The sequence below is a fragment of the Taudactylus pleione genome, unplaced genomic scaffold (genome assembly GCF_031769625.1).
Source record: "Taudactylus pleione unplaced genomic scaffold, aTauple2 ptg000959l, whole genome shotgun sequence".
Lineage (NCBI taxonomy): Eukaryota > Metazoa > Chordata > Amphibia > Anura > Myobatrachidae > Taudactylus > Taudactylus pleione.
In genome coordinates, this window is record NW_028285360.1 from 4,022,939 (window position 1) to 4,095,027 (window position 72,089).

Consider the following 72,089-nt stretch of genomic DNA (forward strand, 5'->3'; position numbering starts at 1 on the left):
AACCAATGGTTTACAGGCACCATATTATATTGCATTACAATTGTAGTGACTATTATTGTGAAACTTTTATCAGTAAAAGCAACATTTGTTTCTTAGTTGGTACCCTCTCATCATTTTGGGTTCTACTACTTTAGAATAGATTTAGAATATACAGAGTTCAGGAAATAGGTTGTGCGCAGCATCTGGTCCCCACGTTTCTCTAGACGGAAAACATGCACACGCAGGTATGTCCAAAATAAAGAAACAGGGCTAGACGGAAAACATGCACACGCAGGTATTTCCTAAATAAAGAAATAGGGCTAGATGGAAAACATGCACACGCAGGTATGCTTACATGTAAAATGTAAAAAAAATACACTTACTTTCCAGAATTTGCTGACGCAAATTGGCCAAAAGGCGTGGGGATCTGCGGCGTAGATCTGACCATCGCCTTTCGAGCTGGCCGATATTGCGGCGGTAGCCCAACATACGCAGCCGGCGCTGCACCTCCGCATAGGCTTGCCGCTTGCGGCGGTTAGAGATGGGGGCCGGATGCTCTGTTATTCTCCGGTCCATCACATCTGTGAGGACCAGGAGTTCACAACGACAAAATGCTGTGGCTCTCATGATAGCAATGATTTTTTCAACACAAAACAGTTTTAATAAAGGTCCCAGAAAAAATTTGATTGGCTAATGTACTTTGAAAATTAACAGAAAACATTCTATTGGTTATTGTATGAGTCATGTGACCTACACCCTCACAAATATAATGTGAGTTATGATAGGCTTGATGCAGTGACATGCGTAAGCAAATTTAAATATTATTAATAAAGATGAAAAATCTGCATATAAACTAACGCAAAACAATAGTAGCATTCAAACAAATTTTAAATTTGAAAAACCATCCCCTTGGTATAAACGTACGTATTCTGCGGAAGGAATGACAGACACGAACAATAATAAAGTTTATTGACATTGTAAAAAAAAACGGATTGCAAAGATGTGAATACCAATTAAGCTAATGAATATACTGATTGCTATTAATCGATTCAAGTATGTTTGCAGAATGAAATAGCAGGCAATCGAAAACTGACAGGCCCACTTCTGGATTTGACTTGTGCGAGCGTTCCCTGCAACCAAAGAGGAGACGGACGGTCGCTATTTTGAACGTTCGCTAGCTAGAGGAGGGGTTGGGAGACTATGGGGCGGAAGATTAGCTGCGAGCGAACATATGAGCGAGCGCTTGAATTTACATTTTTTCGCTCGTACGCCGAACGAACGGCCACTTGCGTCCGGGTCTGAATCAGGCCCATAGTTCCATCCTCCGTGTTGGAATAAATTTATTTTAGCTATACCTGGAAGATCTCCGAGCATCCATTTCATGGGATATTGATTGCCCTTTGGAAAGAGTCACCAGGAAAAGATATTTTCTAAAGGCTCTTCCCCGTCTGTAAAAGGGTGAGTGTGATTATCCACCCTCCAGAATTTTATAACTTACCATACAGTATTATACTATATTTAGTTTTTATTTTCTTGTATTACCAAGTTACAAGACAGTGTAAGTAATTTTATTGTTTGTACTGGTGTTCCCACCTGGACGCACCTTTGAAGTGTTTTATAATGACACTGTACTTTCACGTACTTTTTTCCATCTCTTCCTTTCTGCATATGCACATGTATGAGAAATGTATATATACAGTATGTTTGAGGAATATTTAGTGAGTGCTTAATTTTGTGTAGTTATCATATTTTCTTTTTTCCCTTACACCTTCCTCCTTTTCTAGCACTGCAGCCACATCCTCTTCTCCATCACCCTGCTCCTTCCCTCATACACCGGCCACATCATCTCCTTCATCCTTCTTGCCTCACACCCTGGAACCTTCTGTCCTCCACATTGTGGACCTCATTCAAGCAAGCGATCGCTCTGAATGAGGGCGGCCACTTACTTTTTTAAATGCCGCCTTCTGGTCGATCGCTAGGCTGTGGGTTACCACCCAAAGCTCTAGCGACCGACCAGGGTGATGGTCGCGACGGTAATCACCATCGAGACCATCGGGGCTTACGACCAGACCCTAAGGTTGGGTCTGGGCTCTCGTAAGCCCCAGGGAACTTCCTGCTCTGTTTGAGCAGGAAGTTCCCCACTGACATCATCAATGATATCAGTGGGGCCGCCCCCAAACGGCAAGCGTTCCGACTGGAACGCCTCCATTTGGCCGGGCACGCCCCCGGCCCGCCCAGCAAACGGGGCGAGCTGTCACTCAACATCGACAGCTCACCCCATCTGCTACGAGACCCCTAGCAACGGAGCGCCCGTTGCTAGCCGGGTCTCGCGCATGCGCACGACGGAGCCGGCTCCGTCATGTGCATGCTCTGTGGGGACCATCGACCCGGTTGCGAGCGCATCGGCTCTTGCGACCGGGTCTGAATGAGACCCTGTGTCCTGCATAACCTTGCTCATTCCCTCACATCCCAACCACTTCCTCTCCTCCATCACCCTCCTCCTTCCCTCACACACTGGCCACATCCTCCCCTCCATCATCCTCCTTTTCTCACTATCTGGCCTCATCCTCTCCTCCAAGCGGAGCGGGTCAATGGTGGGGCACTGCGCACGCACTGACAGCAAGAGAGAAATTCTCTCGCTCCGGGGCTTGCTACAAACGGGGCGGCTGTCGATGTTGATTGATAGCTTGCCCCGTTTTGTAGGCGGAGTGGCTGGCCAAACGGAGGCGTTCCTGAAGGAACGCCTGCTGTTTGGGGTCGGCCCTACTGACATCACGAGTGATGTCAGTAGTGAGCTTCTGGCTCTATTAGAGCCGAAAGCTCACTGGGGCTTGTGTCAGACGAGACCCTACCACAAGGGTCTCCTCACAAGCCCCGATGGTCGCTATGGTCAAGACCATCGCAACCATCACCTGGCCGCTCGCTAGAGCTGTGGGTGGTCAACCACAGCTTAGCGAGCGGCCAGGAGGCCGGCTTAAAAAAAAAAAGCGGCCGCCCTCATTCAGAGCGAGCGCTCGCTTTTTGCGAGTGGCTCTGAATGAGGGCCTCTGTCCCCTCCACTCCTCCATCACCCTTCTTACTTTACAGTTGCGGGCTGCAGTGCTCAGTAAATATCAGAAAAAGCGGGTCAGTGTTGCAGCCGCTGCTCCTCAAGTGCCTCCATGTCTGCCCCCAGGTTTACCATAAAAGATTGCGGGGTCCAGTACAAATGAAACAGACAGGGCCCTCCCACCTCCTTGAATCCTATGCCCACCGATGCAGAGGTGTAACATCAATGCAGCAATGCCTCTCCCCACATAAAATAAGAGGCACAATATCAGTTGCTGCCTGAAGAAAGCCTGTGTGGTTTTCAAGTATAGCAAACAATACAAAAATAAACCCACTAGTCTGTACTAGTATTGCCCAAAATATTTTTCCAAATTAATAGTAAATGTAAAATATGAAAAAAACTATATGAGTCAGACATTAATAAAAATATAGAGGTTTACTATTCATATAAACAGCTGCAGACACTATGGGGTATATTTCAGTGGAGATGTTGCCCATAGCAACCAATCAGATTCTTGCTTTTATCTTTTAGAAGGTGCTAGTTAAATGTTAAGTAGAATCTGATTGGTTGCTATGGGCAACATCTCCATTTCTAAAGACTCTCACTTTAGTAAATTTACTTCTAAAAGATGGATAGTAACATAACTTGATGTAGGGCCTCATTCAGAGATGTGGGTATCCTTTTGTGAATAAGCTTCATGGTGAAACGAGCGTCAAAACCTCTGGTCTGCTTAGCACCTCACCGATCCTTACCTGACCTGCACTGTCAGTGTCAGAAGGGAGTGATACCGCGGACACCGCTGACCGTGACTCACGCTCCTGGCACTGCACTGAACCTCACCTGACCTGCACTGTCAGAGTCAGAAGGCAGTGACACTGCATACAGATGGAGGCTGACCGGGAACTCGTTTATCCAGCACAGTGCAGATTCCTATGACTACTAGGACACATCCATCTTAATACATTTATTTATTTATTAACAGTTTCTTATATAGCGCAGCATATTCCGTTGCGCTTTACAATTTTAAACATAGAACAAAACTGGGTAATAAGAGACAGATATATAGGTAGGAAGGCCCTGCTTGCAAACTTACAATCTATAGTCTATACATGGTCACAGCTACCCTGTATCTTTCCCTCTGGTGGCTAGTCTGACTGATTTGATCCCTGCAATGCCACACTGGCAACAGGGATCACCTAACACCCTGGTAATTTGTAACAGACAGCCACTGCACTGTTGTTTCATTGGACACTAGCTTCTCCACTCCCTTATCACTCGTTCAATACGAAGTATAACTGTTAGGTGTATAGAAGAATTTGTCTAGAACAAGTCCCGCAACAGCCTTGAGGACTGGCACACTTGGCAAGCTGCGGCAGTTATACAGCCTTGAGGGCTGGTAAGCCTTGGCGAGATGTGGCCTTCGGGCCGTGAAGCAAGATGCGGCCTCTGGGCCGTGTAGCAGCTTGAGGGCTGATAACCCTTAGCAAGATGACGCTGTTGTGCACCTTGTGCCACCGGGTTACACAGGCGGCAGTACACTTGACTGCGCACGTTGGGCGCTGAAGTGCGACGTGCTGCCCGGTTGACACAAGCAGCAGTATGCTAGCATGCGTACACTGGATGCTGATGTGCGACTTGTGCCGCCCGGTTGACACAAGCAGCAGAACGCTGGCTTGCATACACTGGACGCTGAAGTGCGGTCCGTGCCACCTGGATTACACAAATGGCAGGCTGCTGGAATGCGGACCGTGCCACCTAGATGACACAAACGGCAGAAGAAATACAAAGCAGGCAGAAGAACTGGATACTCGACTAAAACAAGAGACTTAACACCAGAACGGGAAACACATGAAAAAGCTATCACTGGCGTCTGAGCAGCCTTTGCACCAGAAATAGCTGCAGGAGCCAATCCAGATCAGACCAGGGATGACGGACAGCTGGTAGGAGGAGTTCAGCGAACGGTCACCTGGCATTAGCATCGACGGCTTGTGACAATAACAAGAGACAGTAGAAGTGAAGAGACACTTAGATCAGGGTCACAACTAGGGGGGGCTATGGGGGCACATGACCGAGGCGCCGGATGTGAGGGGGTGCCGAAGAGACTGTCAAGACATGGCCAGACTGGTCATCTGTCATTTCCTTCTTCCCGAACCCACCACTATGTCTCTGCCCCCTGCCTTTCCCTGTCCCTGTCTACTTTGTTCCATCTGTCCAAGCAATCTGTATTCCATTAGAGTACAGCTCCCTGCTTTTCACCCAATCACTGTCCTCGCGACCGTGCAAGTGCATGGAGCGCTCCATCCCAAAACTGCCTGTCACTCATGGCAGAAGGGCCCGCCCCCCTGTACTCAGCACATTGTGCGGCCACAATCACAGACACTGCTCAGCCCCAGGGGCGGATCTAGACTGTTCTTTTATGTGGGGCGATTAATGACTAATTATGACTTCTTCTCTTCCTGTATTGGCACCTCCCCTTTCTGTTCCCAATGCCTCCCCTTTACAGTTTTTTTGTGGCCACATTTATTATTACAATGTATATATTTATGTATTCACTATGTGTGAATACATATTTTGAGCACCAGCAGCCATCTCTCTGCTCCCCCTCCCCCAGCTCCCCACACCAATTCCCTGCTCCCCCTTCCCCAGCCATCTCTCTGCGCCCCTCTTCCCCATGCCCCTGTAGTAGTGCCCATATAGTAATGTCCCCATAGTAATGCACCTGTGCCCATAAGGTAATGCCCCTGTAGTAGTCCCCATATGGAAATTACCCCATAGTAATGCCCCTGCAGCGCCCATATGGTAATACCCTATTAATAATGCCCCTGTACTGCCCTTTTAGTAATGCCCCCTGTAGTGCGCTTATAGTTATGCCCCTGTAGTGCCCTTATAGTAATGCCCCTGTAGTGCCCTTATAGTAATGTCCCTGTAGTGCCCATATATATATATATATATATATATAGTAATGCCCCCTGTAGTGCCTTATAGTAATACCCCCTGTAGTGCCCTTATAGTAATGCCCCTGTAGTGCCCTTATAGTAATGCCCCCTGTAGTGCCCGTATAGTAATGCCCTTATAGTAATGCCCCTGTAGTGTCCTTATAATAATGCCCCCTACAGTGCCCTTATAGTAATGACCCTTGTAGTGCCCTTATAGTAATGCCCCCTGTAGTGCCCTTATAGTAATGCCCCCTGTAGTGCCCTTTTATATATATAGTAGTGCCCCCTGTAGTGCCTTATAGTAATGCTCTCTGTAATGCCCATATATATATATATATATATATATATATATAGTAAGGTCCCCTGCAGTGCCTTATAGTAATGCCTCCTGTAGTCCCTTATAGCCGCTGACACACACACACACACACACACACAAAAAAAAACTTACCTTAAACCCGCTCCTGCGTCCTCCGCCCTCTGGTCCACCAGGCTGCTCCTCGGAAGTCGGAACTATGGGAGAGCTGTCATGAGACGTCTCTCCCATAGTGCCCGTGGGGAGAGCCGGAAGCTGGAGTTCAGGGGAGAACTCCAGCCTCCGGCTACCGTATTGTCTGCATCGTGCACTGAGCTGAGCAGTCTGTGTTCAGCCAGTGCTGTGATCGGAGCCTGTGTAATGTGCTCTCCGCTCTCCGCGCATTACACAGGCTCCGATCACAGCACTGGTTGAACACAGACTGCTCAGCTCAGTGCATGATGCGGACTGTCTGTGCTAGGGGGGGCGATCGCTCCAATCGCCCCCCCTGGATCCGCCACTGCTCAGCCCTCCTGGTTTTGGCCCTTGTGATGCTGGAGCTACATGGGACAGAAGCTGTCCGGAACTACAGTACATGGCATGGGATACTGCTGGACACCGGCTTTGTTGTGTGATGAGGACAGCTGTGTAATTTATGGCCATGGCAGCAAACTGCTTCTTATGCTGGGTACACACGGGACGATCTGTTCAGCAAACGTTATCGCTGAACGACCTCCCTTGAAATTCCTGGTGTGTTGGATGAACGATATTATTCATTCACACACCAAAGATATCGACCAACGATTGCAAACCCCTATGGAAAGTGCATGATATCGTCCAGATTGGCCTGCATGCATGCATGATGGACGATATCGTTATCATCAACAGGGCCGACCTAACCTATACGCCAGGTACGCGGCCGCATAGAGCGCCAGACTGAGGAGGGCACCGCGGCAGTCACCCAGCCGGAGGCTCGAGTCCCTGCTGGAGGGGGAGGAGGGACCGCTCTCCTACCCTCTCACCTATAGAGCGATGAAGCGATTGGATTACCAAAGTGATGATCCGTGGCCAGCAGCTGACCCAGCAGCTGGCCGCACTGAGACCTACGCGGGAGGGGGCAGGGCCGGGTGATGGGTCATGTGCCTCCGGGCAGACTGTGTCACTGTGACACAGCTGCCTGCGCAGGTGCACCGCATCACTCAGGAAGGCGCCCGCCGACGTCACTGCCAGCCAGACCTGTTCCCCGCCTTCAGTCCTCTGCTGCCACTGTTGGAGCCAGCAGGTAAGTCTAAGTAAGGGGCTGTGATGGAGGAGGACTGTAATGGAGGGGCTGTGATGGAGGGTTGCTGTAATGGAGGGACTGTGATGGAGGGGTGCTGTAATGGAGGGACTGTGATGGAGGGGTGTTGTAATGGAGGGACTGTGATGGAGGTGACTGTGATGGAGGTGACTGATGAGGGGGAGTAAGAGGGGCTATGTTGAGGGGCTGTGAAGAGGGGATATGAGGGGCTGTGATGGAGGTAATGGAGGTGACTGTGATGGAGGTGACTGTGATGAGGGGGGGTGAGTGGGGCTATGTTGAGGGGCTGTGAAGAGGGGATATAAGGATCTGTGATGGAGTAGCTGTGATGAGGGTGATATGAGGGGCTGTGTAGAGGGCATATATGGGGCTGTGATGGAGGGGGGCTGTAATGGAGGTGTGTGATGGAGTGACTGTGATGGAGGTGACTGCGATGAGGGGGAGTGACAGGGGCTATGTTGAGGGGCTGTAAAGAGGGGATATGAGGGGCCTGTGATGGAGGGGCTGTGATGAAGGGGATATGGGGGCTGTGATGAGGTGATATGAGGGGAGTGAGAGGGGGGTTGTGATGACTGGGGCTGTGGTGAGGGGTGCTATGAGGGGCTGTGTTGAAGAGTGCTGGGCTGTGAGTGGCTCCATGGGGGGGATGAGTGAGCTAGGATGAAGATCCACTGAGGGGTGCCAAAATCTATTACTGCTTACCAAAAAAATTTGTCTCGGGCCGGCCCTGATCATCCACCGGGAGCGCGCATCGTTGGATGTTCATTGCATACACATGGAACAATATGAATGATACATCGTTGAACAATATCGTTTATATTGTAACGATATATCGCTCCATGTGTAGACCTTTAGTCACAGGCAGATGTATGCCTGTGACTAAAAAGCAGTTTGCTGAAAGAACCATCAGCGCTGCAGACCCCTGACTCTCCTCCCCCTGCTTATACAGTTATAAAGGCACACAGACACAGAACCTCCCCATGTGTGCCTCTGTCCTAATCCCTCCCCTAGTATGCCTATGATCCCCTCCCATAGTGTTGCTCTGACCCCTCCTAACAAACTGTGCTGCTGATCCCACCTACCCATTTGTGGTTCTGATCCCCGCTACCCATGTGTGCCTCTGGCCTCAACCTACCCATGCATGCTCTGGCTGCTGCTGCCCGCGGTTGAGGAAGACGGAAGGACTGGGAGCTGTCCTCTGCAGTGCTGCCCAGGTCAGGTAAGTCATCAGGTGGGGGGCTGGGGACAACTAATGTGTGTTTTATAATTTTTACTTTGGGGAACAATGTATTTTTTTTTTTTACTGTGGGGGACTGTGTGTATTTTTTCCCTGTGGAGATCCATGGTACCCTAATGTCAGCTTACTGTGCTGCTGGGAGGGACACTGCTGTCACCTTACTGTGCTGCTGGGGGACCCTTACGTCAACTTAATGTCCTGCTGGGGGAGACCCTGATGTCATATTACTGCGCTGCTGGGGGGGCGATAAATTATTGCCTTGTCCCGACTGACAAAAATCCTAGTTTCAGCCCTGCTTAGATGTCCTACTTTATCTAATCATACTGTAATTGAATTTATTATACACATATATAACAATATGGATATTCTGTTGTAAATTAATTTATGGAATTTATGCAGCAAAATATGGTACTTAATGCTGCATTGTTGATATGTTAACGACACATGTATAATATGACCTTGTAAAATTGTTGCTATAGATGGCTTTTCTTCTTATTTGCTTATATCCTTGGTGCCTATTTACAAAGAGACTAGATAAGAAAGAATACTGAACCTATCCAGATATATTTATGGTTCATGTTTTTGGATGTTGTCCCTGTGTTCTATAATTTTGGTATTTTTACTGTGAATCCTCTTATGCAATATGACTTTGCTGATTTTGGGCCTGATTCAGAGCCGTTCGCTAATTGCGGTCGTTCGTTCAAAAACAAGGGGTGGCTATTCAAATGATCCGTTCGCAAATTGCAGTCTGTTCACACCTCTAAGTCTGAACGAGCGAGCAAAACATACGCTCGTTTATTTGATAAAAATGCCCCCTGGCCGCACCACCATACGTCATGTCCGCTATTTATTAGATTAATCGAGTACATCGTACAGCGTATGAACTGCTCGCTATTCTTGTGGTTGGTGTTTTCAACCGCTATTTTGCGAGCAGTTCTGAGTTACAAAAAACCAAGTGACGTGGTCAATGACGCTGCTTTGTTAATTATGCACTCCCTTAAAACGCCCGTTTTGACCTTTAAGCACGCCTGCGTTCGGATCTCCACTCCCCGTTTTCAAGCACCTTCCCCTGTTACCACCCACATACGCCTCATTCTTTCACTCAAAATAGCAGGCACTCGCTATATTGCGTACCAACGATTTTCGGCCGCACTGACTGGTTCGCGCATGCGTACTAAAAACCGTACACATGCGCGGATGTGCGAACATCGCTCGGAACGAGCGTACTGCCGCTAGCGAGTGGCTCTGAATGAGGGCCTTTGTACATTCATGATTAGTCCATACATAATGTATTGCATTTGAAGGAATAATACCGCTCTCTGGGCCTGATTCTGACCCGGTCGCGAGCGCTGTTCGCTTGCAATCGGGTTGATGGTGGGCCAGTGTGCATGCGCACGACGGAGCCGGCTCCGTCGTTCGCATGCGTGAGACTCGCATGCGTGAGACCCGGATAGCGACGGCCAATCCGTCGCTCCGGGTCTCGTACCAAAGGGGGCGTGCTGTCGATGTTGAGTGACAGCATGCCCCCTTTGGTGGGCGGGCCAGGGAGTGGCTGCCCAAACGGAGGCGTTCCCATGTGAACTCCTCCGTTTGGGGGCGGCCCCACTGACATCACGAGTGATGTCAGTTGGAGAGATTTCGGCTCTGTTTGAGCTGAAATCTCTCTGGGGCTTGCGGCAACGAGACCCTATCACAAGGGTCTCGTCGCAAGCCCGATGGTCGCGATGGTCTTGACCATTGCGACCATCTTCCTGGCCGCTCGCTATAGCTGTGGGTGGTCACCCACAGCTATGCGAGCGGCCAGGAGAACGTTCTAAAAAAAAAATAGCCCGGCCCTGATTCAGAGCGAGCGCTTTGTCAGAGCGTCCGGCTCTGAATCAGAGCCACTGCCTGTGACTAGAGGTAATCCCTCCTTTATATAACAAATAGTTTGATATTATAATTTAGGATTACCTATTAAATATTTTCACCCAATTTTACTGTTATTAATGGTCGACTCTTGACTTTCAAAAAACAGATATATTTTTTAAAACATAACATTTTCATCATATTTTTTAAAGAGTATACTAATAAAAATTACATTTTAATATGATTACCATTTCAAACATAATTTTGAACTAAAAAGAGTTCCCCAAAAAGGAGACTTCTTTACTTGCCTGTGCAAGGAATATCATATTTATATATTTATTTGGTTTTCAAGTATAGCAAACAATACAAAAAAAATGACTAGTCTGTACTAGTAGAGCCCAGAATAATTTTCCAAAGTAATAATAAATGTAAAATTTTTTAAAACTATATGAGTTAGACATTAACAATAATAACAATAATATGAAGCTTTAATATTCATATAAACTGCAGACACTAAAAGATGAATAGTAACAACATATAGGACCTCATTCAGAGATATAGGCAAACCCGATGGTTTGCATACATCTCCTATGGTGTAAGGACTGCTTGTGTGCAGGATGTGCACTGCGCATGTGCAGACCTCCATCTACAAGTTCACTTGCAGTAACTACAAGCCGCAGCTGTGGCCATTGAGGGCGGGGAGGGGTGTCGCCAGCCTGTGTTCCCCTCTACTCAGGCAGCCTGCACGGTGAGTGTGTATGTCTGCGTGTAGTACACTGAGTCTGCACGGTGCAGACTGCTTTGCTGTCACTGATTGGCTGGAGCCTGGAAGCACTGCTAAGGGAATGGTACTGAAAAACCGACAGGATGAAGATCCAGACTAGGGCAGGTAAGCTAGCTCTCCGTTCTGGCATTGGGATTAAGTAAGGCTTCTGTATTTCTACGCCTATCTTGAATCCCTTGCCGGGATTCCAATGTCGGGATTGAGACCGGCGGTCTTGCGGCCGCCGGTCTCATAACTACATCCCCGGCTCAGAGAGCTATGTCCTGAGTGCCGCCGCAATGCTGCCACTGAGTGACAGCGGACGCAGGCCATTAAACGACATTGTACTGTAGAGGGAGTTCGGCCCAGTGGGAAGTGTCCCGCTATCCCAGTGGTCTAATCCGCCCCTGCACAGTGAGGCAACTGGTTTTAATCACATTTCTTTCTGTAATTCATGATTTTCACACAATTTTGTTGTAGTTATTATGTTTTTAATTATATTTCACTGACAACATAAATTTTACTGTGAAATAATAAGTTATGTTTTTAGCTTCTTGTGTACCACTGTACAATAACTGCTTTTCTTTTTCTTTGTTGTTAATCAATTTAACTACAGTGACTTAAATAAATCTCTCCAGCGCCTGAAACTACCAATGCACTAAACCAAAGCCTGCTGCAGCTAATATAGGAGAAAAATTGCTAACTCCACAGAAATACAGTACACATTAAAAGGAAAAAACTGTGCTGGATAGATGCAGCTATCAATTGACACAATATAATAATTTATTGTAACAATAAAAATTATGCTACACAGTATAAAAGTCAAATAAAAATCAAATGATTTATTTTACAATAATATATCTATATTCTGTATAGGATATTGATCATTCAATAAACTAGCATATAAAAATAATACCAAATCAAACATAAAATATAAACCATATATATGGTGCTAGACAAAAGTATAGCTGGAAATGTATGAATGAGGCAGATGGAATCTATGAGCATAACCCGGATAAGAAGAAATGGAGGATCATATAGAATGTCAATGGACTAATTAATGTCCATATGTAACATGCAAGAGTTAAATTCCTCTAAGTTTCATAGTGATAGCACCGGCTGCTTTAACATTTTCCTTCCAATATCAAAGGCTGTGATACTTGTTGTTAAAACACTCTGCGTCGACTGTCTGTGTTAGCTCCGCCCCGGACCTTGAGTATCCTGCAGCTCGCTCTCACAACTAGGTTCCGCCGGTTGTAATAGTGGGACGGAGAGCTGTAGCAGTTAGCACTAGGCATGCAGTGTGCCGGGATAAGCAAATAAGCTGCGTCATTGAAAATCATGGACCTCTCATCTGGGTGCTTAGTTATACTGCTTTTATATCGAATTCCGTGTCTGACCCGGAGGTTGGAACAGGGGGGGTCATTCAGACCCGCTCGCGAGCGCAGGACGCTCGCAAGCTGGTCTATGTTCCCCCAATGCGCATGCGCACGACGGAGGGAGCCGTCGTTATGGGTCTCGCGCTAAAGGGGGCGTGCTGTCGATGGTGACTGACAGCACACCCCCTTTAGTGGGGGTGCCAGGGGCGTGGTTGCCAGACGGAGGCGTTCCCATGGGAACGCCTACCGTCTGAGTCCGGCCCTACTGACATCACTAGTGATGTCAGTGGGAGTGATTTTGGCTCTGATAGAGCCAAAATCACTCCAGGGCTTGCAGCAACGAGACCCTACCACAAGGGTCTTGTCGCAAGCCCGATGGTCGCGATGGTCTTGACCATCGCGACCATCTTTTTGGCCGCTCGCATATGCTGTGGGTGGTCACCCACAGCTATGCGAGCGGCCAGGAGGCCGCTCCATTTTAAGGTAGGAGGGCACTGATTCAGAGTGAGCTCTGGTCAGAGCGTCCGGCTCTGAATCAGGCCCTGGGTTCCAATCCGGATCAGACCCAGACTTTCCCCGGCGCCGACCCAGGATATTCCTGAGTTGGCCCCGTTCACACTGGAGCCGGGACCTGGCTTTTCCGGCATTGAAGTGGACGCTTGGAGATGAATTCATCTCCAAGTAGGCCCGGTGACAGGGGGGACAAAGGGGACACCAGTACCGGACCCCAAAGCTCAGGGGCCCCCCGAAGATTCAGGGACAAAAAAATGGGACCGCAGGACCTATTAATACCTATTAAACATCAGTGCTGCTGTTAGACAGGAATAATTTTTCCCTGTCACAGCAGCCATCCAGCTGAAGCCCCCCCACCGCCACCTTTCCTTCCCCAAGTCACCGCACTCTGACACGCAGGAGCCAGTGCTCCTCCTGGGACCACATCCCAACCCAGCGCCAGCACGTAATCCATACTTAAACCTCCTGCTTCCTGTTCCTTCCTCTGCTCTCACTCATCAGCTTCCTCTCCTCAGTTCAACTAAAAGTCTACCACTCCTCCCCCCTCGCGGCCCACCGATCCACCCCCCCTCGCAGTCCGGACCCAGATCGCGCCGTTTACACTGCAGGTTTCACGGGTTATTCCCGTGTTAAACCATGCAAGTGACCTGGGTTGGATTGCCGGGAATCCAAGACTGTCCCCTTTTACAGCATGGAGCTACCCGGGTTAACCCTGCAATAACCCAGGTTTTAGCTCTGGTATAAAAGGGTACAAGAAAAAGCCTCTTGAGCTCAGTCTGGACACCATAAAAATAAGCAAGGCAGCAACGCATTTCGTCCATGACGCGGGAGTAATTATATTCAGCATATTTATGTGTGGGACTGATATAGTTCCTAATGTAGAGACATCATAATACCATTTTCTATACTGTGTGACTAAGTTACTCAGAAAAAAAATGTCACACATTACAGAGTATGATTTACTTTAGTTCTTGAATACAATCATTAGGCTGTGAAGTGGATCAGCTCCAGATGTGGGACTCAGAGTAATTACACGCAGCATATTGATGTGTGGGATCTATATACATTTTAACTATACAGTAACCAGCCAGTAATATTACAATTATCCCTTCTGATTTTGACAACTATTATATACATCATGGAATTTAATTGACTTCACTTGTGATAAATAAGGCATAAGTGGCATATAACATATGATACATTTGTGAGTAATAACAAAGGCAGACTGAGACATTATAATTTGATTGCACTTTAATAAATCAATTAACGATTGTGGCATACACATTTATGATTGTCAAATTAATGAATTACGTTTATGGCAAACACAGGTTTTTAAACCACATATACAAATATTAATATTTTGCTGACCTTATTTTAGGGATTTAATAAAGGTTATGTTTTAATAGTTACTATGTGTCACTATACGATATAGAAATAAATATATATAATTGGAATCAGTCCGTGAGTACACCTTAACAGGAATACTTTTGTCTTTTTTTTTTATTTTTTCTTCATTTATGTGGATTTATCCGAAAGTCTTCCATTCCTGCAAGGGACATTTTCTTTTTTATAGAAAAGACAAGTCCCTACCCATATTATCCTTGTGGGAGTTTGTGTGGAACAACGCTGTAACCCCCCACTCCTGGACTTATATATGGGAGACTGAACTTTTGTTGCTGCTGCTAGCTCCCTGTCCCTGGAGATAGTGTACTCATGTATATAGAAACAGCCATTAGAGTATTTCACTACTAGTCTGTTTCTCATCATGTGTATGTGCTGAACAAATGATTGGGAACCCAGGAAGAACCTAACTTTGTCTGTGTTAAATGAACTGTCTGTGGTTAATAATACCTCTTTTCCACCAAAAACCCAGGTCCGACCTGGGTTTTTGGACATGGTTCCAACCCTGGTCAGACCCAGGTCAGACCCATTTACACTGCACCTTTGATCTGGGTTACTCCCAGGTCAGCCCTGTTCACACTGAACTCAGGTCTGCCCTGCTAAACCTGTGGTCATAAAAAGTGGGAGGTGACTGCTCCACAACCACCAATCAGCTCATTTTAGGCATGATTCAGATCAGATAACCTGAGTTGCACCGTTTACACTGCACCATTACCTGGGTCCAACCCTGGTAGCTACCTGGGTTGGATTGCAGGGTCACTTGACCCAGGTTATTTTTCAGGGACCCTTTTACACTGAGCTGCGACCCGGGTAGACCCAGCAAAAACCCAGGTTTTTGCTCTGGTGTAAAAGGGGTATATATGAGAACAATTAACACTACAGAGCAATTCACTAACATAGCTACGTAACTTAAGTTGCTGTCAATGAAAATTATGTTTGGAAAGAAGTGAATACCCTGAACATGAAATGCAAAGTATATGTGTCTAGCAATAGAGTTATGCAGGCTTGTGAATATAAAAGCCGTTTTATATATATGATAGCCTTTACAAATAGAGACGCATACTGGCGCAGCAGGCAATATAATAGATAGGCATTGATCAAGTGTGTATTGCTATCATTTAAGCATTAGGATCATAGGTATCCAAACAGTAATATATTGAATTAGGAGATTGGATGTCCCTGTAGGCACTGATTATTTTGGGTTAACTAATAAAAGAAATGTATTTATTTTTATTTGTTTATTAAGTTTCTTATATAGCGCAGCATATTCTGTTGCGCTTTACAATTGGAACATTAATAGAACAAAACAGGGTAATAACAGACAGATATATAGGTAGGAAGGCCCTGCTCGCAAGCTTACAATCTATAGGGAAATAGGCATTGATACACAAGGATAGGTGCTATATATTGCAATTTGGTCCAGCCAGACTTCAGAGTTTCTTGGTGGGCTGCATGATCCAGTCACACAGGAATGTTGGCCAAATGTTAGGATGTTGTGAAAGAAAGACAATGTGTGAGGTTATGTGTGGACTGTGAAAGGGGATGTAATTAGACATGGAAGCTATGAAGGTTACTATATGTGGGCGGTTCTGGAATCTGATAAGCTTGCCTGAAGAGGTGAGTTTTCAGGGAACACTTGAAGGATTGGAGACTAGGGGGTAAATTTACTAAAGTGAGAGTTTTTAGAAGTGAGTTTTAAAAGTGATGTTGCCCATAGCAACCAATCAGATTCTACTTAACATTTAACTAGCACCTTCTAGAAGATAATAGCTAGAATCTGATTGGTTGCTATAGGCAACATCACTTTTAAAACTCACTTCTAAAAACTCTCACTTTAGTAAATTTACCCCTAGATGTAAGTCTTATCGTGCACAGCCCTATTGGTTGAATAAAAACAATATACTAATACACAGTTTGGACTGTATAAACATAGCCAGAACAGGATTGATACATTGCTGGCATAGGGAGTGAATTTTTGAAACATTTGTATCCAATAGAGAGGGGAATTCAATTAGAGGCGAAAAGCCAAATTCCCCTGTTTTTTTTGTGAAAAATTTGCCTAAAAAAAATTCGCCAAATTCAATTCCAGGACAATTTCGCCTAAGTGGAAACAATTCTCCAAAAATGATTCTCCAATCAATAGCTGGTGAAAAGAAATGCAAAATCTTTATTTTGGGGTGCAAACATGGGGAAACAACTCAGACCCCTTGGAACAGCCCCCCAAAGGACAAATCTGAAAAAAAAAACAGAAACAAAAACCTAAGAACACCCCAAAAAAGACATTTCATTTTTGGGGTGAAAATTTAAAAAGTGGGGGGATAAACATAAAAGTAGCGAAATAGACTTCTAGGGGGTCCTCAAGTATGCGTCAGGTGTTTTTGGGATTGCAGGTGCATTCAGCAGGTGAATTTTTCACGTTTTTTAAAAGTTCACTTTAGAGACATAAAAACATGCTAACACCCATTTTCAAGCACCCCAAATTTGACAGGAATACCTATTTTCACCAAAAAATACAGCTTTATGCCATTCTTCACCACTTTTACAAAGACGCTAATAGCAAGCAATTTACACAACTTAAGTACCCAAAATAGTCTTATTAGGGCTATTAGTACACATCTATATTGATTCCCTAGGTTAATATATCTTTTTCTGGGGTACAGACTGATTTCCCCAATTCTTTCAGTACTTTTCGCCTGTACCGCATTCGCCTATTTCCGTCTGTTTTGCAATTGAATTAGGCGAAAAGCGGGAACGAGCACGGAATAAATTTGCCTCTGAAACAGGCGAATGAAGCGAACAGTCGGACAGGCAAAAACTTCGCCTCTAATTGAATATGGCTCATAATCTTGCAACAAATGTATTGAGCTTGAAATAATGGATTTATCTTTGGAGACTCAGACAGTGGATAAACTTTATTATATTTATGAATAAAACAGCACACAGTTGAGTTTTTAATATATCTTTATTCACTTAATTTTCTTTTCTATATCACTTTATATCTCTATATTGTTTTTAAAATTATATTTAGCTCAAGTGACCTTATTTAAGGACATACAGTTCTCATATTATCTAATACTATATATAGAGTAGGACATCAGTACTCGTCACTATATATAGGATCAAGAGGATACTTGTTTTTAATGCATATCTAATAAATATTGGTTTTAGACAGAATGTGAGTTTAGGATAAGAGTGCGCCTCAAAAAAACTGATTCTCTTTTGAATTTTGGTTTGTGTATTTGAATCAGTAGGTGGCACCTTCAATATTTCAATAGAATAAATACTTTAACTATTGGAAAACACGATATTTGATATCCTCATTTTGATACTGTCATTTATATAATAACTTGGTGCGGGAGCATCTTTTTCTGTATAAGCTCCCAGGAGTTTACCTGCTTGGATGAGTGCTTCAATCAGTCTGGAATTCATCTACAGTCGGGATCCGGCATTCATCGCCCGCCGCTTTCACTAGGAGAGCCGCTACCTTGTGTGCAGTGATCCCCACGTACTCAGACACAGCGATGGGACTCGGCTCTGCAGGGCCGAGGACACACACCAGGTGAGCAGTCTTATCTGCATGTACTCCCTGGTCACGGCCATCAAAAGAGGGCTGTGGCGGTAACATGTAAGTCCGGTCCCCCTTTTCTCCCCTCACTATTAAGTGTACATACTGTAGCCATGATCTATATCTTGGTCAGCCACTTACAAATACATACCTGCACTGGTCTGGACTTTTTGTAAAGTAGCAGCTCATTTATTTTTTTTTTTTTTTGGAAACTCTTTTTATTGAGCAAATCACAAAAAAACCAGTACATTCCAATATTCAAAAATAAGAATTAACACATAACATACTTTTATAATGGGAACTGTACCATTTCAGAATAATAATATGATATAGTAGAAAATTTTCTCATTATAAAAAAGAGAAGGAATAAAGAAGCAAGAGAAAAATCTTGCAGCAACGGTGTGGCAATCCGTTTAAGAAATAGAGAGAAAAAATAAAAAAATAAAGAGGAAAAAGGAAAAGAAAGACTTTAGGAAAGACAAAGGAGAATAAGAGGAGAAGAGGGTGGGCGGACTCCATATAGGATCACTTTCTTTCAGATTAAACATGTTAGAGAAAATATATAAAAGGAAAAAATTAATTGTTAAATGGAGAGGAAACATTTTGGTATGTCAGCCAAGGAGACCATATTTTATCAAAGGTTTTGGATGTATTACGTAATAAAGCTGTCATATATTCCATCTTGTATATATACCAGATGCGTGATAATATTGCCTGCATCGGAGAGGGATGAGGGTTTTTCCAATCCGCTGCAATTTGGCAGGTCATAGCAGACACTATATGTCGGAATAACCTATTCTGACACCGGGACAGAGAAGGCAGACCCAAGGGAAGTAGAAAATGCCGAGGATCAGAGGGAATCGTAATATCAAAGAGGTGCGAGAGGAGAGCAAGAACCTCCTGCCATATTCTAGATAGTTTGGGACAAGTCCACCAGATATGCAAAAAACTGCCCTCTCCACCGCAACCCCTCCAACATCTATCCGAAGCATCGGGAAACATTGCTTGTAGCCGCGATGGTACATAATACCATTGGTAAAGCAATTTATAAACATTTTCTTTAATTTTGACGCAAATAGAGCTGGTGGCAGCATTGTCCCATATCTCCGTCCAATCCTCAGCATCTATAGGGTGTCCCAAATCTCGTTCCCACGCTAACTCATGAGGGTCTCGATTAGAGCTTACTTCTTCCGCTAGTAAGGAATAAATAGTAGAAATAAGACCCCTAGTGGAGGGTCTTCTCCAACATAAGGACTCAAAAGAAGTCAAAGGTCTGCTAATCAGAATCGAGCTAATTTTGGAGTGGAAATGTCTAATTTGTAGGAACCGAAAAAAATCTTTGGATGGAACCGCTGCTCTATCCCGGAAGTCAGAAAATTGTGGGAAATTAGTATCTATAGTAATATCATTTACATAATAGATATTGCTCGATGACCAGGCAGTAAAAGATGACTTACATAAACCAGGAGGAAAAGATGGATTATGAAGTAGAGGTATCAAAGGGGACGGGGCCGGAGCTAACTTAAAACATCTATTGGTTAAATCCCAAATTGCTAAAGAACGGGAAATTACAGGATGAGAAGAAACTGTCCGGGGACGATGAATCTTAGGGATCCACAAGAGGGGGGATACAGTAGCCAGTCCCAGCTCCTCGGCCTCGATAGCAACCCAGACCTTCCCCGCACCGAAGTTACACCACTGAGCACAATGAGAGAGCTGCGCAGCATAATAATATTTTTTTAAATCAGGAATTCCCAAACCCCCACCCCTGGAAGGCCGCTGAAGCAACTTTAGTCTGATCCGCGGGCGTTTCCGGTTCCATATGAAATATGAGGTTTGGTACTGAAGGAATTTGAACACGTATGGAGGGATGTAGATCGGAAGGGTCTGAAATAGATACAAGAGCCGAGGGAGAACGCTCATCTTAACTGAATGTATTCTACCTATCCAAGAAATAAAATAATTGGACCAGTCACACAAATCAGACTTAATACAATCTAGAAGGCGGGGAAAGTTAGCCTGAAACAGCTGATGAAGATGATGAGTTAGGAAAACACCAAGATATTTAATCTTTTTTTTATGCCAGGTACAAGGGAGCATGGCCTCCAGTGTTTGCTTTAGGATAGCAGGGATATAGAAATCAAGAACTTCAGTCTTGGTGACATTAATTTTATAACCCGAGTGTTGGGAATATGAATTTATTTCCTCTAGAAGTGAATTTAGGGATCGAGCTGGGTCAGTGAGAGAGACTAAAATATCGTCGGCATATAATGCGATTTTATATTGCGAAGGGCCAGTGGATACTCCCGAGATAGCTCTATTACAACGGATCTTTGCCGCTAGGGGTTCAATAATAAGAGCAAATATTAAGGGAGAGAGGGGACAACCCTGCCGAGTACCGTTAGTTATTCCAAAACTAGAGGAATAGACAGCAGCTCATTTATTAATACAAAAGTAATCGGAGTCCCACCAAGGATTTATTAAGACTGGTCAAGGATGGATACATTACATCTGCTGAAGTGATACACCAATACATTGTTATATGTTCATATGCCACTTTCTAACTTTTACCTTTACCTAAGGATTGACTGATACTAAAGAACGGCTTCATCCGCACAATATTGGAGCATACAACTGGTGCTCCTCTTTTATATAATTTTGGATGAGATCGTGGATTGTGAATTTGAGATTATGACTACTCACTTCTTATTCTATCTGTTTTTATTATATTAGTATAATTTTCTGCATGCAAATTATGAGTATGCACTGAATATTTGCTGATTGTCTATTTAGACCAGAATTTATACTTGCTATTAACAGTGTAATAAATGTATTGTTATATCTATATAGAGTTGATTTGTATCTTTTGGGTCTGGGATAGGCCTATTGGCGCTACCATTTACTTTTATATTCTTACCTCCGGGTTTATGGTGTTGGTGGACTCCTAGGAGAGCTGCTGGCCACGATTCAGCTACAAAGAGGTGGGCGCCCTATCACTTTTCTATGATAAAGTCCTCTGTCTCTGCATAGATTTCTGGGGTCTCAATTCCATTACCATCAAGCCCTTCCTCTCATATCTGAATTATTTGACCACTTAAAAGGAGATCAGATCTTCACCAAATTTGGATCTCAGTAGAGCATACAGTATAATTTAATTGGTATAAAGTGAGGAGATGAATGGAAAACAACCTTCAACACCCGAGATGGGCATTTAAACTATTTGGTTATGCTGCTTGGAGTCAGCAATGCTCCTGCAGTCTTTCAGAGCTTATGAACAAAATATTTAGTGATCAGCTCTACAAATATGTGGTCAAATATCTTGACGATGATATAATACTTTACAAAACTATTGCTGCCCATCATGAACATGTCCAGAAAGTTCTTCTCATCTCAGAAGGAATCACCTCTATTTTAAACTGGAAAAATGCTCCATCGAACAAACTACCATTTGTCAGGATGCAGTCTGGGATTGTCTGCTACTCAGCTGCACGCCGGCACCCTTGGGCTTTGGTGTTCAGTTGCTGGAGTGGAGGTGAGTGGTGACTGAGAATTCTCCCCAGGGTCTGCTAGGGCTTCCGTGCATGCGTCCTGGTACCCGGGGTGCCGGGCATGGCCGCAGCCATGTTGGTCCATATCACCTGACTAGTATACCTACTGGTAGTCCTGCGGTCAATCAGCTGATCCTCTGATCCAATGACCAGCTACCGAAGGGTATTTAAGTCTGACTCCAGGAATAGGAAACTGCTGTTCAACTTCGCTGTTCCAGTGATTGCTATGCTCTCCAGTGTTTTCCACGAAGTATTAGCCCTCACGCCGACCTCCAGTGTTACTTGTATTAGCTCCCATGCTAATTCTCAGCGTGTATCTTTAGCTCTCTCATAGAACTCCAGTGCTTCATGTAACAGTTCCTGTGTTGTCTTTTAGTGTGCTGCTTAGCTCACAGGCTGACTCTGTGTTACATGTGTTAGCCTTCAAGCTGATTACTAATTTAGCTGTCAAGCTGCATCTCTGTGTTTACTTCTCCTTACATATCTCAGTGCAACCTTGTAACTCGATCCTTACCCATTCTCAGTGTATTCCTGTGTCTACATTTCTCAGTGCAACTCTGCGCTTAGGATCTCTATCAACTCTCAGTGTATTCCTGTGACTACATACAGTATTTCAGTGCAACTCTGCTATTGGATCCCTATCAATTCTTAGTGTATTCCTGTGTCTACATTTCTCAGTCCAACTCAGCGATTGGATCCCTATCAATTGTCAGTGTATTCCTGTGTCTACTTTTCTCAGTGCAAGTCTGCGATTGGATCTCTATCAACTCCCAGTACATCCCTGTGTCTATAATCCCTGTGTTTATCAGTGCAAGTCTGCCTCCAGGTTATCTCCAGTGACTATCCTGATTCTAGTGTCTTCTAGTGCTTACTCATCTCTAGGGTTCCTAGTGTTAATCCGTGCTAATATAGTTTTTGGTCTTCCTGCCACTCCCAGGTACCTGTCCAGAGGGCTGCGACCTGCTCACTTGGTGCAGCGAAACCCATATACTATCTGGAGGGGTCACTGGTGAAGACCACCAAGTGAGTTAGACTCCGCACCTCTAGGTAGGTCTCGCCAAACCTGGGTTTGGCCGCAATAGGGAGACCTAGCACTGTCACTCACCTGCTTGTTCCCTAGCCACTGTACCACCTGGCTTTTGTCCTCACCTGAAGAATTTCCCATATGGTTCCTGACACCATTCCTATTCTGGGATATACAGTCAGGTCCATAAATATTGGGACATTGACAGAATTTTCAGATTTTGGCCTCTATTCACCACCACAATGGCTTTGAAATGAAACAAACAAGATGTTCTTTAACTGCAGACTTTCAGATTTAATTTGAGGGTAATTACATCCAAATCGGGTGAACGGTGTAGGAATTATAACAGTTTTAATATGTGCCTCCCACTTTTTAAGGGGCCAAAAGTAATGGGACTATCAACTCAAAAGCTATTTCATGGACAGGTGTGGGCTATTCCCTCGTTATTTCATTATCAATTAAGCAGGTAAAAGGTCTGGAGTTGATTCTAGGTGTGACATTTGCATTTGGAATCAGTTGCTGTCAACTCTCAATATGAGATCCAAAGAGCTGTCACTATCAGTGAAGAAAGCTATCATTAGGCTGAAAAATCAAAACAAACCCATCAGAGAGATAGCAAAAACATTAGGTGTGGCCAAATCAACTGTTTGGAACATTCTTAAAAAGAAAGAACGCACCGGAGAGCTCAGCAAAACCAAAAGACCCGGAAGACCACGGAAAACAACTGTGGTGGATGACAAAAGAATTATTTCCCCGGTGAAGAAAAACCCCTTTACAACAGTTGGCCAAATCAAGAACACTCTCCAGGAGGTAGATGTATATGTGTCAAAGTCAACAATCAAGAGAAGACTTCACAAGAGTGAATATAGAGGGTTCACCACAAGATGCAAACCAAAAACAGAAAGACCAGATTAGAGTTTGCCAAACAACATCTAAAAAAACCATTACAGTTCTGGAACAACATGGGCAGATGAGACAAAGATCAACTTGTACCAGAGTGATGGGAAGAGAAGGAAAGGAACTGCTCATGATCCAAAACATACCACCTCATCAGTGAAGCATGGTGGTGGTAGTGTCATGGCGTGGGCATGTATGGCTGCAATGGAACTGGTTCCCTTGTATTTATTGATGATGTGTCTGCTGACAAAAGCAGCAGAATGAATTCTGAAGTGTTTCGGGCAATATTATATGCTCATATTCAGTCAAATGCTTCAGAACTCATTGGACGGCGCTTCACAGTGCAGATGGACAATGACCCGAAGCATACTGCAAAAGCAACCATAGAGCTTTTTAAGGCTAAAAAGTGTGATGTTATGCAATGGCCAAGTCAATCCCCTGACCTGAATCCGATTGAGCATGCATTTCACTTGATGAAGACAAAACTGAAGGGAAAATGTCCCAAGAACAAGCAGGAACTGAAGACATTTGCAGTAGAGGCCTGGCAGAGCATCACCAGGGATGAAACCCAGCGTCTGGTGATGTCTATGCGTTCCAGACTTCAGGCTGTAATTGCCTGCAAAGGATTTGCAACAAAGTATTAAAAAGTGAAAGTTAGATTTAGGATTGTTTAGTTTGTCCCATTACTTTTGGCCCCTTAAAAAGTGGGAGGCACATATAGAAACCGTTGTAATTCCTACACCGTTCACCTGATTTGGATGTAATTACCCTCAAATTAAATCTGAAAGTCTGCAGTTATAGCACATCTTGTTTGTTTCATTTATAAGCCATTGTGGTGGTGAATAGAGGCCAAAATATGAAAATTCTGTCAATGTCCCAATATTTATGGACCTGACTGTATTATAACTGCTCATGGTCTTCAGATAGATTCAGAGAAGGTAAAAGCCATTCTGGATTGGCCTCAACCTTCAGGCCTTAGAGCTACCCAGCGATTGCTTGGCTTCACCAAATATTATAGAGATTATTCAAGGTACACTCTTCTATGTCAGCACTCATCATTGGTCTTACCCATAAGAAAGCTAACTCTACAACATCACCTCCTGAGGCAGCTTGAGCCTTGAATACATTGAAGGCATTCCTTTCTGTTCCTGTCCTGAACCAGCCAGACAAATCTAAACCTTTCTTCTTTGAGGTAGACGCTTCCTCTTTTGAGGTTGGAGCAGTTCTTTACCAAAGACAGGACTCAGGGAAACTTCACCCTCCTGGGTTCTTTTCTCGACATCTGAAAAAAACTACAGAATTGGTGACAAGGAGCTTCTGGGCGTTAAATTAGCACTGCGCATAATATGTAAGTCCTTCAGGATGTATGTGATCATCATGCTGCAGCAGCAGCAACTGTGTTAAGAGGGTGGGGGGGGTGGTAAAAGAATAAAAGTTCTGCCCAGCCGGTACCGCTGCCCTGTCACTGCAGACCCATACAGCGACAGTGACAGCCTGGACTGCATTGACCTGCTGATGGACATCAGCTGACCTGCTGGCTGGTGAACTTCCCTACAGTTTCCGGCAGTGTCAGCATTTTCCGGCTGTCATACAGCAGTGCTCAGTGCTCCCCCTCCACGCTTGCAGCAAACAGCAGGGATTGGATGGTATCTGGAGATAGACAGGAGGGCTGGGTTTGCTTCTTGCCACTGAGGAAAACCCAGTCCTTCTGTCTGTCTATAGATATAAAGGAGAGTGATCACTCACCCTGTTGTGGGCCATTTTATAAATAGCTCGCTCCGCAGTTGCATTACAATGGCCTGGTTTGGGACCACCTCCACCCTCCCTGCCTGCAGTGAACTCCGGACCAGCTCACCCTCCCTGAGCTCCAGCAATAGTACTGTAAGTATTGTGCTGGACTTTTTTTTTCCCCAAAAGCAATGCCTGTAGGTTGTTAGGGTAGGTTACAGTGTGTATAATTAGTGTTGTTAGATTTAGTAAAGAGGTGTCCCAACTCCAAATGCACTTTATAGTCTTTATTTTTTTTAATTAGACTTTTGTTCTTTTATTTAATAGTTACATTCTAATGCCACTCCCCCCGGCTCAGCCTAAACCTAATCTAGCAGCAGGACTATCTTTTTCTGTTGTCCTGTAATTTAATAGTTGCATTTTAATGTGTGTCCTCTCCCTCCCTCGCATAAATCTAATCTAGCAGCAGAACTAGTGTTATTTTATTGTCCATGAAAAGCACTAGTGCTGCTAGACAAGGCTTCGGCAATATGTTGGTCTGCAGTTGCTATTGAACTACAAATTTCTCAAAACTGACAGCCATTGACTTGCTGGGACTTGTAGTACCACAATAGCTGGAGATCAAAAGGTTTCTCTCTGTGACCTAGCCATGCTGCAGTTCCTGAAGGGAGGTCATTTAGCTCCATGTTTGTAGAAGGTGTTTGTGGATTTCAGTTAATCAAGAGCCTGATATTGAATTTGCTTGGCGGTATTCAATTGTTGCTCCTGTCGGGTGCGATCAACTGCCAGCGCACCATTTCAGCTCGCAACCCCAGGGGGGTGCGAGCTGAGATGGGCGAAAAGTGACCTGTTTGGGCACCCAAACAGCAGTTTTTGTGATCAGCGCAAAAAACAGCAACAATTGAATAGCGCCCCGCGATCTCCCGTCACTTTAGATGGGAGACCGGGCACTATATAAAAATTGAATATCGCCTTCTGTGTCAGGTAGATAAAGTGGTAACTTCCCCTATTCCTCACTCTGCTTCCAGTGGTTGCATTCTTCTATAAAGTAGGTGCTGTGTGGCATAATGTGTAAGGACCATTACAGTGTGGCATTTGTATAAGGGGCTCTACTACTTGTGTCATTATGTGCTGTAAGGGTCACTACTGTGTGACTTAACATGTATAAGGGGCACTACTGTGTGGCATAATGAGAATAAGCAGCTATACTGTGTGGTGTAACGTGTATAAGGGGCACTACTGTGTGGCATAATTTGTATTTGTACTATCGTGTGACCATGCCACTTATTTGAGGCAGGTGGGCCCCAAACCGATATCTTGCCTAGGGCCCCATGAGTTTTAAATCCGTCTCTGGAAAGAGGTGAGTATGGTGGGTTTTTTTTTTACAAGTACCCGTGGATTACTACTTGGAGAAGGGGACGTGATTGGCTACAGGGATACTAGGTATGTGTGATAGTGAGTGTGTATGTGTGTGTGCATGTATGTTTTAATAAATTTGTACTTTCAAGGTGTATGTTTTGTCTTTATTTTAATATTTCTTTTGCAGGTGAACTACAGGTACCAGTGTGCCCCATAATGCACTTTATGCTGGTACTTGTAGTTCTTTAAGTACCAGCATGCAGGGAAGGCTTGCTGGGACTGGAAGTTCTACTACAAAAGACAATATTAATATTTTAACTCTTTACTTGCACCACATTTTTAACACAATCAGTCTCGGGCTATCAGACTAGGCCTGGGTTGCCCTGGAGAGGGGGCCCCCTTTATTGGGGGTCCCCACCTCCCCAGGGATCCCCCACTTGGACTAGCAGTCAGAGATAATGCTTTACCTGGGGGACCTGGTGAAAGGGTTCCCCTGGCTGTGGCATTACTCCCCCGCTAGTAAGAGCTCGGTGCTGGTTATGGGAAATACAGGGAACCCCTACTCTTTTGTCCCCTGTATTTCCAAAACCAGGACTGGCTCGGCTGAGCCCAGTGCTGGTTGTGCTAAATACAGGGGACCCCTACTCTTTTGTCCCCTGTATTTCCAAAACCAGGACCGGCACGGCTGAGCCAAGTGCTGGTTGTGCCTCATACCCTACATTGTTTGTTCCCTGTATTTTCACAACTAGGACTGACTGTTAAAAGCCTGTGCCTTTTTTTTCACACAGATGCATGGACGGATCCGTCCATGCTTCTGTCTTATTTATATTTTTTATCAGAGTCTAGCAGCACAAATCACACAGAAGCATGCGTGCATCTGTGATTATTTTTTTTAACAGTTGCATGCATCACGTATCTCCCTGATCCGTGCATGCATCCATCTGCTATCGCGCAAGATCTAATTATATGCAAATCATTAGATCGCGCACTGTAGATCTTGTGTCACGTTGTGCAGTTTTTGCTGCACATTGTGTCCTGGAGTGCCGGGGACAGTTCAAAGTAAATCGTTAACGAGATTGTATCGTTGACTACATCATTCCGTGTGTAGGGGCCTTAATAGCCTGCACAATGCCATCAAGATCTCAGCGAGTCTGCCCGATGTTTAAAAGGGCAATTATTTAAAAGGCAAAAGGTTGGTTTAGCCTTTTAAATGATTACCCAACTTGCTGCAATCTTGACGATTCCTGCATCGCGAAGACTATTGCATTCACCCCATAGCATTTATTTATATTGCTGTTTTAAATCTTATCTATCAATTAAAGCCATGATTGGTGACTTTGACAAGTTATTATAATAATAATGCTGCATTGGTCATAGAGGTAATGTATGGTCCTATTAACTCATTCGTGCTTGGCCCGCATACTGGCTGCATCCACCTAGACCACAGGTTCTCAAACTCGGTCCTCAGGACCCCAAACAGTGCATGTTTTGCAGGTCTCCTCACATAATTACTAGTGAAATAGTTAGCTGCACCTGTAGATCTTTTAAAATGTGTCAGTGAGTAATGAATACACCTGTGCACCTGCTGGGTGAGCTGCAAAAAGTTAACTGTGTGGGGTCCTGAGGACTGAGTTTGAGAACCATTGCCCTAGACCAGTGGTTCTCATACTTGGTCCTCAGGGCCCCACACAAGTCACGTTTTCCAGGTCACCCAGTATGTGCACAGGTGTATTCATTACTCACTGACACATTTTAAAAGATCTACAGGTGCAGCTAACTATTTCACTAGTAATTATGTGAGGAGACCTGCAAAACATGCACTGTTTGGGGTCCTGAGGACCGAGTTTGAGAACCTGTGGTCTAGACATCAGTGCTCACATACAGTGATGCATGCTTGTGTATCAGCCAGGGATCAGAGCCTCGAGTCACACCGCCCGCACGCGACGACAGAGGAATCTCATTCGGCCATTGGCTCGGGTAGCAGAGCCCTACAGCCAAACAGCGAGAGTTCAAGATACAACAGTCGCTACTGTACCCCGCCCATCTTCCTCTTATCTTCTTCTCCCAGCGGACAATGAGGTTCCCGTCAGCCAATCAGTGGACTACTTGCCGCAGGCGCAGGATGAATACGTAATAACTTTGTGCCGGAACATCGCGGCCAGATTGTTCTGCCAGCAGGAGACCTAGAGACATATAACAGCCGTAATATATGCGAGTATCTGCTGAGGCAGCTGCGGAGAACAGGCTAAGACATGATCGAGCTGAATAAGAGGAAGGGGATGGAGCTGGTGGCCATCCCGGCCAAGAAGCCTCGCAATGAGCTGTTGGTGGCGGCGGTGAGTGCTTGATGGCTCCTTCTCCCCCACTGTGTGAGCGGTCCCTTTGTAGCATCTGCATTCGGGGTGTTCCTCTAAGCGGCGCCCGGACTCTGTGTTACCCAGCAGCGGTATCCGGGTGTGCCGGCACCTGGCGCCGAGGAGGAGGAGTGGTGGTGCTACTGTGCCCCTGCAGTTGTTCTGTGTGAGCCGGTTACTGAGCAGCAGTTAGATTAGTCTGGTCGGCGCTCTGTATATAGGTACCGGTGTATGGGGGTTACAGGTACATGTGCCAGGTGTAGCGGTTTCTTCTAAACACTCCTGCATGAGGATTGCTCATTCCCTTCTGTGTACATATTACAATTTCCTGTAGTATAATGGGATAATAGTAGAAAAAAAACACCTAATGCTGCTACACACTGTTATATATTTGTACAGCCGATGAGCGACCTTTCACATAATGCGTCTGCAGGTGTGTACAGATGATAGGTCTGTGAACAACACCATTCAAATCAGATTGTCTCTGCAGCTGATGTATCGTGTGTGTGTGTATATATAGCGTTCCCGCTAGGCTGTTTTAGTGCGGCGCCCTGCCCTCCTTCTGGAGGGCAAAAAGCACCCTGCCCTCCAGGAGGAGGGCAAAAAGCGCCCTGCCCTCACAGCCTGCGGGAGCCGTTCTCACCCACGGGACGGAGTGTCCCGCGGGTGGAGAAACATGCGGTGACCCGGTCACCGCCTGAGAATAGACGCCTGGCGTCTATTATCCCTTTCTGTAGTGCTTGGGGGCTGCCCGGCATGTCCGTAAGTGCCGGGCACGCCCCCAAGCATGATGAAAAGGTGACGCGTCTTATAGACATGCCCCCTTTTCATGACCACGCCCCCTCTTCGAGCGCGCGCCTTCGGTGCGCGCACTAGATTGCCCTCTCTGGCTCCGACGCCCTGCCTGCCGCCGGAGCTAGAGGGAAAATATATATATATATATATAATATATATATATACACACACACACACACACACGCGCGGCACTCAGAGACTTTCAAATGGAATGTGCAAAAGCAATACTTTAATCCATCAACGTTTCGGGACCTCCCGTCCCTTCCTCAGGATGTACAGTACAGAATGACAAACATACAAACACACAACAGCTATAAATAGCTTACTACCTGTCTGGACGCGTGGTGCACATCCCGCTCGTCGCGCCGGAGACCCGACCGGAACACAGGCAACAAGCCAGCCGGAAGCTCTGTGCGTGTCACGCACCGGAAGCACTCCGTGAGTCATGTGCCCATGTGATCACCCCTGACACGACAGCTGATGGAGGCAACCCGCAGCCCAATGGTAGCCAGAGCAACCCACTAGAAAGACATGACAATACACAAGCGAAATATTACATGCAAACATGCAAAAACAGTATGAATGATAATCTTAAATACTAAAAAACAGCAAGATACAAAAGACTATTAGTGGCACAAATTGCAACCACTTGTGGGCAAGAAAATAAATTTAAAAACAAATAATAAATGAAGAAATGGTACAAAATAAAGAAATAATAAAAAATTAAATGACGAAAAAACTGTCATATATGTCGGCATGAGTATAAAGTGAAATACAAGCAATATTATTCATGGATTAATGTGAGATGATACAGTGAAAAAAATAGTGAGGGTATCCACAAGCTAAATACAAAAAAACGAAAAGAGTAAGTGAAAAATGTGTGTTATAAAGTGACAACTAATGTGAGATAAACAATAAAAAACTGCTGAGACAAAAAATTTTTTTTATGTAGCAATAATACTACAAGTCTACTAGTGAATGTGTCCTGGTCTACTCAAGGAACAACAAGGTAAGTAAAACCCTTGTATAGAAAAGTGAAAATATAACCTTTGAAGTTAAAAATGTGTCTGGTAGTGTGAATGATGCTCATGCCGCCATAAATGTGACAGATAAACTGTATAAAATGACATACATGCATATGAAAACCTATAAACACATCGGCTAAACCCTATAAGGACAAACCGTCCATGCTGGCATGAATACAAATGAAAACCTAAATATGCATCTGCTGAACCCAATGCTGTAACAGTATAACATACGTGGGCCATGCGATAGCATTGAACTAAAGTTCTAAAACCATGTGTTACATATAAGCAACTTACTGGTCTCTGGCAGAAGCCAAATGGACCGAGCAATATAAATTTAGATAAGAACCCTTTTTTTTGCTGAGAAAGTTTGAAACTGATGTCTTAAATGTTGAGATGTGACACTTCCCTGATGCCCAGTTATACACATCATTGAGGGGTGGCAATCGATCTAAAAAACTTCTGCAGCTTGAGTCAGCATGGATATATAGGTTGGACACCTTATCACTGCGAGGGCTTAACGAATCCCTGGGGCTTAACTGTTTCCTATAAACCCAGTTCTTATCTAAATTTATATTGCTCGGTCCATTTGGCTTCTGCCAGAGACCAGTAAGTTGCTTATATGTAACACATGGTTTTATAACTTTAGTTCAATGCTATCGCATGGCCCACGTATGTTATACTGTTACAGCATTGGGTTCAGCAGATGCATATTTAGGTTTTCATTTGTATTCATGCCAGCATGGACGGTTTGTCCTTATAGGGTTTAGCCGATGTGTTTATAGGTTTTCATATGCATGTATGTCATTTTATACAGTTTATCTGTCACATTTATGGCGGCATGAGCATCATTCACACTACCAGACACATTTTTAACTTCAAAGGTTATATTTTCACTTTTCTATACAAGGGTTTTACTTACCTTGTTGTTTCTTGAGTAGACCAGGACACATTCACTAGTAGACTTGTAGTATTATTGCTACATAAAAAAAATTTTTGTCTCAGCAGTTTATTTTATTGTTCATCTCACATTAGTTGTCACTTTATAACACACATTTTTCACTTACTGTTTTTGTTTTTTGTATTTAGCTTGTGGATACCCTCACTATATTTTTCACTGTATCATCTCGCATTAATCCATGAATAATATTGCTTGTATTTCACTTTATACTCATGCCGACATATGACAGTTTTTTGTCATTTAATTTTTTATTATTTCTTTATTTTGTACCATTTCTTCATTTATTATTTGTTTTTAAATTTATTTTCTTGCCCACAAGTGGTTGCAATTTGTGCCACTAATAGTCTTTTGTATCTTGCTGTTTTTTAGTATTTAAGATTATCATTCATACTGTTTTTGCATGTTTGCATGTAATATTTCGCTTGTGTATTGTCATGTCTTTCTAGTGGGTTGCTCTGGCTACCATTGGGCTGCGGGTTGCCTCCATCAGCTGTCGTGTCAGGGGTGATCACATGGGCACATGACTCACGGAGTGCTTCCGGTGCGTGACACGCACAGAGCTTCCGGCTGGCTTGTTGCCTGTGTTCCGGTCGGGTCTCCGGCGCGACGAGCGGGATGTGCACCACGCGTCCAGACAGGTAGTAAGCTATTTATAGCTGTTGTGTGTTTGTATGTTTGTCATTCTGTACTGTACATCCTGAGGAAGGGACGGGAGGTCCCGAAACGTTGATGGATTAAAGTATTGCTTTTGCACATTCCATTTGAAAGTCTGAGTGCCGCCTCTATGTGTTCATATATATTGGGGGCTCTGACCCTCGCAAGGAGGGCACCGTGAGCAGGTACAATTTATTTCTTCAATCAGGAGTGCCGGATCAGCTGTGTTTCTATCTATATATGCATATGCACATGAAATCATAGGCGGCACTCGGAGACTGGTAAAACACGTGATACCCTCTGCTGAGGGACTTTTAATCAGTCGACGTTTCGGGGTCTTCCACCCCTTCCTTCTGTTGTCCTGAGGAAGGGGTGGAAGACCCCGAAACGTCGACTGATTAAAAGTCCCTCAGCAGAGGGTATCACGTGTTTTACCAGTCTCCGAGTGCCGCCTATGATTTCACGTGCATTGGGGGTGCTGTCCTCCTGGAGGGCACCGGAGCAAGGTTGGACTGCTTGTCCAGGTACACAGAGTGAAGGAGTGCCGGAGTATTATTATATATATATATATATATATATATATATGTGTGTGTGTGTGTGTGTGTGTGTGTGTGTATATATATATATATGTGTGTGTGTATGTCCATCTGACACTGTACAGCCGACCTGTAATTTGGGTAGTGTCTAGATGTCCTTTGCCGAGCGAACCCTGATGTCATCAGTTACTATCCAACGCCATTCCCTACAATGTTCTCCCCAGAATTTTTTTCCAGCCGGGTGGCATCAAGAAGTAGCCGGGCTGGGCTTTCGCAATATTAAAATGTTTGGCATCCTGACCTTATAGTGATTTAAACTTGAAATAACAATTTATATATTTTCTTAGAGGCCCAGATACTGTTCCCACTTGCAGGCTACAAAGAATATATTTTTTACACAGCTCTACAGATACTGGCCCCACTTGCAGGCTCTCTTTTGTCAGTTCAGGCGACTGTTCCCACCTTAACTTTTATACACGAGGAGGGATCTTTGCCCTACAGTCTGACACTGCTCCTGCTCTGTGATGGATAACTGCCCCCCACCCCAATGCCACATCCCCTGCTCAGCACTCTCTCCTGCCCCAATGCTGCGTCCCTTGCCTGGCACCTGTCCCAATGCCGTGTCCCCTCCCCTACACCTCCCCCTGCCCAAATTCGCAGTCACCTGGAACCTTCACCAGCATGTCCTTATTGCCGGCAGACATGGAGCCTCCAATGTGAAGAATGTGACGTTGGCGCAGCTCTGCATCGCATCCGTGGCAACAAGGACACATTTGAGGGTGACCGGGAATGCGGTGCATTGGGGCAGAAGGAAGTGCTGGATGGTATGCTGTTTCTGCCGGACAATGCGCCCGCAGAAAACAGCCTGGGGAGAACACTGCCCTACTATCTATGTGGGGATAGAGGTAGAATATACACTTGTGGAGAGCGAAGCGAGTCACTGTGCCCGTAGCATGGCGAGAGAGTAAATTTCTTCTTTTGGTGGCCTTTATGGGCATGCAGCTGCACTTCCGCCCTCACCCCTAGTCACTTCCAAGTCCTTAGGATGAAGGGCAAATAAGTTCAACCCTGTAAACTGGCCACAGGAACTGCAGACACTGACTTCATAACTGGGCATGCAAATCTACATGCCCGACCCTGTTGTTATGTCTATCCAGACAAATTGAGTGGCCGTTTGGTAAGTGTGTAAAGCTTACTAAATCGGTGGGATGGCTGGTCAGCTGCTGGTTCAGCTAATTGTGTAGCCAGTATTACGGTTCATTTCTTTATAGTTGCCATTGTGCAGTCTGTTACTGTCACTAATGAATTTCAATAATTAACTTCACTCATGTTTGACCAGCCTTATAGATAATTCAATTTAAATACTGCGCTCAACTCAACCTTTACCTAAGCTAGGGAGCTGGTCCCATGTGAACTGATGGAAATATTATGAGTCGGTATGTTTATGAAAAAGAGGGGGTTTAATGTAAAAGATGCATGCACAATTCCTATATAAGTCACTAAATATAACATAGACAAACAGATTGGTTGAGATAGGTAATACACAATAACCAAATATAATAGTCAATTAAAACAAACATATGTAGGAGATCAATAATATTGATAAACTGCTGCACTTGCAGATGGCTGGATAACAGAAGGAAGGGAGTACGGAGAGAGCGGCAACCAGGGGGTTAACTAACGGGCCACCTCCAGAGCAGCTGTTACCGTGGTGTGGGGAATGTTATGGTCGGACTCTGGAAAGCCAATAACCATACACCCCTGCCACACCAGAGACTTGCCTTCCTCGGTCTCGTATGGTTATTGGCTTTCCAGAGTCCGACCATAACATCCCCCACACCACGGTAACAGCTGCTCCGGAGTGCGGCTCCGGCACCTGCACCGGAGGTGGCGGTGGCCCGTTAGAGTTAACCCCCTGGTTGCCGATCTCTCCGTACTCCCTTCCTCAGGAAGCTTAACCCGGGCATCTCACCTTAACGCTTCAACATATTGTACTGTATAGTATCAGCGGGTTGCTGCTGCTACCACCCACAATCTCATTCAGAAAGACTTTTTCTGCCCAGAACTCCCTTCCAACCAACGATATTCCTTGGACTTAATCTGAGTTCTGTTATCCAGCCATCTGCAAGTGCAGCAGTTTATCAATATTATTGATCTCCTACATAAGTTTGTTTTAATTGACTATTATATTTGGTTATTGTGTATTACCTATCTCGACAGGAAACTTGAGAAGACTATCTTAATATGGGAGCTAGCAGGTTTCTGCTGTTGTTTTGTGTATGTTATTTCAAGGTACTTGTTTGGGAAGTGGGGATATCATTTAAATATTGAGTTTATTGCAATTACTACTTTGCAGGGCCCGCCAAGATCATCCAGTCTACAAGCACCAATCATGCTGTTGTCTGGACATGAAGGAGAAGTTTACTGCTGCAAATTTCACCCCAATGGGCTCACCTTGGCATCTTCAGGGTTTGATAGACTTATTCGTAAGTGGTTTTAAGTTAATAAGCTGAGGTACATAGACATATTCCTTCTATGTTTTGGTGATGTTGTTTCTGATGTATTTATTAACTTGCAATTGATCTCTTTGGCGCACAACTGTAATTAAAACCCTCATCATTATCCGTACTTATTGCTTGTCCTTTTGTTTTCTTATATTGCAGTTCTTTGGAGCGTATATGGAGACTGTGATAATTATGCAACCTTAAAGGGGCACAGCGGTGCTGTGATGGAATTGCACTACAATACAGATGGCAGGTAGGTCAGCAACACAGGGGTCGTTGTTAGACACTTGTATGAAAAATGTGAAGTTAAATAGAGTTGTGATCTGATTACGAGTTTCAGTTTTCATATTGATGATAAAAAATAAAAAAAAATCCCATGGCTCTGCATAGCTCACCACATGTTAATTACTGCCAGTTATTGATGCCTTGTAAAGATCAGTGGATTCATTTAAAGCTCTGGTGACTTTGACCAGCACTAATTGGATTGACTACTTTGAGAACTCTGAGAGCCTCCCAAAGGTTCTGTTACCCAGGAGAAAAGGGTAAATCATTTAAATATTTTTCTTTTTATTATCTGCTATTTATACCTCAAGTTATAATTAGCAAAGATTTGTCTTATCAATGCCCCTTTCTATGTTAAGCTTGGAAACTTAAGTGTCTTACTAGAAATAAATGGTTTAGGCCAATTTAAAGTCTTTCCAAACTGATGTCAGTCTCTACGTATTATTAGAGGCTGTGACATCACTGCTTGGACTGATGTGTGGGAATGCTTTGATCTGATCTTCATAGATATAGCTTCACTAGTTAAATACACCTAATTCCATTTAAAGTTGTGCTGATATTAAGCAAAATCTATAGCAATGCTCTTGTTTAATTCTAAAGTATCAATTACCCCAAACAAAATTGTGATTGTTACGTATATAAATATTTATTCAAACTATATTTGAATTATGGGCTAACAAATTATTTTCAGTCCAACACTTGTTCCCAAAAACGTTGGCATATGAATGTGTGTTTTACAATGCAGGTATTATTTATTACTTGTTAACCCCAAACCAGACCTGTATTGATATATAATTTCTGTAATATGTCTTAATGCATTTGTTAATTTTGTAGATGTCATGGAATATATGCATTAATTGTATATATGACTATTTCACATTGTAAATGTATTTTAATAATTTTATTTATTTTGAAACTGGTGTTCAATTGACAATACTCATAATTCCTTTTGGAGATAATTGCGTTGCATCGATGAGTTTTCCTTTACATATAGAACATCTAGAAAAAGTATGAAACCACTGAGAGCAGCTGCTTTGTGTGTTTGTGTGTGTGTGTTAAAGAGATAATAAATTATATATATATTTATTATCCACTGTTCAACGCTCCAACAGGGGCTCAAGTATTATGAAGCCAGCACTCTTTCTCCAAAACATCATATTTAATAGTGATAGTCTGTATAGATACATTGCATGGCAGCATGTATGGCAATTAGTTCAGCATATCATACATTACTTGAACCAAATTGGAAAGCCTAACTGGGGTCCCAAGTCATTCCCAGTGCATAATCCCAACAGCTGTTTCTACTGCAGGGTCCATAGGGTATCCACAGGATACCTTGGGGTATAGGTGATGACGTCAGTCTTCAGGCACCACAGAGTTAGTTTTCAGCCACCCAGGATGCATCTGGGTTCCTCTCCTATACCCCGCCCCCGGGCCAAGGCATCTCAGTTTCGTCGGTGCCTGGCCGGAGTCGGAGGCACTGTGCAGAGGGGGGGCTATGAAGAGCTCCTGAAGTTTCTTTTAAAGGCAGCGCTAGCTGCACATCTAGGAGTACAGCATGGACAGTCAGTACTTACGGCCATGCTGTCTCCCCTACACCCCGCCGGTACCAGAACGCCGGTACCGATCCGGGGATGCTGGTAAACATCTGGGGTCACTTCTAGCGGTGCCCCCAGATGTTTTGGACCATGGCCGGATCCAGGGGGATGCAGGTAAGCAGCGGGGTCCCGCGGTTGCTCCCCGCTGGTCACATGGTCCTGAGTCCCCAGGCAGGGGGTTCCCTGGGGACTGGCTGCTGCTTGGAGCCAGGCGACCAACCTGCGCTTCCACAACCCCCTGGGACAGCGGGCCGCTGCTGAGCGGCATGCGCTGCGGTGTCCCAGGGGTTAAATGCATGCCAGGGGAGCGTGCTTTCCCTGTCTCACAGCCGGTGCCTCCCCTGCTGCACACAGCCTCTCTGCTTAGGCTGATTGGTCATAGTGTGTCAGCGCTCCTCCCCCAGGCCAGCCTCCTTCATCCTCTGCTCCTCGCTGGCATTGCGGTCTGGGTCCCCCAGTATAACTCTCCTCCGTTTGCCAGAGGTCAGTGTATGCAGTGCTGAGTCCTACCAGCCTGAGGGTCTGAGTAGTTGAGGATCAGCGCTGATAGTGCAGGGATTTGTTTCTTCTGCATTGTATGTGACTCAACTGCTAGCCCTGCTGTTTGTACTTTCACTTTCTACTGTCAGCCATATAACTGTCCCTGATCTTGCTCTGCTCAAAGCCCTTGCGGTGCGCGGAGTGCAGGGCGTTTTTCACACTATACCAATAGTATAGGTGTGAGTGTCACATACTTTACCATCATGTCTGAGACTGATTTTCCTCTCCAGCTCATGTGTACTAAATGTAATGTACCGATAGCTGAGGGGGAGGGTAATGCGGAGGGGCTATGTCGCCAGTGCCTGGCACTGTCACGGCCAATTATGGTCACGGCTCCGGTACAGGAACCTCCCTGGGCTTGTTTCGGTAAGGCGCTTACAACCCTTGTGGCCCAGCTAGCTCCGCCACCTGTGTTTACCCAGACGGGTCTGTCCCAGCAGTCAGTGGTGTCATCACCCATGCAGGGTTTCCCGAGATAACTGATGGTACCCCACAGTCTCCCCAATTCCCCTCACCAGGTTCGTCAGGAGCCTGCGTGGGTTAATACTCTGAATACATCGGTTCAGCATTTGTCCAATGTTTTACAGGGGGAGTCTGTGTTGCGGCCTCATAAGCGGCCGGTGGCGTCTGTCTGCTCCTTATGAGGATGACGACGTGACGTCTGATGATGGGGAGTTTCTGGATCTATCTGACCAAGAACCTCTCCGTACCAAAGAGCCGGACGCTAAGTCCAAGGTGTATATCCCTGGTCTTATTCGGGCAGTCCGCACGGCTTTAGTTATTGAGGATGAGGATCCTCCGGTGGCCAAATCCAAATATGTTTTTTTTTTTTTTTAAGGATATTAACGGTGAGGCTACGGTGTTCCCTCTTTCTAATCAATTAGTGGATCATTTAGAGGAGGCGTGGAAAAATCCAGGAAAATGGTATCAGCCCCAGAGGTGCTTGCCGTGGCTTATCCGTTTGCGGACAATTATTTTTCTAAGTGGGAATCCCCTCCGCAGGTGGATTCACGTCACACGCCTAGTCAGAAGTCCCACGTTGCCTATGCTTTCGCTGTCATCCTTGAAGGATGTCACAGACCGCAGGGTGGAGATCTGCCTGAAATCCGTTTATTCCCTGGCAGGGGGAGCATCCAGACCGGCTATGGCCATGTGTTGGGTAGCCAGAGCTATGGAGCGCTGGGCGGATAGTTTGGAGGCGTCTTTGGACTCTGACTGTTCGGCTGAACAGGCCGAGTTGGTGGGCATTCTCCGAGACTCGGCCGCTTACATCAATGAAGCAGCCTTAGATATTTGTATGCTCACCTCTAGGATTTCCTCTGCGGCTGTGGCTGCTTGTCGCACCTTATGGTTGCGTTCTTGGAAGGCGGACGCTGATTCCAAAAAGGATTAGAAGGTCTGCCTTTCAATGGAGAGGTCCTATTTGGTCCAGATCTGGACAAAATAGTAGCTACGTTGGCAGCAGCAAAATCTGCATGTCTCCCGTCTGCTACGATGCATTCAAGTGCTAGTATGTCGTCCTTTCGGCCTCACAGGGTCCAAGGTAGGCCTAAAGCACAGTCCTTTCCACGACAGGCTAAGAGATCGTTCAAGCCCAGGGAACAGGCCTGGAGTACCAGACGTCCGGCCCCTAGGTCAGATGACAAACCTATGGCCTGACTGTCCGGGCCTCCCTTTGGGGGATCCCATAGGGGGGGGCTGCCTGCTTCAGTTCACCCAGTGCTGGTCGAGAACTACGATGGACACTTGGGTTCAGGAGGTGGTCTCTCACGGGTATGCCTTCTCCTTTCCCAGAGGGGCCAGGGTTTCTATTCCAATCTATTTTTGGTGCAGAAACCCAATGGGTCTTACCGTCCAATGCTCAACCTAAAGGCCCTCAACAAGTCATTGAAGGTGCCTTGGTTTCGGATGGAGACCCTGCGGTCCATTATTCTGGCACTGGAACCTGGGGACTACATGGTGTCATTGGACATCTAGGACGCTTACCTGCATGTCCCTATTTTTTATTTTTATTTTTTTTGCGCCATCAGCAGTTCCTCAGATTTGCAACGAAGCTGCCTTTTGGCCTGGCGACTGTTCCACGGGTATTCACCAAGGTCGTGGTGGTCATGGTGGCTCTCCTTATCTGGACTACCTATTGATAGCGGGGTCTCCAGAGGTTCTTTTACACCATCTGGATCTGACGATTGTGGTACTGCAATGTCACGGCTGGTTGATAAACTGGCAGAAGTTCACTCTCACCCCGTCTGAGGATCCTGCACCTCGGGGCCTTCTTGGACTCCAGGCAGCAGTGGATCTTTGTGACGGAGGAAAAGATCCTTGCTCTGCAGTTGAGGGTGCGCAGTTGTCTGCAGTGTCGTCGAGTGTCGATTCACTCGGCAATGAGGTTATTGGGCTCAATGGTGTCGGTATTCGACATGATGGGAGTATGCCCAATTTCACTCCAGACCTCTGCAGCTATTGATCCTGTCCAGATGGAATGGATTGCATCAGTGTCTCAGGTCCCAGACGATAGTGCTCACTCCGGAGGTTCGCTTGTCTCTAACTTTGTGGTTGCAGACTATCCACCTCAACAAGGGTCGTCCGTTCTGGGTGGCGAACTGGGTCCTGTTAACAACGGACGCCAGTCTCCGGGGCTGGGGAGCTGTCACGGGTCCACACTCGTTTCAGGGCAGGTGGACTCGGGCAGAAGCGGAGCTTCCAATAAACATTTTGGAACTCCGTGCGGTGTTCAGAGCTCTCCAGCTGGCGCAGCCGGTTCTCCAGGGTCACCCTGTGCAGGTCCAGTCGGACAACGCCACCACAGTGGCCTATTTAAACCGACAAGGAGGAACCCGAAGTCGGGCAGCACTCGCAGAAGTGTCCCGCATTCTGGTCTGGGCGGAGCGCAATCTCCCGGTAATATCAGCAGTGTTCATCCCGGGAGTCCTCAACTGGGAAGCGGATTTTCTCAGCAGGCAGGACGTGCATCCAGGAGAGTGGTCTTTGCACCAGGATGTCTTTCAGATTCTGGTGGGCAAGTGGGGTCTTCCACAGATAGACCTCATGGCGTCCTGACACAACAACAAGTTGCCGGTGTACGGGTCTCGAACAAGAGACGAAAAGGCGATTCTGGTATATGCTCTGTCCGTCCAGTGGACGTTCCAGTTTGCCTACCTCTTCCCTCCGTTTTCCCTTCTTCCGCGGGTAATACGGAAATTCAAACAAGAAGGAGGTACGCTACTGTTGATAGCTCCCGAGTGGTTCTCCGACCTCCAGAGTCTGTCTGTCAGACGTTCCTCTGAGGTTACCATTACGACCAGATCCCCTGTCACAGGGTCCTTGTCTTCACCCGGACCTGACTCTGCTGTCTTTGACGGCGTGGCTGTTGAGACGTCCATGCTAACGTCCAGAGGGTTTTTCTGGCTCTGTAGTGCATGCCATGCTAAGAGCTTGGAAACCTACCTCGGCTAGAATCTACCATCGTGTGTGGCATACTTTCTTCCGGTGGTGTAGACCTAGAGGGTATTTCCCTAGGGAGTTCCGCCTGTCTAGGGTGTTGGTTGTCCTACAGGCTGGACTTGATCATTGGCTTCGCCGGGCTTCTCTGAAAGTGCAGGTGTCTGCCCTGTCAGTCTGGTTTCATCGTAGGATTGCTGCGCTTTCTGATTTGCGCACCTTTTATGCAAGGTGTTATTCGCATTCAGCCACCTTTTGTCCCACCGGTGGCGCCTTAGGATTTGACTGTGGTCCTGAGAGTTCTCCAAGGATCACTGTTTGAACCACTGGGGTCAGTGGACTTTAAATGGCTTACAGCTAAAATCATATTCCTTCTGGCCATTGCCTCGGCCAGATGTGTGTCTGATTTAGGGGCTCTCTCCTGTAGACCCCCTTTTTCTGATTTTTCATAGGAATAGGGCGGTGCTTTGCACTTGTCCGGGATCCCTTCCCAAAGTGGTATCCAGTTTTTACGTCAATGAAGAAATTGTTGTGCCGGCTTTCAATTCACCTGAACTTTCAGTGGGTGAAGCCACTTTGGATGTTGTGCGGGCCTTAAGGATTTATGTTGACCGCACTTCTTCGTTTAGGAAGTCGGATGCCTTGTTTGTCCTCTATGGCTTCCGTAAAAAGGATTGGCCTGCTTCAAAGCAGACTTTGGCAGCCTGGATTCGTATGGCAATTTCGGAAGCTTATCTTCATGAAGGTCTTCCAGTTCCCTCCTCTGTGAGGGCTCATTCCACTAGGTCTGTGGGTCCTTCGTGGGCAGCTTGACGTGGTGCCTCTGCAGTTCAGATCTGCAAGGCTGCTACGTGGTCTTCTTTTGACACCTTTGCCTCTCAGGATGCTTCCTTCGGGTGGCGGATTTTCCTCTCAGCACAGGAGCGTCCCCACCCTTAAAGGATACTGCTTTGGGACATCCCCAAGGTATCCTGTTGATACCCTATGGACCCTGCAGTAGAAAATATGAGGTATGGTAAGAACTTACCTTTGTTATCTCTATTTCTACGAAGTCCATAGGGTTCCACAGGACTCCCGCCCTGTCGCACCTGTGCTGCAGATGGGCTTTACTCTGGTCACCGGTTTTTCCGTCTCCCTATGGTGAGAATGTGATTCTTCTGAGTGTCCAGATCTTTCTTCTCTCTCTTTCTTCTCCTCCTCCGGCCTATGGCTTGTGACGTAACTGAGATGCCTTGGCCCGGGGGTGGGGTATAGAGGGACCCAGATACATCCTGGGAGGCTGAAAACTAACTCTGTGGTGCCTGAAGACTGACGTCATCACCTATACCCCAAGGTATCCTGTGGAGCCCTATGGACTTCGTAGAAATAGAGATAACAAGGGTAAGTTCTTACCATATATCTTATTTTCGGTTAGTACCGTCAGGGGAAAAGCTAAAAGGCTTTTCCCCTGATGATGGTACTAACCGAAACAGCTGTTGGGATTATGCACTGGGAATGACTTGGGACCCCAGTTAGGCTTTCCAGTTTGGTTCAAGTAATGTATGATATGCTGAATTAATTGCCATACATACTGCCATGCAATGTATCTATACAGACTCTCCAAAACATCATATTTAATAGTGATAAAGAGTGCTGGCTTCATCCCTACTTGAGCCCCTGTTGGAGCGTTGAACAGTGGATGGATATGGATATTTAATGGACTGGCCTTGCACATTTAATGCAACAGTGTAGTGTGATTCTCTCTCGTGTGTGTGTGTGTGTGTGTGTAAAATATATATATATATATATTTCTCCTTCATCCACTAGGGGACACTGGAGTTCAAGACAGTGGGGTATAGACGGTGGTAGAGTAGAGCCTGGCACTTTAAAAAAAATCTAGAAGTGTGACTGGCTCCTCCCCCTCTATGCCCCATCAGCCCCAGTTTTTAGAATGTGCCCGAGAGAGCCGGAAGCACATCAGGCTGTCTCCAGCCTTTTTTGAGTATAATTTATTTTATTTAATTTTTTTAGAGCTTTTTATTTAAAGCATTGAGGACAGGCAGACTGTTTACTGTGGCAGTCTGCCTGCTACGTGGGAGCCGCCGGGAGGGCACCACACGGCTACTGCAGCCTGTGTCCGGTGACCCTGAGGGGGGACTTTAACAGAGTCATCAGACTCCATGAGGACCCGACACAACTGAAACCGGTTCGTGTCCGGGTTTCCTCATTTGCCCCCCAGCCCAGCAACCCGGCCGCAGCAGTTTGTAAGTATATCCCACCACTCCTGACTAGCTGGAGCGGTGGGCCAAAACGCTGGGCTTAGGGACAGCGCGTGCTGCGCGCTTGTCATACACAGCTCCTTCCAACCTGCCACGTGGTGGTGTCGGAGCTGCTGACGAGACCCGCCGCTGCACTCAACAGTCAGCGTCAGGGTCTCTGGCTTATTCCTAGCCATCACCCTCTTAATTGAAGGAGGGGATGGAGCGCGGCCCCTGCAACATCAAAAGCGCGGTGATGCCGCGGCGGTCACTGAGGACACCTGCTCCTCCCTCCTCTATATAGGAGTTGTAATGCTGGGTGAGTAGATCACACAGTAATGATAGACGCCGCACTGCTGCTCATTAAACAGTACAGCGCTGACAGGCGAGGTCCCGCCATCTGCACAAGCAGTGTAAGGTGCCGGCTTCGGAAGCCAGACGAGTCCCTCTACAGGAGGCAGTGCAGCGCTGACAAGCAGCGCGGTCCTTGGCGCGCATATATATAAAAGCCGGTATTATGGAAAGGGCGCGTCATGCATGTTAGCGGCGCCATCTATAGTCTGGCCCGTGCTCTCCCTCATCTGAGAGCAGCGCGGTTCTACCAGTGCTCGCTTCAGCAGATAGATTAGCTCTATAGCAAAAGGGCTTTAATGTTATAACTAACCAGCAGCTCTCCTCTAATATACAAAGGAGGAGACGCCGCGACCCTATGCTTTTTAGTGGCTGGGCTGACAGACGGAGCGGTGTCATCCCACAGCCCCCGGACGGGCACTTAGTACTTCAGCGGCGGCATGGCTTCCTCCACTAACGTGTAGCAGCCTGCTTTTGGGGGTGTTTTCCTGTTAGCGCAGCAGCGCAGACATTCTCTGCATTAGTTCCCCCGCGAAGAGGCACCCAGACGGAGTGCTGTGCAGACAGCCGCCTGCATGAGGGAAAGCACATTAAGTGTAATGGTTAGCGTTACTGCCTCACAGCACTGAGGTTATGGGTTCAGTTCCCGCTACGGCCCTAACTGTGTGGAGTTTGTATATTCTCCCTGTACTTGCGTGGGTTTCCTACGGGTACTCCGGTTTCCTCCCACACTCCAGCAGCCGCCTCCCGTTTTCCCTCTTTCGGGCTGCCCTAACAGCAGGGATTATTAGCGTGGGTCTCCTACGCGCCACCCTCCCCCTCCTACGCTGGGAATGCTGAAGCGCAAAAGGTAGGGGATGCCTGTCACTGTTTGACAGGAGTAGTGCTAGCTATAGTAGATAGCTGGTTGCTAGCAGTATGGGAACTAGCCCAATACCCTTTTTGCTTAACACCGCATTATGCGGTTATGAAAGTAAATGACTGGTATTACCCCCTGTCAGGCTTCCCCTTGGTTCTATACAAAGGTTGCATAGCTTAATCTAATTGCTTGTGAAGGCTACATCAGGGTGCACTAGCTACCCTGCCTAAATGAACATTGTTTTACATTGGCTCACCTTAGTCACTGTTCTGGTGCTGCTGCCAGAATTTATGGTTATAGCATACCCTTAACCCAGGGTTAGCAGATTATTGCGTCCCATACCCAGGTTATGGCTCACCTTATAGAGGGGCAGTACTCTTCCCATACATATATGTGGCAGCACATATACTAACTTATAGGCTGGTTTTTAAAAACTTCTAGTTCTCACCAGCCTTCTGTGTTTACCTTAGAAGGTATGCATATGTGCATCTATATAGATTATATTTTAGGTGCTCCATTCAGCAGCACATACAAGAGGAAGTTAGTTACTGCCGGTGTGGGGGTTGGCATTGCTGCCTCACAGCATGGAGGTTGTCTTTTTGATTCCCGCTTTTAAAGTAAGTAACCAGTAACAGAAGGGTCCCAGGATAGTCTGGGATAGCACGCTGCTAAAATATCCTGCTTCCTATGCCGTAGCAGAATGACGACCACAGGCGGCACATGAGCAGTTCCCCTGCGTGGAGGTAAGCCACATGTATGTATTTGTATTTTATACTAAGCCCTGCTTTAAAATATATACATGTCTGGAGTGAATTTTGTCTTGTGGCTCAATTCCTTCCATAGCTCTACTATTGCTCATGTTCTATTTTCAAATTATTATTGTCACCTACTAATCTTGTATGTAGGTATGCATGTTTGGAGATAAATATCTATCGCTTCTTATCCTTACCATAAAGGTAGAGGTAGGATCTGTTATCAGTTTTATGTCTGGTACATAGCATATTTTAAAAGAGAGGTTTGCGATTGGAGGCTGGTCTCTCCTGATGCGGTAGTTAATACAATAACTCCGCTTTACACCATCTGTCCCTAAGGTTTTGTATGTGGGTATATACCTATATTCCACGGATGGGAAGCCGCCTGGGATTACCAATAGCTGTCAGCTTTATCCATATATATATATATATTAATGGTGGCTCTATAGACTAGAGTCAAGTTCTGCAGCTTACATAATGATAGTCGCAATTCCCTAAGGCATTGCTTCTGTAACCCTATACATAACTGGGGCCTTCTTGTATGTACGTGTGTGTGTGTGTGTGTGTGTGTGTGTATATATATATATATATATATATATATATATATATATATATATATATATATATATATATATATATATATATAGTAGCTCAGATGGTGTGGTGGTTGGCGTTCCCGCCTCCCAGCGCGGAGGTTGTGGGTTCGGTTCCCACCTTTCCCACATCAGTGTGGAGTTTGTATACTCTCCCTGTGGCACTCTGGTTTACTCCAAATGTGAGTGGCCAACTTGTCACCATATAAATAACTGGTGATTATTTAATCATATGTACTTTAATCCTCCTGGGGTTATAGTTCTGTTCTTGTCAGTCCCTATCTATGACGCCCCCCTTTAGGGTGATCTATGATTATTTTCAACTTTGCACTTGGTAGCAAACTTATAAGACACTAAGAAGGCGGGATATTTGTGTTATGTATGTATAGGTGTGTATAATATATGTATGTGTGTGCGTATATATGTGTATATATATATATATATATATGTAGCATGCTGATCTCCTGAGGCAGGACATGTATAGATATGGCATGCTGATCTCCCCGTGCAGGAGTCTGACAAGTAAACTTGCTGTGTAGGCACTACTCTTCCTTTCAAAGAGATTGCCTTCTCATGCAACTATGTTGTCTGTGTGTATGTGTGTATATATACTGATATATTCCCATTCCTTGTATGAATATTTTCTAATAATTGGAAAAACCTGGTTTTTAACCCTATGGGGGTTATCACTACAGATATATCCCTTCTTTTCTGGGGATAACGAACGCACTCTGTCTATGTACAGGTACCCTTCTCCGTATAGATTCCGGTACTCCATATTATTGTCTTGTCACATATTTTAATACATGAGTGTCTAAAGGGCCCCTAGGTACACTCTATCTGTACATAGAGCATCCAGGTTCTATTCCATCCTCAGGGCTTCATTTGTTAAATTAAATGAAGGCCTAGGGCCACCCGCTGATATAGGCAGGGTCAGGCCTGGATTGTATTAGATTTGTGGGCGTAATACACACTTCACCTTTATAAGTGTTAATGTACTGATACTTACACGAGCAGACCGTTTTCTGTTTTATGAAAAGTTTCTATATGGATACACATCCCTAATATAACCAGCTCAGGTGCAGAGTACTGTTGTACAACCTTCTTGTCTCCACTAACATTTTGCTAGTTTATACAGTGTTTTCTACCTCAACATCTCCAGGCTGAAGTCCGTGCTGTAGAGCATAGGGTCTTAGCCCACTGAAGCTACTCCCTATACCTGATGGGGCAGGTTGCTGTGAGATGGAAAAGGTCAGTGACATTCTACATAGCGTCCAGAGGGCTTTTGGACGCTCATAGGTAAGCGGGCTTACCCCACTAATGCCCAACCTGACATGGCATAGCCGTTATTCTCCCTTATGCACCCTAGTGGTGGTCCTAGCAGCCATCCGCTCTGTTAATCAGTTGGCTCTACATTTTAGAGCTTCCCTGGTGCATAGTTTTAACATTGAGATTAGTGACACTATTCTACTAGAATCTGTTGACTGGTACCTGACTGGTACTTTCAGGGTTGTCCTAGTGCTCTAGCCTTGCTGTATGGAATGCTTCCCTATATTGGTAGCTCTCCCTGGGTGGCTGTTGCATACGTGCTCTTTAACTGCTAGGGTATCCTGTGTGTTTCAGAATATGTTCAGGCCAGCAGTTGGTACTGTCTACGCACTTCTATCATGTTGGGAATTGTCTGTTGTTTTGGAGTTTATGGCTGTGATTTTCTTTTCAGCTGCAGGTGTTCAGTCGCTGTTTTCTACTCTGTTTTCGGAGTGGGGTTCTGCTGTCTGACCCTCTGAAGGTATTGTAATCTCAATCCTCTAGATGCTGCCTCTGCTTCGTCCCCAGTGTGATCTCCACTCATGGTCTTTTCCTTCTGCTGGTTTACAACTTTGTAGTAGTTGGACCTCCAGAATGGTTGATGGTGACTGTTCGGCCTTGACTTTTACCTCCCTGCAAATCTCTTTGTTAGGAGTCTGTGGACAGGATCAGCACTGTTTCTGTAGATTGGTATCGTTATACTTGTATCTATATGATTATGTCCAACAGTGCTGGTATTCTGCTATCTGCGACAGCTGCAGTTTCCTGTTTCCGAATCTGGTACGGTTTTCTCGAATTTTGTTCTCGGGTTACTGCCCTTCTCATATGGATTCTGGTTGGAGCTCTCTGCTCCCAACAGTCTGGTTTGGTCTGTTTTCAGCTGAGTTTACAGTGTTCTGATGCTTCTCACCTGAGGGTGTTTTCTCGCTAGCCACTTATTCCATTCTATTTACGCTGTAAGTTGTGGAAGTTCTGTGTCTGTTCCGCTTGGAGTTCTGATTGTCTCCTGGCTCACTACACTTGATCCTCCGCTCTTGCCTTCCATTGAACCTCTGGTTCTTGGCGGTCCCTGTTTCTGTTGGCCAAAGGGTCGGCATGTTCTCCGCACTTCCCACCCAGGAGGTTGGCTTTGGGACGTCCCCACTGTCTTGAACTCCAGTGTCCCCTAGTGGATGAAGGAGAAAACAGGATTTTGGTACTTACCGATAAATCCCTTTCTCCGATTCCACAGGGGACACTGGACGCCCGCCCAGCGCTGCGTACCTGCCAGTTGTTTGGTTCCTTCTATGGTTTTGTGACTGCATAATTCCCTGCAGTGGTTTCCTCTGTTCTCCTTCAGTCGGTCTTGTTTCGTTCTGTGGTCTTCTCCTTCTCCTTGTTTTCCTGTTGTCCTCCGTCTCCTCTCGGGCTCAGTTCTTAAACTGGGGCTGATGGGGCATAGAGGGGGAGGAGCCAGTCACACTTCTGAATTATTTAAAGTGCCAGGCTCTACTCTACCACCGTCTATACCCCACTGTCTTGAACTCCAGTGTCCCCTGTGGAATCGGAGAAAGGGATTTATCGGTAAGTACCAAAATCCTGTTTTTTATATATATATATAATATATAGATATATAATTTATTTATTTATTTTAGGTCTAAATCCTACTCCCCTCCCATATTATTAGCCACAAGGGGGCTTTTCTTTGTTTCTAGTTTTATACCCTAATCTTGGGCATCCCTGATAACAATCCATTTTTTTTAATTTTATTTGCCAGTTTAATAATATTTAGTCAAGTAAATGTGATGTGGTTTCGAGCACGTTTTAATATTTTCTGTGAAGCTCATGGTTTATATCCAAACACAAATTATTACATACTTTATAATCAAGTGTGTTTTACTGCTTGGTTAAGGACATTATTTCTCTTTTTTTTGTTTGTTTGTTTTTTCAGCCTGCTCTTCTCTGCTTCAACTGATAAAACTGTTGCAATTTGGGACTGTGAAACCGGAGAGAGAGTGAAGCGACTGAAAGGACACACCTCATTTGTCAATTCTTGTTACCCAGCCAGACGAGGGCCGCAGCTGATCTGTACAGGCAGTGACGATGGGACAGTGAAGGTCCGTACAGCTGCTCTTTATTGTTATACTAGAGCAGACCCACTTGGATGCTGTCTGAGGTTAATTCAGTGGGTAAAATTAATGAACACATTAAGACTCTTCACTTGGAAAAGGCACTTACTGAGAAATTATAAACATACATTAAAGTTAGAGAATAAGTGTTTAAGTTGATTTGCTATGGTGAAGTAAATTGCTGAGAAGACTCCTTGCTTATAATATTACATTTCTTTATATTGTAAAATATGATCGCCATGTTCTGATCCATGTGTCTTTGGCCCTCATTCAGAGCCGCTCGTTAGCGGCAGTACGCTCGTTCCGAGCGATGTTTGCACATCTGCGCATGCGTACGCGTTTTAGTACGCATGCGCGAACCAGTCAGTGCGGCCGAAAATCCTTTGTACGCTATATAGCGAGTGCCTGCTATTTTGAGTGACAGAATGAGGCGTATGTGGGTGGTAACAGGGGAAGGTGCTTGAAAATGGGGAGTGGAGATCCGAACGCAGGCGTGCTTAAAGGTCAAAACGGGCGTTTTATGGGTGTGTATATTTAAAACAGCAGCGTCATTGACCACGTCACTGGGTTATTTTATAGCCAGAACTGCACGCAAATTTGTGGTAGCAAACACCGGGCCTGATTCAGAGCCGTTCGCTATTTGTGGTCGCTCGTTTAAAAACAAGGGGTGGCTATTCAAATGATCCGTACGCACATTGCAGTCTGTTCACACCTCTAAGTCTGAACGAGCGAGCAAAACATACGCTCGTTTATTTGTTAAAAACGCCCCCTGGCCGCTCGCATCCTACGTCATGTCCGCTATTTATTAGATTAATCGAGTACATCGACCAGCGTATGAACTGCTCGCTATTCTTGTGGTTGGTGTTTGCTACCACAAATTTGCGAGCAGTTCTGGCTACAAAATAACCCAGTGACGTGGTCAATGACGCTGCTGTTTTAAATATGCACACCCATAAAACGCCCGTTTTGACCTTTAAGCACGCCTGCGTTCGGATCTCCACTCCCCATTTTCAAGCACCTTCCCCTGTTACCACCCACATACGCCTCATTCTGTCACTCAAAATAGCAGGCCCTCGCTATATTGCGTACCAACGATTTTCGGCCGCACTGACTGGTTCGCGCATGCGTACTAAAAACCGTACGCATGCGCAGATGTGCAAACATCGCTCGGAACGAGCGTACTGCCGCTAACGAGCGGCTCTGAATGAGGGCCACCAACCACAAGAATAGCGAGCAGTTCATACGCTGGTCGATGTACTCGATTAATCTAATAAATAGCGGACATGACGTAGGATGCGAGCGGCCAGGGGGCGTTTTTAAGAGATAAACGAGCGTATGTTTTGCACGCTCGTTCAGACTTAGAGGTGGGAACAGACAGCAATGTGCGTACGGATCATTTGAATAGCCACCCCTTGTTTTTAAACGAACGACCGCAAATAGCGAACGGCTCTGAATGAGGGCCTTTGTTTTTATCTCCCACAAGTGTAAATGGCTTCTCCTGATGGCATTTTTATCAGTTTGCACAATGTCTGCAGAAATCACAAAATGTGATTTCACAAGGGGCATGTTTGCCATGAAAGAAGCCCTAAGAGACATAAGGGCACATTTACTACAATCTGCATTTAAAATGTGGTTGTAGTGTGATGCATCCAAGGAGAAAATATAAAAAATCCCTTGTAGGTACAGAGCTTGTGAGAAAGCGCAGTCCCTGCGAATCCCCCTCTGCACAATTCTTCTGAAAAATATAGTGATTCTGTATGTGCGTACTCTCCCATCACCCCCCACCCTTGCCTCCTCTCCACGCTATGTGCGCAGTCAGCTGAGATGCAGTGCCGCCCAGCGCGGATGATGGGACCCGGAATGCAGGAAGTGCATACACACTGCAGTAGGGCAGGCGAGCGATGTGCGACTCACGGTAGCACGCATATCATGGGTACACACTAGAAGATGTACCAGCTATGTTACTCCGTTCTGCGGGTTTGAATGACATCATCTAGTGTGTACCCACCTTTAGTTTAGTAGTTTTCTATTCCTACAGATTGTGGTCTATTTAAAGTCAGGGAACCGGAGGGAATCCTGTGTAACGCCATCTGAAGATATCGTTGTTATCACAGGGTTTTCTCTAGTATTCTTTTACATTTGAACATTATTGAAGTTGAAGCAGATCACATTTCCCATAACAAGAATGGGAAATACGATCTGCTTACTAAAAAAAAAGTGTGAATTTAAGGACTTGGAAAATAATTTCGTGAATTCTCTTCCAGAAGGCCATTGATGCATTTAGGTCATACTAATATAATGTGATAACTCCTGTTTTCACATTAATTTAGTAATAATATTGATAAATATGCCCGATAATAGTCAGAAATGGGGGACTGTGTAAAAAGCTCAGTAGGTGCTGCTGGAGCAAGTAAGCAACAACCTGGGAGGTGGAATGTCACAGGGAGTCTTTCACTCTAGATAATCTTGGTTAGACATGACAATGATTAGAAGCATTGCATTGGAAGAGGCAAGTTTAGTTGGTTTGGGTTCAGGATAAAAATGAAATGTCTCCTTTTATGATCTGCTAGTCTACTCTCATTCTGTGCTGCAGCTCTGGGACTTCAGGAAAAAAGCGGCAGTACAGACCTTCCAAAACACTTATCAGGTGTTGTCTGTCACTTTCAATGACACCAGTGACCAGATCATCTCAGGGGGGATAGATAATGACATAAAGGTGAGTACTTATCAATTCTTTATACAGTAAGTCTGGAATATTTAAGTAAAATATTGTGTCCTGTTTAATTCTTTCATCAAACATGAGTTTTAGTTTTTGATTATCAATGTCTGCTACATTTTAATGGGTTATGCTCCATGCTAGATAAGCAGACAAGCGTTCTTGGATGGGAGTCGGGTATACTTCTCTTCCTTATGAAGACATTCTTTTTATTTTGTGGAGAAAATTGAGGTTCCTTGTGCTTTATTTACAAACACGGATATATAAGTGTTGTGCATCAAATTAATCAGTGCAATCTCCTGGTGCATCTTGGTCAGGTTGCATTGCGATGAACACCCATTTTCTAGTGAAAGGCGCTTGGAACCTGGTGGGTCACTTAACAAAGAGTCTCAAATCACATGGTGTATTGAGGCTGGATATATATCTCTCTTCAGTGGTGTGTTAAAAACTACCTGTCAATACCTTTTTTAGTGTAGAGCAGTGGTTTTCCAAACTTTTTTTAATCGCGGTGCCCTAGAGTAACAGCATTGTTTTCACGGCAGCCCTAAGCCAAATGTTTGTTATTGAGGAATTCAGAAAAATGTAGTGAAGTATATTGTGCTTGCCTGTTATCCTTAGGCTCAGTTATGTGGTGGTGGACAGGTTTGTGCTTCTGTTTGTCCACATATTTACGTTACATTGACCATAAATAATTTGAATTGTGCTGGACCACCAACCTGAGGCACCCCTGCAAGAGTCCTGAGGCACCCCAGGGTGCTATGGCGCACAGTTTGGCAACCACTGGTTTAGAGCTTAACACATTGTAAGGACTTCTATAAAGTATTTAAAACAGGGGTCTTTCAACCCATGGCCCCCCGATGGTGTGCACAGGCACACCCTAATGTCACCCCCTCACCAGTGGCATGGTCCAGGTCAGTTTCAGTTAGTGTAGTGCGGACCGCAGTTAGTGCAGTCCGCACTACACAGTAACAATCCACACCACAAACTGTGCCGGGTAGTACACTCATTCTACCCGGCGGCGTTGTTTGTTTTAGCAGCCAATGCGAGGCGGACAACCTCTCATTGGCTGCTTCATCCAAGTCCGGAGCCGGGCTGGAACTCGCTCATGAGCTCCACCTTCCAGCTCCCGCAGTGGGTGATGGGAGAGACGTCATGACGTCTTTCCCCTAGTACAAAAAACAAAGAGCCAAGAAGGGCTAGTTGTTGGGGCACTCTTAAATCAAATTTAATAAAATTTAACCTTTATTAGTAATTATTAAAAAGCTGCGGATCTCCTTATTTTAATAGAATAAATAGATACGGCGAAATAAATATTCAAATAATTCTGGGTAATCATGCGCCTATAAATTCTAGATTATTTATTCACATCATACAGCAGTTTTGTATCTGGTGATCCTGAAATCAACATAAACCAAATCAAATGTAATCACTTATGTCCCTGCTATTATACACTTAGTCCCGTTCTGCTCCTAAATATTACCTACAACACCCAATATTCCCTGGTGGTCTCCCATCCAAGTACTAATCAGGCCCAATACTGTATAGCTTCCAAGATCAGATGAGATTGGGCATATTCAGTAAGGCATGGTTGTATAAACAGGAGATTGGGGGTCCTGGTGTAATATAGTTAAGGGCATTATGTAGGACTAACTCCGTATGAGAAGTCCGCTTTGATTAAACAATGGACATAAATTCCAAACAAAGTATTGCACCAGCATACTTTGATTGATGAATAAATTGGTTATGTTACCTTCTAAAGTATGTATATCATATTCATATAGCCATATAAACAGATAATCTAAATGCAGGTATAAGTAATGTCAGTCTAATAGTGCCTGGGGATAATCATATCACATGTAAACGGCATTTCTATAATATTCATATGTTTGTACATGGGTATGCAAATTCCATATGTTTCGGTAGGGATGGTGCTAATTTATATTCCCCTAGAGCACTTAGCAGACACCATACATTTTAACCAAACAATACATAACATAATTTGTATTATTAACATGAAATACGGATGTACATTGAATAAGTCATCACATGGTCACAACACACAGAGAGGTAATAAAAAAGAAAGCGAAATGTATTGCTAGTGTCCGTTCCCCTAAGTTACCGGGGGCAGAGACCAGGCGCCAATCAAGTCCTCATATAAGGATTGTACTAAGCTGTATTCCCCTGGAACATTTAATAGATAGCATACATTGTTGCCAAGTAATATAGTTGTACACTGTTTTGCTATATTTACAATGGATACAAGTGTGTCTCAAAATCATCACACAGTGATAGTAAAAAAGAGCCAAATAGGTTATTCAAATCTATTCCCCTGAATGATGGGGGAAGGAAAGCTGGACATAAACCACGTCCTCATGTGTGCAATGAAAAAATAACCATGTGAAATAACATCAAATCTACCCCAACTAAAAACTGGGGAGTTTACAGCAGTACATCCACTGTGCTGCCACAATAGTCAGATCATAAATGAGCCTGTGTAATCAGATAATAATGGGATTAGAAAAAAAGCCAATGGCGCTGCAAAAAGTACACACATGCAATCACAATTCAGAAATTAATTAAATAAATTAATATTATTAATGTTAATAATAATAAGGATACTGATGTTTCACGCTGCTGCTAAGGTTGCCAACCATACATGAAATAGAAAAAGAAAAAAAATAACAGCGCTGTGGAACACCAATTACCAATGAAATATATGACCAACTATGTCAGAAAAAATACCAATTTAATGAGTTCAGAAAACCTTTAAAATGGATACATCATTGGCCAATGAAACATAAATACAACATGTAATAAAATTTGTAACACTGTAATAAACAATTCCACTTTAGAGAGAACATATTTAAAATGTATCAATGAGTAATTCTGCTTATATTTGGAAAGCAGTGATCTTAACTTCAAATGGCTCCTTGATCACTCGCTGTACATATGAGGGAGAAATAAAATTCAACCTAAAAGAGACTGTTAGTCTATTGACTTGTTTTGTGTATTTAAAGTCCTGGACAGAGGTGTATATCAAATGTTCCGTACTGTGCAAACAAAGCCAAGTTCCAAAGCCTTTGTGAAATGAGTCTTTGGATTTCCTGGCTCATAGATACACCTGTATGCCGGGGATTTTTATATATACTACAATGAGCTGTAAAGTGCCTCACATGTAATGCAAATGCTCAATTGTTGATAATGTACTCCATCTGCCTTATGGCAGCATATGGTCAGACCCTTCCTTATTCTTTATGTGCACGATATGCACTAACTCACGTGTATTAAGGATGGTCGGCGATGAACGCCGGCCTCCGTCTGCCCCCGCAGCCGCGTATGGTATCCAGACCTTGGTTTGGTCTATGTGTGCGCGGCGGGCACTGGCTCCATCTGCCCCGCAGCCGCGTGTGGTCTCCAGATCCTATTGTGGTCTGTGTGTGCACGGCAAGCACTGACTTTAGTTCCGGTATCGGAGATTGTTGCCACAGCCGGCTCAGCCGCTGATGGGGGAGGGAGTCACTTGTGTATTGCTGCCTCGGGCTGAAAAAAGTTGTATCTCCCAGCAATTGAAATAGAAGAATAGCAGTCTCTCACATATGATGATAGTGGTGGCCGCTAATGCAATGCCTGACTCGTTTCTTCCCATCGGGATTTCCTCAGAGGGGGTACAGGCATACAGGTGTATCTATGAGCCAGGAAATCCAAAGACTCATTTCACAAAGGCTTTGGAACTTGGCTTTGTTTGCACAGTACGGAACATTTGATATACACCTCTGTCCAGGACTTTAAATACACAAAACAAGTCAATAGACTAACAGTCTCTTTTAGGTTGAATTTAATTTCTCCCTCATATGTACAGCGAGTGATCAAGGAGCCATTTGAAGTTAAGATCACTGCTTTCCAAATATAAGCAGAATTACTCATTGATACATTTTAAATATGTTGTCTCTCTAAAGTGGAATTGTTTATTACAGTGTTACAAATTTTATTACATGTTGTATTTATGTTTCATTAGCCAATGATGTATCCATTTTAAAGGTTTTCTGAACTCATTAAATTGGTATTTTTTCTGACATAGTTGGTCATATATTTCATTGGTAATTGGTGTTCCACAGCGCTGTTATTTTTTTCTTTTTCTATTTCTGTGTAATCAGATGCCTGCAAGAAAGCATGAGCCATAGGGCAGACAGGTCTCCAAATTATACTATAAGAGATCAGAGTGCTGTATCTCCGTTCATGCGGAGTGTAATATGCTGAACTGACGCGGCGGCCAGACAGCAAGTGTACATACGTATCGGGGTCACCGTGCGGGGGTCTAGTCCGTGCACTGACCGGACCTCCTATGCTGTGGAAGGATGGCCGTTTCGCCTGGTTGGTGGCTTGATCACCTCTCCATTGTGTGTTCCTGTGCAGACTGTGCTTATAAGCCTGAGAGGAGGTTTTTCAGCGAAAAAGTTTAGGGCGTGTCTGCACACATTATCAGGTGTGCTAAAAAGGAACAGCTCCTATTTATTTGGGCTGACAATATCATACATCACACCAGAGTAAGGCTCATAATTATGCCTATAATTATATAATTCATTGCATGTTTACACATATCAGTTTAGAAAGCCGGTGCCGGGTAGTACACTCATACTACCCGGCGGCGGTGTGTTTGTTTTAGCAGCCAATGCGAGGCGGACAGCCTCTCATTGACTGCTTCATCCAAGTCCGGAGCCGGGCTGGAACTCACTCATGAGCTCCACCTTCCAGCTCCCGCAGTGAGTGATGGGAGAGACATCATGACGTCTTTCCCATAGTACAGAGGGTTGGACAGCGGCGGGCGCAGGAGCGGGGATTCAGGTAAGCGTGTTGTTGTTTTTTTGTGTGTGTGTCTCTCTGTCCTTTTATATGTAAGGGGCACTGGCACTGCATAATGGGGACTACTACTGGGGCCACTGCTTAGGGGGGACCACTACTGGGGGCATTGCTGAGGGGGGGGGGGACATAAATGTTTGAGGATGGGGCTACTATCTGACATTAATGGAGGAGGAGGGACGGTTATGGGGTATAATTATAATTGTTGGAGGAAGGGGCTGTTCTGGGACCTAATTAAAATGATAGGAGGGTGCAGTTATGGGACGTAATTGTGAGGAGGAGCAGAGTCTAAATACTGCAGTATAGTTTAGTGGCCCTCGGGCTATGTTGAATTTTTTTTATGTGGTCCAAATTGTCTTTAAAGACCTGTGATTTAGAAGAAAAGAAATTATGGTGAGTATAGTCCAGTATTATAATCCAATGACTGCATACATTTCTTTTTTTATCTTCTTTGTCAGGTTTGGGATTTGAGGCAGAACAAGTTGATGTACACGATGAGGGGACATGGGGACTCTGTGACAGGGCTCAGCCTCAGTTCTGAAGGCTCTTACCTTCTCTCAAATGCTATGGATAATACAGGTAATACAAAGCAGAGAAGGGAGTAGGAGACATTGAGAAGGTATTGTACAGGTTTTGCCTATTTGCAAAAGAAATGCACTGTAATCTGGGTGTATTGTAGCTGCTATTTTAAGTTCAGCTAGAATTGTCCTCATTTGTTCACTCTGAAATTGCTATGACAATCTCCAATGTGATAATCTAGCTGGATGCAGCTTCTGCAAGTGGCTCTCACTGCTACTCCTGTCCATGTACAGCAGCTTTTCTTCTTACTGATAAGTTATGTAAATAGTGTTATGCTGAGATTTTTTTTTTTCTTTATGGAGAACAAATATCTTGTGTAACATTAAGCATAACATGTACTTCTAATTAAAGAGGTTATATTGCGCTTGTAATTTTTCAACACCCTGGATAAATGTACTTTTGTCAAAGTTGATGAAAGGCAGGGTAAACTGAAGCCCCCCAATTCCTTCTCTAAAATGTTTATACGACGTCTAAAGCCTCTTCCCTTCCAAAGAAATAGCATCTATCACAGGCACATTGTTGTTTTCCTTCTCTTTGCCCCAGCGTCACCCCCATTGTGGTGTTAATCCCTGAGTGATCTTTCTCCTCCTTGTGTTATCCTTGTTGCTGTGATACATACAGTATGTGTACTCCTTTGTTGTTTCCATGTGTAATCTGCCCCTACACACTATCCCCTCTCCCTTTCTGTGCCCATGGTTTTGTGCTACATTTCCTACTACAACCGCTCTGCATTGCTGGGTTCTCCGGGGCAGAGGGACGAGTGCGGTTTCTCGCCTACCATAAACAGAATGATAGGCGGTGTGTGCTGCCAGCACCAGTCTCTATACAGAGGCAGAAGAGGTGTAGGAAGTGTTGCAATAGGGGAGCTATAGAAAATGGCTAATGACTTATTGCTTTGCATCATAAGCGAATACATAAACATAGAAAAGTTGCCTTTCTGCATATTGTACTATTTTTTTTTTTTTTTATTATTATGCCATACTATAAAACATACCAATAATGATATAAATTGTGCACCACTGAGAAACCTGAGGAACAGTTTTGAAAATTAGTGCACAGGAACTGGTGGTTTCTCTCATTTCCTACATTAGTGACCGCTGTAATATAGTTGATATGGGCACTTTTCTGTTTGGTAGTGTTGGTATGTTCCCTGTTTTGGTCCGGTCTGCCCTTGCAGTAAATGTTTATGCCAGCATGGGATGACAACAGTGGCATGTGGTAAAGGCTGGGGAGGCACTGGCTAATATCTGAGCCAGATTTGCAGATGCATTTATGAACCCGAGGGTTTATGTGGGCATTATACAAAGGTGCAGCAGAATATAGTGCTGGGAATTTGGTGTGTTTTGATCAGGGATGTGCGGGAATGGTCGACAGGGGAGGCAGTGCCTCACCTTGCATACACTTTACTCCAGCGTTTTGACAATAAAAATAATTAGAATAATATAAAGAAGATATTTTAAATATTTTTTTATAATTTTATTTAAAAAAACCAGTATACCTAAAGAAGAATTGAAAGTATGACGAGAAAGGCTCTGCCTCACCTGACAGCACATCACTGGATGTCAATGGTTCAGGTGTGAGTTAGAAGGGAGATTAAGCAGCCTATGTAAAATGAAAAAGCACTGCCTATGACTTTTTTTTTTTTTTATAGTTCGTGTGTGGGACGTTAGGCCATTTGCCCCAAAGGAAAGATGCGTAAAGATATTCCAGGGAAATGTTCACAATTTTGAGAAGGTTGGTGGCTTTCATCCCTCGTCTGACTCTGCCAGTGCAGGTGCTGTTAAAGACAAGTGGCCTCTTTCTATTGCAGAATCTATTGCGTTGTTCATGGTCTTCTGATGGCAGCAAAATAGCAGCAGGATCAGCAGACAGGTAAAACTATTTGTCAGCTATTGCTATGACACTTCTCGCTCCCAACTTGATTTGTTTCCCCTCATCAGTATAGCCATCCCTGGTGCTGTTTACAAACGCTTGTCTCTTCACCATTCTATTTGTTGTACTGCAGATTTGTGTATGTTTGGGACACCACATCTCGCAGGATTCTCTATAAACTCCCTGGCCATGCAGGCTCAGTCAATGAGGTGGTCTTCCACCCCGATGAGGCAGTTGGTGAGTTTCCTGAGGCTTAACAGAAAATTGGTTAAGGTTGTTGGGGTTGGAAAATGTCAAAAAACGTGATTGGCTACACAATCTATACCAGTGCAGTGTAATTCTGTGATCAGATTTACTGACCATTTTTATTTTCTCTTTCACAGTTCTTTCTGCATCTAGTGACAAAAGGCTGTACATGGGTGAAATCCAGTGATCACGCATCAATTTGTTTAGAATGGCTTTCATAACTCTGTCCTACACAGATGAGTTCTAGTTACCAGAGCCATAACGTTACTAGCTCTGGACCGTGGTGACTTTTTTTTTTTTTCTCTTTAATTCTTTGTCAACACAGCTTGGTTTCTACGAAGAATGTGTGCAAGAATTAAGTTTTTTTGGTTTTTTTTTTACATACAGTATATACACATTGTGTATATTGAAAAGGATTTCTAGTCAGTTTTATCAATCTAACCATTCCCCAACCATCCAATAATGTCAACCTATTTTGTTTATGACTTACTGATACATGCAGTGTCTACCTCATATTTGAGGTGTTTTTAATATTTTTTTTTTTTTTTTTCGTATGATAAACGGTCTTATTACATCTGTGTGAATTGCGGGTGGTTTGTGTTTTTTTTTTTTTTTTTTTTGGTTTTTTTTTCCATTTCTCTGACAAACTAATGACTTTCCATAGTAGTCTGAAGTGTGTATATTTACTAAAGGTCGATTTTTTTTTTTTTTTTTTTTTTTTTTTTTAAACCGAATTTGATCTATTTAATATCAATCAACATCGATGTTGTGTTTCTGGGGCTAATTGACAACATTTACTTACAGACAATTCTGTTTGTTTGTTTTTTTTCTTTTTAATTTCAATCAATTAAAATCAACCTTTAGTAAGTATCCCCCTAGCTGTTCTTTAGCTATACTAGCTGACCTGTTTAATTATCTGGTTTTGAAAATATTAATTTGAACTTGCACCTATACTATAATTTTATTTTTTATGCTACTTATCTGAACAGTCCTTTTAGTCACTACATTTCACTAAAAAATATAAATATTTTTTTAATCTCTAAAATGAAGAGGGCAACTGGCCACGTCAAATTGAGCCTGGTGAAAACCTTTTTAAGAGGTTTCTATGACTTTACAGGTATTTTAAACTTTTCTATTACCTTAAGCAGCTGAGAATATAACCTTGATACCTAACCTACCCCAGAAGTTGAACTTCTCAAGGAAATTGTGTGTCAAACTGCAAGTGTCTGTATTGCTCAGCAACCTTTATGTAGCAGCACCCCAGCCTATACTTGGGATAACCTGTAGCAAGCTACGGGTAATAAATTAATTGCTGTTCCGTGTAAGGACCAATGTTAGGAATTGGTTTTTGAGAGGCAAACTGCACAGAGAAATAATATGGACAATGAAGGCTTGGAGTAATGAGAATAGCAATAGGGGCACACTGGCAAGCGGTTGGAAGGTAAAGGGGATTGGATATAATGATGGTTAGTAAATGTGGAGTTGGTAAGGACGCTGGGTAAATTGGTGTATGCCATGTTTAAAAAGGAAGAATGCATCTCAGGTGCAAATAAGTGCTGTACTCTTCCCCATGTGAACAAAAGTTGTCAATTAAAATGTGTATTATGGCACTATAGAGCCAGTGGATAAATAAGAAATGTTCTCTAAGAATGTCTACCCAGCATCAAATTCTAGCAGTATAAAGCATTCAGAAATAAGGTGGAATTTTAGTTGTAATCTTATTTGTAACCTTAATTGTGGCTGGGAGGCCATTGTACGGCTGTCATTTTGTGTCGTTTTTTTTCTTTATTTATAATTTTAGTTCCAATCTTGTGTTGTGGTACCTCCTGCCTGCCAGTGTGAACATTAAATCTGTTTTGCAATTCTTTCTGCCCTATAGGACCTCGTCTGGAATACCTTTTTCCTTGATCAGGGAAGTAAAAGGTATTGGGTAGTTTATAGATTACTGAGTGTATTTGATACACAAGTTGCCACCAGAACCCAGAATTTTAGCTCCATAAATGTTTTGCCAGAAATCAACTTTAGAAATTAAATTAAAAAAAATTAAATTAAGAGAAGAACAAAGACCATATAGACCTGCAGTGGACTCTATATGATTTAGGTTTTATGATCTGTAGAAAGTATTTGTTTGAAAAGCTCCCTCTAACTATTGATGCACTCTTCAAATGCCAATTTGACCGTCAATATATTACGATTTCCTGTATCCTGGTTGCTGTAGGTATGAGATGTTTCTATAGATGAAGGCACAGGGTTTGTACTTATGTATATTCAAGTGCATATATATTGGGAAATTGACAGAATTTTCATATTTTGGCATCTATTCACCACCACAATGGCTTTGAAATGAAACAAACAAGATGTGCTTTAACTGCAGATTTTCAGATTTAATTTGAGGGTAATTACATCCAAATCAGGTGAATAGGAATTATAACGGTTTCTATATGTGCCTCCCACTTTTTAAAGGGCCAAAAGTAATGGGACTATCAACTCAAAAGCTATTTCATGGACAGGTGTGGGCTATTCCCCTATTTCATTATCAATTAAGCAGGTAAAAGGTCTGGAGTTGAATCTAGGTGTGACATTTGCATTTGGAATCAGTTGCTGTCGACTCTCAATATGAGATCCAAAGAGCTGTCACTATCAGTGAAGCAAGCCATCATTAGGCTGAAAAATCAAAACAAACCCATCAGAGAGATAGCAAAAACATTAGGTGTGGCCAAATCAACTGTTTGGAATATTCTTAAAAAGAAAGAACGCACCGGCGAGCTCAGCAACACCAAAAGACCCGGAAGACCACGGAAAACAACTGTGGTGGATGACAGAAGAATTATTTCTCTAGTGAAGCAAAACCCCTTCACAAAAGTTGGCCAAATCAAGAACACTCTCCAGGAGGTAGGTGTATATATGTCAAAGTCAACAATCAAGAGAAGACTTCACAAGAGTGAATATAGAGGGTTCACAACAAGATGTAAACCATTGGTGAGCCACAAAAACAGGAAGACCAGATTAGAGTTTGCCAAACAACATCTAAAAAAAGCCATTACAGTTCTGGAACAACATCCTATGGACAGATGAGACAAAGATCAACTTGTACCAGAGTGATGGCAAGAGAAGAGTATGGAGAAGGAAAGGAACTGCTCATGATCCAAAACATACCACCTCATCAGTGAAGCATGGTGGTGGTAGTATCATGGTGTGGGCATGGTATGGCTGCCAATGGAACTGGTTCCCTTGTATTTATTGATTTTGTGACTGCTGACAAAAGCAGCAGAATGAATTCTTAAGTGTTTCGGACAATATTATATGCTCATATTCAGTCAAATGCTTCAGAACTCATTGGACGGCACTTCACAGTGCAGATGGACAATGACCCAAAGCATACTGCAAAAGCAACCAAAGAGTTTTTTTAAGGCTAAAAAGTGGAATGTTATGCAATGGCCAAGTCAATCCCCTGACCTGAATCCGATTTGAGCATGCATTTCATTTGATGAAGACAAAACTGAAGGGAAAATGCCCCAAGAACAAGCAGGAACTGAAGACATTTGCAGTAGAGGCCTGGCAGAGCATCACCAGGGATGAAACCCAGCATCTGGTGATGTCTATGCGTTCCAGACTTCAGGCTGTAATTGCCTGCAAAGGATTTGCAACAAAGTATTAAAAAGTGAAAGTTAGATTTAGGATTGTTTAGTTTGTCCCATTACTTTTGGCCCCTTAAAAAGTGGGAGTCACGTATAGAAACCGTTGTAATTCCTACACCGTTCACCTGATTTGGATGTAATTACCCTGAAATTAAATCTGAAAGTCTGCAGTTAAAGCACATCTTGTTTGTTTAATTTCAAAGCCATTTTGGTGGTGAATAGAGGCCAAAATATGAATTCTGTCAATGTCCCAATATTTATGCACCTGACTGTATTTTGAGCAGACTGACGTGAATGACCAAATATTTGTGCTAAAAGCACTGTGAAATATGTATACGCTATATAATTGGCTTAAGATTTGGATTCAGAATTCCCAGCAGCAAGCATTAACTTCAACTAAGAAGGAATGCTATGGGCAGTGGCGTCACAAGGGGGGTGCGGTGGGTGTGGGCCGCACCGGGTGTCACCCTCCAAGGGGGAGACACCAAAATCCGACTCATCCCCGCCCCCCGCTCAGCAGGTCCTGCACTGCAGGGAGACGCCAGGCTGGAGAGGCACTCTCCCTGCAGCAGCTGCTGAGACACTTTTTGCTTCTGCTGCTGCGCCTGTCACACTGAGACAGCCAGGGGCAGCCTTCTATACAGTAAGTGCGGCTGAGCTCCTCATGCAGTCCCCTCCATGTGGGGCAGGGGTGCGAGCGCTAGAGGCCGGGGGCTGATTACTGATCAGCCTGGCTGAAGCCGCTGGGGTGGATGGATGGCAGCTGAGTTTCTGCTCCTCGCTGCTGTCTTACAGATCGTCACGCTGGGAACAAGCAGGGATAGTCTACAAAACATTTTTCCAGTGTTCAAGTGTATTCAGACACTGTTGATTACACTTGAATACTGACAAGTAGTTTGTACACGGTCCCTGCTTCTTCCCAGCGTGACCCTCTGACCTCTCAGTCAGCGAGGATGAGAAGGAACTGGGAGACAGCAGCAGCCAGCACAGCGACTATGCTCTATTATAGATGTATACAGTAGGTGTAATGGGATGTAAATAATTCAATGAGGGAGGAGGGGGGGGGGCATTACCTGTCTGTGTGTGTGTGTTCGTTACGTTAGACCTGTGCCTGCAGGGGCTGTGTTGTCCCTGTCCTTTATCTCCTATTTAGTGATGAATTGTTTTACCAAGTTAACTAAACTAAATCTCTGTAATTGCTTCTGGAGGAGAAATATTGTCAGTTATTTTTTTATATAAACTTCATGGTTATTGGCATGGTCTTTACTGCCTGGTCTGTGCAGAGTTCTGTTTTCATTCCCTTTCCCAATCACTGTCTTGCTTACCTAACCTAGCATTTCCTTTGGGATGGGTAAGGGATGCCAACGTTCAGGATCCTGGTGGTCAAAATCCCAACGCCGGCATCCCAACAGGGTTAGGATACCTACACCTGTCAGTTGGTATCCTAACCCTCTCCCTACCCCCAACCATCCCTCCCCAGTGCCTAAACCTAACCTCCCCCTCCCCGCACTCTAAACCTCCCCCCAGTGCCTACCCCTAACCCTCCCTCCCCAGTGCCTAAACCTAACCTCCCCCTCCCTGTACCCTAACCTCCTAGTGCCTAACCCTAACCTCCCTTACCGCACCCCCTAACGCTCTCTCCTAGTGTCTAACCCTAACCTCCCCCTCCCCACACCTTAATACTCTCTTAGTGCCTAACCCTCTCGCCTAGTGCCTAACCCTTTCACCTCTAGTGCATAACCCTATCCCTCCCCACCTAGTGCCTAACCCTCCCCCCCTGGTGCCTAAACCTAACCTCCCCTCCCTAAACCTAATGCCAGGTACACACTAGAAGATATGTACATATCGGCCAGTGTGTACCCGCTATGTCACTGACGAGGGTTGCTCCCACGCTTCGTCAGCGACATTGCCCATCAGATCTAGGGGGATGGTATACTTATTCAATGGGGGAGGGTGTATTTGTTTTTAACTTGGGGAGGTAATACTGTCTATGCTGGGGATGATGATTAATGTATGTGCGTGAGTATAATTATTGTGTTTCTGTGTGTGTATAAGGGGTGTATTCATATTGTGTTATATGTGGGTCAATGATGGTCTCTGCATTATCTGGCATTCACTGTGACTCTCTACATTATCTGGCGGTTACTATGACGCTCTCTGTATTATCTGGCGATCACTGCAATCTACGGGGCACCACTACTGGGGGCATTGTGTAAATGTGATTGCTGGACTGGTATTTGGGGAGAGTTCGTGGAGCTGCATATCAATTTTTTTCTTTTTGGAGGGGGGGGGTGTCACCATGAGTTATAGCACCGGGTGACACCAGCCCTAGTGACGCCTCTGGCTATGGGATTGGTTTTCATAATCCTGGTGCAGACATAAATGACATGGAAGGCTGATACTAGCACTTACTAATAAGAAAAAGTAAATTTAATTATTTATTTGAGCTTATGGTAGTAATAGTTTGGTATATTGTGTAATTAGCAGCACACAAGAATTTGTATGGGGTTGGGTTGTATCCATTCTGAACTTTAATAGGATCCCTGATTTACCCTGGACTAGAAACTAAATGACCTAAAATAGCATTTCAGGGGTTTCAAAAACCAAAACGACAAACAAATGCATTTTTCTGGTCTGGGGCATAAAGAAGTATCCTTTAATATTAATAACACAATTCATACACTGTTCCACTTTTATAATGGAGAGATTATTTCTTAACATTTATATAATACCATCATATCCTTTTGCCACGTTTTAAGTGGTGAATTTGGGGACCCGTGCAGACAGCAATTTAGGTCCTTGCAGAAGTTCCTGTAAGATCTTCTTGGCAGCTACTGAATTCTACCTAACCCAACAGTTGCATTTCCTACTTGCAATTTCAGGAGCCCAAGTCTACATTTTGTTACCAGTGGTTAAAACTGCTCTCAGGCATCTGGCCCCAAACTCCCTGAATGTGGCTTGAATATTGAGCTAAACTCCAGGGGCAAGAACCTGGAGTTAGTTTGAAATCCAATTTCAATTCTCAATAGCAAAGTCCAAAGTAACACCCTGAGCCCCTTGGAAATGTGACTGCCCATGGACAGGAGGTGGACACTTACCTCTGCCACTATAATAAATGGTAAGTGTTCAAGCTGACTAGTCTACAGATAAGGTGGTTAAGCCTAAATTGGTTAATTGAGAGGAGGGAAGGTTTATCTGTTTACCGCATGTAAAAGAAGGTCTAGTAGCCTGCATAAATGGTATGTCTCTTTATAGGCTTTCTTTTAAAAGACCGTAGCGTCATCTGATTAACACAATGGTAAACTCCTAGTAACACGTTGTGTATGGTAAAATCATTCTCAAAACAGACTGCTGAGAGATTTTAGCAGAATTAATTTAAATGGTTGTGTATGCAAATAAAACAGACCAAGATTTACATAACCTGGGTAGTATTAGGAATTAAAAGACTTACAGCCTCACTGACTAAGTGTTGCATCCTACAAATTTCTATTATCCTGTGCGTTAACTGGCAGTTATTGCCCAATAACTGCACAGTTAATGGGGATTTCTTTTCGGGTCTCAGGAGACCCGAAAAGATATCTCCGCTAAGCGGGGCTAATTGAATACGGGCGGCCGAGCAATTAGCACCCATTCAGTTAATGGGGATAATTGAAGCCTGCCCTAAAACATCAATACAAGCTCCAAATGGAGCTCAAACATAATGTGTAGATTAGGAGTTAGGATGGTTTGATTGAGATGTAGAGATACAGGTATTCAGAAACTGTGTGGTGACCATTGTCGCCATACCTGGTAACCTGTTAGTTGTTTTATCCTTGCCAACCAGTGGTGAACACGTCTGGGGGGGGTAGTAATCTGCAAAGACTTACACAATGTTTGGGTTCAGTAAGTTTGCCTTAATTATTGTGGATTCCATAAATCACACTCTAGCAAATGTTTGTTTATTAATAAATATTAACAGTTAATAAAAAACTATTGTAGAAACAAGCCACAATTAGTGTTTTTGCAAAGGGGACAATACATTCACTGCAATATGACTGTAACAGGCAATATGACATACGTATACAACACTATACCAGCCTATCACTGGATACAGGATTGTGTAAAGGCTGTGCACCTCCTCCCCTGGTGTTGCTAGCAACGAAGAAGGAAGTCCTCTGAGTCTACAGTCAGTATGGCAGAAGCCTTAATCCCTCACCAATCCTGACAATCCGTTCACATACCCTCAGCATTATAAGACATGCGCACAGACATGACATGTGATCACCATAAATTAACACACTAGACTGCAGAATAATCATGGAGCGTTGGGTACGGGATGCCGGCGGTCTGCATCCCGACAGGATTCAAATACCGACCGATCAGTACCCTAACCCTCCTACCTAGTGCCTAACCCTTCCAACTTAGCCCAATTTCTTACAGTCTGGATGCTGGTGCTGGGATTCTGACTGGTGTCGGGATTCCGGCGCCTGCATTCTGAGCCCTGGTCTCCAGAATGACTGACTGAATTTCAACTACCTCCCATCATGGACACCAGAGATGGTGAAGATCGACCTCCACATGGATTCGAATAATTAAGGTTGGTCCCCAATTTCTGTTGATAGTAGTTATTGTCTGGTAAGTACCAGTGATGCAATAGAACTGTGCATTGCTAAAAACCGAAGATCTCCATACATGAGGTAGGGTGCCAAATGTGCCTATCTCTGACATACAGGCATAAACACATGGGGCACCATCATTTAAGAATGGAGTTTTTTCTTTCAAACTATATGCCCACTTAATGTAGTTGTCTAGTGATCAGCAGTCAATATTATCCTGATGGAGATGTCTCTTTCTACTTCAGGGTCCATAGGGTATCCACAGGATACCTTGGGGTATAGGTGTGACGTCAGTCGCTGGGCACCATAGAGTTAAGCTTTTCAGCCTCCCAGGATGCACTAGGGTCCCCCTCCTATACCCCGCCCCCGAGCCAAGGCACCTCAGTTTAGTTTGGTGCCCGGCCGGCGTCGGGTGCACCTGTCGGAGTGGGGGCTAGAAGAGCCCCTGAAGCTTTCTTCGGTGCAGCTGTGGCTGCACATCTGGATGTACTGCATGGACAGTCAGTCCTGACGTCTATGCTGTCTTCCCTACACCCCCGCCGGTACCAGAACGCCGGTACCGATCCGGGGATGCTGGTGAGCATCTGGGGTCACAGCTAGCGGTGACCCCAGATGTTCCGGATCATGGCCGGATCCAAGGGGGACAAAGGTAAGCAGCGGGGTCCCGCGGTGGGTCCCCGCTGGTCACATGGTCCTAAGTCCCCAGGCAGGGGGCTCCCTGGGGACTGGCTGCAGCGCGGAGCCAGGCGACCAACCTGCGCTTTCCACTACCCCCTGGGACAGCGGACCGCAGCAGAGCGGTAGCGCTGCGGCGTCCCAGGGGTTAAATGCATGCCAGGGGAGCGCGCCTTCCCTGTCTCACAGCCGGCGCCTCCCCCGCTGCACACAGCCCTCTGCATGCTGCCGACTGGTCCTGTGGCAGCTCTCCTCCCCCAGGCCAGCCTCCTCTCTGCTCCTCGGCGGCCATCTTCTCCAGGACGCATGGTGAACGCTGCTGGAAGCGCTGGACGGAAGCATCGTGGTCTGGGTCCCCCCGCATACCTCTCCTCCGCTGTGGTCAGGTCTGTGTATGCAGCGCTGTGTCCTACCAGGCCCTGTGTCTGCGTAGTTGAGTGATCAGCGCTGTTAGTGCAGGAATTGATTTTCTTTGCATTGTATGTGACTGTGCTAGCGCTGCTGCCTGTAACTTTTCTCTAAACTGTCAGCTTTATTACTGTCCCTGTTCTTTCTGCTAAGCCCTTGCGGTGTGGTGCTGCAGGGTGGTCTCTCGCCTATTTAAGTTATAATTGGTGAGAGAGGTCACATACGTGGTGCCATCATGTCCGAAAGTGATTTTCCCCTCCGGCTACAGTGTACCACGTGCAAAGTACCGTTAGCGGAGGGGGAGGGTAGCGCGGAGGGCCTTTGCCGGCAGTGTTTGTCCATGGCGCGGCCTCTTACGGTTACAGCACCGGTACAGGAGCCGCCCTGGGCTTGTTTAGCTCAGGCGCTTACAGCCTTAGTGGGCCAGTTAGCTCCGCAGCCCGCGTTTACACCGATGGCTTTATCCCAGCAGTCAGTGGTGTCGTCACCCATGCAGGGTTTCCCACGACAATTGGTGGTACCCCACAGTCTCCCTATTTCCCTGCTCCCGGTTTCTCAGGAGCCAGCGTGGGTTAACTCCCTGACGAGTTCTGTACAGCACTTGTCGGATGTGTTGCAAGGGGAGTCTGTGATGCGGCCGCATAAACGGCCGGTGGCGTCTCTGCCGGCTCCTTATGAGGATGACGAAGGGACGTCTGATGATGGGGAGATTCTGGATCCTTACGATCAGGAACCTCTCCATACTAAGGACGCTGATGCTAAGTCCAAAGTATATATTCCTGGACTTATTCGGGCGGTCCGCACAGCCTTGGTGATTGAGGACGAAGTTCCCCCAGCGGCTAAATCTAAGTATGCCTTTTTCAAGGATGTGAAGGGCGGTGCCACAGTCTTTCCTCTTTCCGGTCAGTTGGTGGACCATTTAGAGGAGGCGTGGAAACAGCCTGGCAAAAGATACCAGCCGCAGAGACACCTGGCGGTGGCTTATCCGTTCGCGGATAATTATTTTGCAAGGTGGGAATCCCCTCCACAGGTGGATTCTCACGTGACCCGTCTTGTCCGTAGTGCCACATTGCCGATGCCATCCATGTCCTCCCTTAAGGATGCTACGGACCGCAAGGTGGAGATCTGCCTGAAGTCCGCTTATTCCCTTGCGGGGGGGGCAGCACGGCCGGCTATGGCCATTTGCTTGGTTGCCAGAGCGATGGAGCGCTGGGCGGATTCATTAGAGGCTTCTTTTGATTCCGACTGTCCGGCCGAACAGGCGGAGTTGATTGGCAATCTCCGTGATTCGGCCACCTACATCAACGAGGCAGCCCTAGACATTAGTACTCTGGTGTCTAGGATTTCTTCAGCAGCGGTAGCTGCTCGTCGCACCTTGTGGCTGCGATCCTGGAAGGCGGACGCAGATTCCAAGAAAGGTCTGGAAGCGTTGCCGTTTTCCGGAGAAGTTCTCTTCGGTCCGGATCTGGATAAGATTGTGGCCACGCTGGCGGCAGCCAAATCGGCTTGTCTCCCGTCGGCCGCTGCTCCTTCTGGTTCTGGACCATCGTCCTTTCGGTCATCTAGGGCCCAGGGCAGGCCCAAACCACAGTCGTTTCCTCGACAGGCTGGTCCTAAGAAATCGGCCAAGCCCCGGAAGCAGGCATGGAGTACCAGACATCCGGCCCCCAAGCCAGATGACAAGCCTGCGGCCTGACGGTCCGGGCCTCCCTTTGGGGGATCCCAGGGTGGGAGGCCGTCTGCTGCAGTTCGCCCAGTGTTGGTCGACCACTACGACAGATACTTGGGTTCTGGAGGTGGTTTCCCACGGATACGCCCTCTCCTTCCGGCACAGACCCCCGGCTCGATTCTTCACCACGGGTCTACCATCAGACCGGAACAAGGCTACGGAGCTGCGGAAGGTATTGCACACTATGCTCCAGGCTGGAGTTATAGTGCCTGTTCCATTCTCCCAGAGGGGCCAGGGTTTCTATTCAAATCTATTTTTGGTACAGAAACCCAATGGGTCGTATCATCCGATTCTCAACCTCAAAGCACTCAACAAGTCTTTGCGGGTCCCGAAGTTTCGGATGGAGACCCTATGGTCCATCGTTCTGGCGCTGGAACCTGGGGACTACATGGTGTCATTGGACATACAGGACGCTTACATGCATGTCCCTATTCTTTTGCGCCATCAACAGTTCCTCAGGTTTGCAGTCTGCAGCGACCACTTCCTGGGGAACGGTCCCTGCACCCGCACGTTTTTCAACTGCTGGTGGACAGGTGGGGTCTTCCAGAGATCGACCTCATGGCGTCCCGGCACAACAACAAGTTGCCGGTGTACGGGTCTCGCACAAGAGACGAAGGGGCGTCTCTGGTGGATGCTCTGTCCGTCCGGTGGACGTTCCGGTTCGCATACCTGTTCCCTCCGGTCTCCCTTCCACGGGTAATCCGGAAATTCAAACAGGAAGGAGGGACGCTCCTGTTGATAGCTCCCGCGTGGCCCAGACGGCACTGGTTCTCAGACCTTCAGGGTCTGTCCGTGGACAGTCCTCTGCGGTTGCCGCTACGACCGGACCTTCTGTCTCAGGGTCCTTGCCTTCACCCGGACCTGACTCAGCTGTCTTTGACGGCGTGGCTGTTGAGACGGCCATGCTGAGGTCCCGGGGGTTTTCCAGCTCTGTGGTGCGTACCATGTTACGAGCTCGGAAACCGTCTTCCGCGAGGATATACCATCGCGTGTGGCATACGTTCTTCCAGTAGTGTCGACGGAGACCGTCTGTCTCGGATTCTCGCCTTCCTGCAAGCGGG

At 45.1% G+C, this 72,089-nt stretch overlaps 1 protein-coding gene and 1 pseudogene across 1 annotated transcript; one reads left to right on the forward strand and one right to left on the reverse strand.

Annotated features, from left to right (window-relative positions):
- Positions 1-28,779: 28,779 nt before the first annotated feature.
- SNRNP40 (small nuclear ribonucleoprotein U5 subunit 40) lies at positions 28,780-60,561 on the forward strand. Its single transcript, XM_088459947.1, has 10 exons — positions 28,780-29,154; positions 35,500-35,629; positions 35,807-35,900; positions 49,536-49,701; positions 52,307-52,429; positions 57,745-57,865; positions 59,517-59,599; positions 59,676-59,737; positions 59,871-59,974; positions 60,121-60,561. The coding sequence occupies exons 1-10, from the start codon at positions 29,071-29,073 to the stop codon at positions 60,168-60,170; spliced, it is 1,017 nt and encodes a 338-aa protein (XP_088316073.1). The 5' UTR covers positions 28,780-29,070; the 3' UTR covers positions 60,171-60,561.
- Positions 53,907-54,025, reverse strand: LOC148473180 (5S ribosomal RNA; annotated as a pseudogene).
- Positions 60,562-72,089: the final 11,528 nt, after the last annotated feature.

Coding starts and splice junctions, on each gene's coding strand:
- SNRNP40 (XM_088459947.1), top strand. CDS start 29,071: ATGATCGAGCTGAATAAGAGGAAGGGGATGGAGCTGGTGGCCATCCCG. Junction 35,630..35,806: donor AGGGTTTGATAGACTTATTC/GTAAGTGGTTTT, acceptor CTTATATTGCAG/TTCTTTGGAGCGTATATGGA. Junction 35,901..49,535: donor CACTACAATACAGATGGCAG/GTAGGTCAGCAA, acceptor TTGTTTTTTCAG/CCTGCTCTTCTCTGCTTCAA.